This window comes from Pseudophryne corroboree, chromosome 6, assembly GCF_028390025.1.
Source record: "Pseudophryne corroboree isolate aPseCor3 chromosome 6, aPseCor3.hap2, whole genome shotgun sequence".
Lineage (NCBI taxonomy): Eukaryota > Metazoa > Chordata > Amphibia > Anura > Myobatrachidae > Pseudophryne > Pseudophryne corroboree.
In genome coordinates, this window is record NC_086449.1 from 341,485,837 (window position 1) to 341,557,925 (window position 72,089).

The 72,089-nt window shown below is 46.9% G+C and overlaps 1 protein-coding gene across 2 annotated transcripts; it reads left to right on the forward strand.

Moving 5' to 3' along the window:
- The first annotated feature begins 10,646 nt into the window (after positions 1 to 10,646).
- On the forward strand, positions 10,647 to 38,052 carry ADPGK (ADP dependent glucokinase). 2 transcript variants are annotated; one of them, XM_063926483.1, is made up of 7 exons: positions 10,647 to 11,743; positions 13,612 to 13,837; positions 27,110 to 27,172; positions 32,730 to 32,850; positions 32,944 to 33,140; positions 33,725 to 33,823; positions 35,576 to 38,052. In XM_063926483.1, the coding sequence occupies exons 1-7, from the start codon at positions 11,517 to 11,519 to the stop codon at positions 36,116 to 36,118; spliced, it is 1,476 nt and encodes a 491-aa protein (XP_063782553.1). In that variant the 5' UTR covers positions 10,647 to 11,516; the 3' UTR covers positions 36,119 to 38,052. The 2 variants fall into 2 exon arrangements, with proteins under 2 accessions (XP_063782553.1, XP_063782554.1); XM_063926484.1 differs by having other exon boundaries at positions 10,648 to 11,743; positions 35,579 to 38,052.
- The last annotated feature ends 34,037 nt before the right edge of the window (positions 38,053 to 72,089 follow it).

Consider the following 72,089-nt stretch of genomic DNA (forward strand, 5'->3'; position numbering starts at 1 on the left):
TAGTGTCAAAAAAAAATGCTATCCCTATCCAGGGTATCCATTTCAGATGACAAGTTATCTGCCCATTTTTCCATAGCACTACTCACCCACGCAGATGCAATGGCTGGTCTGAGTAGCGTGGTGACAGAAATGGATTTCAAAGTATCTTCCTGTCTACGATCCGCAAGATCCTTTAGGGCTGCTGTGTCAGGGGACAGAAGAGCCACCGTTTTGGACAGCCGTGACAGAGCTTTGTCCACAATGGGGGGTGTCTCCCATTTTTCCCTATCCCCAGAGGGAAACGGATATGCCACTACAATCCTTTTGGGAATCTGAAACTTCTTGTCAGGATTTTCCCAAACCTTTTCACAAAGCGTGTTCAGTTCATGAGAGGGAGGAAATGTTACCTCAGGTTTCTTCCCTTTATACATACAGACCCTAGTATCAGGAACAATAGGGTCCTCAGTGATATGTAATACATCTTTTATAGCCACAATCATGTACTGAATGCTCTTTGCCAGTTTTGGATCTAATCTGGCATCACTATAGTCGACACTTGAGTCAGTGTCCGTGTCGGTATCCGTGTCTGCCAGCTGGGCAAATGAACATTTTTGTGACCCTGAGGGGGTCTGGATTTGAAACAATACATCCTCTACGGATTTCTTCCAAGCCTGGTTCTGAGACTCAGATTTATCCAATCTTTTATTTATCAGAGCCACATTAGCATTCAAGGCACTCAAAACATTCACCCAATCCGGTGTCGGCGGTGCTGACAGGGTCACTCCCACAGCCGTTTGTGTCCCTAAAATAGTCTCCTCCTGGGAAGAGTACTCCGCCTCAGACATGCCGACACACGTGCACCCACCACACGCAGACATACTGGGCCAATAGGGGACAGACCCACAGTAAAGCCTGTCAGAGAGACACAGAGGGAGTATTGCCAGCTCACACCCCAGCGCCTAATCCCGGACTGAAAACACCACAGAAGATGTCCCAGACCTGCAGCGCTTTTATAAGTTACATATAATGCACCAAAACCACTGTGCCCCCCCACCGTTTTGCACCCTGTTACTTGTACAGCAGTGTGAGGAGGACCAGCGTCTCTGCAGCCTTGTGTAGAGAAAATGGCGCCGGGCTGTGTGCTGTGAGGACTAAGCCCCGCCCCCGTAATGGCGTGCTTCAGACCCGCTCTTTAAAAAAAAAAAAAAATTATACTGGCGGGGGTTCGGTTATTGAGGCTCAAATGCTGCCCAGGGCGCCCCCCCGCACCCTGCACCCTGTAGTGCCGCTGTGTGTGGGAGCATGGCACGCAGCGTGCGATCGCTGTGCGGTACCTCAAAGCCGTCACTGAAGTCTTCTGATCTTCTTCTACTCAACTGTCTTCTGACTTCTGGCTCTGCAAGGGGGGTGACAGCGGGCTCTGGGAACGAGCATCTAGGCGTACCTAGCGATCAGACCATCAGGAGCTAATGGTGTCCTGTAGCCAAAGAAGCAGAGCCTTTAAACTCACAGAAGTAGGTCTGACTTCTCTCCCCTAAGTCCCACGAAGCAGGGAGACTGTTGCCAGCAGTTCTCCCTGAACATAAAAAAACTAACATAAAGTATTTTCAGAGAAACTCAGTAGAGCTCCTCAGAGTGCACCCAGTCTGCCTGGGCACAGATTCTAAACTGGAGTCTGGAGGAGGGGCATAGAGGGAGGAGCCAGTTCACACCCATTTGAAAGTCTTAAAGTGCCCATGTCTCCTGCGGATCCCGTCTATACCCCATGGTTCTTGAAGTATCCCCAGCATCCTCTAGGATGTATGAGAAATATATATATATATATATATATATATATATATATATACATATACACACACACACACAGTGGGGCAAAAAAGTATTTGGACAGCCACCGATTATGCAAGTTGACCCACTTAAAAAGATGAGAGAGGTCTGTAATTTCCATCATAGGTACACTTCCACTGTGAGAGACAGAATCAGAAAAAAAACCCCAGAAAATCACATTGTATGATTTTTAAACAATTTACTTGTATATTCTTGTGGAAAATAAATATTTGGACACCTACCAAGCAGCAAGATTTCTGGCTCTCACAGACCTGTTACTTCTTCATTAAGAAGCTCTTCTATCCTCCACTCGTTACCTGTATTAATGGCACCTGTTTGATCTGGTTATCTGTATAAAAGACACCTGTCCACACCCTCAGTCAGACTGCTACCTCTCTACCATGGCCAAGACCAGAGAGCTGTCTAAGGACACCAGGGACAAAATTGTAGAGCTGCACAAGGCTGGGATGAGCTACTCGACAATAGGCAAGCAGCTTGGTGAGAAGAGATTGTTAGGTTCCTGGTGCTCAGAACAAGGGAGATGTTGCGTAGTGAGTCCTGACCCTCAGAACGTGACGCTGAAACGAGGTGTGGTGTGGAAATAGCCCCTAGCACCCTACCTCCGTTGTTTTACCCGTGTGGTCAGTTCACGCCTGAGTGACTATGGTTTCTTGGGCCCACGGCAGCCGCGTTTGAAGGGCGGATTATGTCTGCCCAACTCCGATGCCCCCAGGTCTTAGCGTGAGACAAGGCGTGAACCGAGACAGGATAATAACAAGGGGACCTCTGACTAAAACAACAGAAAGCTAGGGGCTACTAACTACCCTAAAACTAAATATATGTGCGGCACGCCGCCAAAGGAAAAGAACAACCAAGGAAATGCTATCCACTCGCCGACACAATACTGTTGTGTACCGGCGGTGACAGCATAAGCAGAACCCTCTGCAAAACACCAGTAACAAAATATAACCAAAGAATACTGCGGCCTAGGCTGACGGACGCGGCAAAGCAGCTACTCACGGAACCGGTACAAACACTGGCAAACGGACAGGAACCCCCAATGTAGCCGACACAGACTCTCAGAACCGGAGGACAGGCAGAATCCCAAACGACAGACCGGTGGACACCAAGAAGCCAGAAACTCGACTAGGCACAGACAAAGCCACAGGACTTCTGGACAGGAACACTTCACGGCAGGACACAGGAACCGACACAGGAATCGACACAGGAACCAACACTGGAAGCAGCTAGACAGACACTGCTAGACAGGAGCTCAGGAACTGGCAGGGACTAGCTCAGAACGCAAGAACTCTGGAAGTCTAGAAACCTGGAAATATCACCAGCGTCTGTGAATTGCACTGAGCCAGCATATAACAGAGAGTATTAATTAATTATGTCGTGCAGCTGCCCTGCTGCACAACTGAGAGGTGCAATCAACAGACAGGTGAGGCTGAACACATGGGAACAAGCTGCAATTACACAGACTCACCACTGGCAGCAAACAAGAATATTCTTAAACCAGAGCAACGGGAAAACCTGGCCTGCAAGACAACTATAAACATAAAATAGGAATGAACCACTACCTGTGGTTCATAACAGTACCCTTTCCTTAAGGGTGAACTCCGAACACCCCATGACACCCACGGGGAACATGAACAGAAGTATAACATAAAATACATAACCAAAAATGCAAAACAGGAATGAGCCACAGCCGTGGCTCATAACAGAGATCAACTGTTGGCGCAATTATTAAAAAATGGAAGAAATACCATATCACTGACAATCTCCCTCGACCTGGGGCTCCATGCAAGATCTCACCTCGTGGGGTATCAATGATCTTGAGAACGGTGAGGAATCAGCCCAGAACTACATGGGGGGACCTGGTCAATGACCTCAAGAGAGCTGGGACCACATTCACAAAGGTTACCATTAGTAACACTATGTCGTCATGGATTGAAATCCTGCAGCGCCCGAAAGGTCCCCTTGCTTAAGCCAACACATGTCCAGGCCCGTCTAAAGTTTGCCAGTGACTATATGGATGATCCAGAGGAGGATTGGGAGAATGTAATGTGGTCAGATGAGAGCAAAATTGAACTTTTTGGTATAAACTCCACTCGCCATGTTTGGAGGGAGAAGAATGATGAATGGCATCCCAAGAACACCATACTCACTGTGAAGTATGGGGGTGGAAACATCATGCTTTGGGCTGCTTTTCTGCAAAGGGGACAGGACGACTGATCCGTATTAAGGAGAGGATGAATGGGGCCATATATCGTGAGATTTTGGGCAAAAACCTCCTTCCCTCAGTAAGAGCATTGAAGATGGAACGTGGCTGGGTTTTCCAGCATGACAATGACCCCAAACATACCGCCCAGGCAACTAAGGAGTGGCTCCGTAAGAAGCATATCAATGTCCTGGAGTTGCCTAGCCAGTCTCCAGACCTCAACCCAATAGAAAATCTGTGGAGGGAGTTGAAAATCCATGTTGCCCGGCGACAGCCCAAAAACATGACAGATCTAGAGAAGATCTGCATAGAAGAGTGAGCCAAAATACCTGCTACAGTGTGTGCAAACCTAGGCAAGAACTACAGGAAACGTTTGCCCTCTGTAATTGCCAACCGAGGTTATATTACAAAGTATTGAGTTAAACTTTTTGATTGTCCAAATATTTATTTTCCGCAAGAATATACAAATAAATTGTTTAAAAATCATACAACGTGATTTCCTAGTTTTTTTTTTAGATTCTGTCTCTAACAGTTGAAGTGTACCTATGATGGAAATTACAGACCTCTCTCATCTTTTTAAATGGGTCGACTTACACAATTGGTGGCTGTCCAAATACTTTACCCCACTGTGTATATATATATATATATATATATATATATAGACACTCCCTTTTTCCAACACACTGAGAAAGGAAAAAAAAACAGCACTCGCGTTTTTAAGAAAAGAAGAGGATCTTTTTATTCTTACAGATCCATAGAAGTCTGAATGTTAGCTGTAGGCCGACAGCTGTTTCAACCAAAACACATTGGTTTTATTCAGGGGCTAACTGCACAGTGTCAGGAACCACAGGGCCAGAGCTGTATATACTGTATATAATAGCATTTTAATTACCTACCGGTAAATCCTTTTCTCGTAGTCCGTAGAGGATACTGGGGTTCCATTTAGTACCATGGGTATAGACGGGTCCACTATGAGCCATAGGCACTTTAAGAATTTGATAGTGTGGGCTGGCTCCTCCCTCTATGCCCCTCCTACCAGACTCAGTCTAGGAAACTGTGCCCGAGGAGACGGACATACTTTGAGAGAAGGATATAAAAGGATAGTGGTGAGATTCCAAACACACAAACAAGAGGAAAGCTACGCTAATCAAACTGGAAAGAGGAACAGCAACAGCTGAACCAACAATACTTAACCAAGTAACAGTGCAGGAAGAACGAAGCACCGGGCGGGCACCCAGTATCCTCTACGGACTACGAGAAAAGGATTTACCGGTAGGTAATTAAAATCCTATTTTCTCTTACGTTCTAGAGGATACTGGGGTTCCATTTAGTACCATGGGGAAGAACCAAAGCTCCCAAACCGGGTGGGAAAGTGCTGAGGTTCCTGCAGAACTGACTGACCAAACTGAAGGTCCTCAGAGGCCAAAGTATTGAACATGTAGAACTTGGCAAATGTGTTTGAACCCGACCAAGTAGCTGCTCAGCAGAGCTGTAAAGCCGAGACACTGCGGGCAGCCGCCCAAGAAGAACCCACCGACCTAGTAGAGTGGGCCTGTATAGAATTTGGTACCGGCAAGCCTGCTGTGGAATAAGCATGCTGACTAGTGAGCCTGCTCCAGCGTGCAATTGACTGCTTAGAAGCAGGACACCCAATCTTATTGGGATCATAAAGAACAGTGTGTCTGATTTTCTGTGACGAGCTGTTCTCTTTACATACACCTTAAAAGCCCTCACCACATCCAAAGACTTTGAAGTAACAGAGGTGTCGGTAACCACCGGAACCACAATAGGTTGGTTGATGTGAAACGCTGACACCACTTTAGGAAGAAATTGCTGACGAGTTCTGAGTTCAGCTCTATCCTCATGGAAAATTAAATAGGGACTCTTGTGAGACAACGCCCCCAGCTCCGACACATGTCTCGCCGAAGCCAAGGCCAACAGTGTGATGGTGTTCCATGTAAGATATTCTATGTCTACCTCCGGTAATGGTTCAAACCAGTCCGATTGAAGGAACTGTAGCACCAAATTGAGATCCCATGGTGCCGTGGGAGGCACAAAGGGAGGTTGGATGTGCAAAACACCTTTCAAGAACGTCTCAACCTCAGGGAGAGAAGCCAATTGTTTCTGAAAGAAAATGGATAAGGCTGAAATCTGGACTTTTATGGAGCCTAGCCGGAGGCCCACATCCACACCTGCCTGCAGAAAAAGCAGGAAACGTTCCAGATGAAATCCCATCACAGAATAATTTCTGCTCTCACACCAAGAGACGCATTTCTTCCAAATATGGTGCTAATGTTTAGACGTTACCCATTCCTGGCTTGGATCATAGTCGGAATAACCTTGTCAGGAATCTTGTCAGGAAGGTTTCCCCTTGAGTGACTGTGCCCCAGCCCCGGAGACTTGCATCCGTGGTTAGAAGGATCCAGTCCTGAATCCCGAACCTGCGGCCCTCCAGATGGTGAGGTAATTGCAGCCACCAGAGGAGAGAGATCCTGGCCTTTGGCGACAGACGTATTCTCTGGTGCATATGTAGATGAGATCCCGACCATTTGTCCAGGAGATCCAGTTGGAAGGACAGAGCATGAAATCTCCCGTACTGCAGAGCCTCCATCTTCCCCAGAAGGCGAATGCACTGATGAACCGACACCCGGGCTGGCTTCAGGACATCCCGGACCATTGTTTGTATCACCAACGCTTTTTCCTCTGGAAGAAACACCCTCTGCACTTCCATGTCGAGGATCATTCCCAGAAATGACAACCTCCTGGTTGGTTCCAAATGTGATTTTTGAAGATTCAGGATCCAACCATGTTCCCTGAGAAGCTGGGTCGTGAGAGCTGTGGACTGTAACAGCTTCTCCTTGGACGATGCCTTTATCAGCAGATCGTCCAGATATGGAATTATGTTCACCCCCTGTATGCTGAGGAGAACAATCATTTCCGCCATCACCTTGGTGAATACCCTCGGTGCTGTGGAGAGGCCGAATGGCAGGGGTTGGAATTGAAAATGACAGTCCAACAGTGCGAATCGGAGAAAAGCTTGATGCGGCGGCCATATCGGAATGCGGAGGTAGGCATCTTTGATATCCAGGGATACCAGGAATTCCCCATCCTCCAGACCTGATATCACCGCCCTTAGAGACTCCATTTTGAACTTGAACTCCCTCAGAAAGGGGTTTAGTGATTTTAAGTTCAGAATGGGTCTGACCGAACCATCCGGTTTCGGTACCACGAATAGGTTTGAATAGTAACCCTTGTTTTGCATCTGGGGAGGAACTGGTACAATAACCTGTGCCTCCACCAACTTCTGGATGGCTCCCTGTAGGATACCCCTGTCTGCCAGCAAAGCTGGCAAGCCTGATTTGAAGAACTGGTGAGGAGGGAGATCTTGAAACTCCAGCCGGTATTCCTGGGACACAATATCTTGTACCCAGGGATCCAAGCCGGACAACACCCAGACGTGACTGAAATGTCTGAGTCTCGCCCCCACCGGCCCTACCTCCAGGCCGCGCGGTCCACCATCATGCTGAGGACTTTGGCGTACCTGAAGCAGGCTTCTCTTGTTGGGAACCCACAGCAGCAGGTTTCTTGGATTTTGGTCAACCTCCTCTAAAGAAGGTGTTGGATTGTTTAGCCCAGGCATGTCCAAACTGCGGCCCTCCAGCTGTTGAGAAACTACACATCCCAGCATGCCCTGACACAGCTTTAGCATTCTCTGACAGCAAAACTGTGTCAGGGAATGCTGGGATATGTAGTTTCACAACAGCTGGAGGGCCGCAGTTTGGACATGCCTGGTTTAGCCTTTCTTGTTTTAGCAACCCAAAATGACTGTGATGCAGCTGAAGAAAAAGGTTTCTTCGTAGAAGGTGCAGCTGAGGGAAGAAAAGGTGACTTACCCGCTGTAGCCGTGGAGATCCACGCATCTAACGCTTCCCCAAAGAGAGCCTGACCTGTATAGGGTAGGGTCTCCACACCTCTCCTGGATTACGCGTCGGCAGACCACTGGCGCAGCCAAAGTCCCCAACGAGCTGAGACAGACATGGAAGATATCCCTGCAGCGATGGAACCCAGTTCTTTCATGGATTCCACTATAAATCCTTCTGAATCCTGAATGTTACATAAAAACAATTCAACATCACTTTTATCCATAGTATCCAAATCCTCAAGTAACGTGCCTGACCACTTACTATAGCTTTGGAAATCCATGCACAGGCAATAGTGGGACGCAGAACTGCCCCTGAAGCTGTGTATATGGATTTGAGCATAGTATCAATCTTGTGATCAGCCGGCTCCTTTAAGGCGGTAGATCCTGGAACAGGTAAAACCACCTTTTTCGAGAGTCTGGATACAGACGCGTCCACTATGGGTGGGTTTTCCCATTTTTTCCTATCCTCCTCAGGGAAGGGGAAAGCAACCAAAACCCTTTAAGGGATCTGGAATTTTTTCTCCATGCTTTCACAAAATTAGCATTTAATTCTTTGGACGCAGGGAAAGTTAGCGAGGCTTTTTTATTGTCAGTGAAGTAAGCCTCCTCAACACATCCCTAATAGCCTCTATCATCAACTGCACCCCTTTAGCAAGAGATGCGGCTCCCCTGAGCACATCCCCATCACCGTCTGCCATGTCAGAATCGGTATCCGTGTCATCTTGCATAATTTGGCCAAGAGCACGTTTGAGGTAACAGAACCGGACCAAACTGCTATAGAGTTCTGTAAAACCTTAGTTGCAGATTCTTTTATTTGCAACCCTAGTAGAAATCTGAGAAATCAGAGATTTGATAGAGGATAACCATTCAGGCTCCCTTGCTGGTATCTGCGCTAAAACAGTGCAATCCTGATTACATGGAATGAGATCATCCTGAGAGGACATATCTTCTGCAGCATATGACACAGAGTCCCTGGACATAGCTAATGCGCACACACACACACACACAAACAAACAAACAAACAAACAAACGGATAGACAGAGTTTCCCCCCCAAGATGGCAAGAGAGACACAGAGATTGGAGCCAACCCGCACATAGCGCTTTCAAGGTATAGGGAGACCCCAACCAGCACTGACTGTGCACCTTAATAGGTTACACAGTCTGTACACAGCCTCCCCCAGCTTCTACAACCGCCTGGCACCGTAAGAGATAGCTGGAGTTAATATGGAGGGACTGCTCTTCACTGACAGCGTCTCTGCAGGCAGGAAAATGGCGCTGAACGCTGCTGGGTCTGCTCTGAGGAGAAGCTCTGCCCCCTTAATGGCGCTGTCTTCCCGCTCTTCTGGAGATTATACTGGCCTGAGGAAATGTGCTGGCAGCGATCCTGGGACCCTGATAGGCTGAGAGGTCAGTGTAGGGTGTAGGCGCTGGCTCAGGGCGCCCCTCACAGCACCGCACTATGTACTGCTGAGCCCCGGAGCGCAGTTAGTACTGCGCTCTATACCCTGTTGCCGCCATCTTCACACCGGCTCCCCTAGCTGTGACCGGCTCCTCCGGGCACATTTTCTAAACTGAGTCTGGTAGGAGGGGCATAGAGGGAGGAGCCAGCCCACACTGTCAAACTCTTAAAGTGCCAATGGCTCCTAGTGGACCCGTCTATACCCCATGGTACTAATGTGGACCCCAGCATCCTCTAGGACGTAAGAGAAAGGAGCGTTGTCAATTGAATTCTCAGAAAAAGGTTCTGAAATCCTCTTTTCTTTTTAAGGATTCATACACTACAGATCGGTATACCTGGTATCCGGTCTCTAGGTTGGCAGTGTCTAGGTCGACAGTAACAAGGTCAACAGGGTTTCTAGGTCGACATGTCAAAAGGTCGACATGAGTTTTTCACTTTTTTTTTTCTTTTTTGAACCTTTTCATACATAACAATCCACGCAGACTAGATTGGGAATAGTAACCTGTGCAGAGCGCAGCGGCAGCAGAGTGAGGCACCTTGCCCGAAGCATGGCGAGCAAAGGGCGCACTAATTGGGGTTTCCAGACACTGTACGGAAAAAACGACACAAAAAAAATTACAATTAAAAACTCATGTCGACCTTCTGACCTGTCGACCTAGACACTGTCGACCCTCCATACCACACCCGTAGCGCATACTTGCCTACCTGACCCTCTCCATGAGGGAGAAAATGCTCTGTTCCTGGACTTTCCTGGTAATGTATGATTGCCATCACATGTGGTGAGCTAGGTAATTGATAAGAAAGGTGTTTCACCACAGGTGATGGCAATCATACATTACCAGGAAATTCCAGGAACAGAGAATTTTCTCCCTCATGGAGAGGGTCAGGTAGGCAAGTATGCCGTAGCGTACTGTACACGACGGGGACAGCGTATGAAATCGGTTGGTTCTAAATCGGAGTAGGAGAAGGGACCTTCTGACGTCACTAGGGGAGGATACACGTCACCAGGGGGAGAAGCTACGGCCAAACGGTACCCGAAAAGTACGCTCGCCACGCTGAAGGTAATAGTTGGTGGCGTGGATAGTAGAGGCCCTATCCCGCTGGCCTAGCTCCTCCCCCTTGTGTCGTGCCTCCTCCCCCTGACGTAAAAGGTCCCTTAGGCCACTTGAATCTAGCATCAAGGTAGATGCTAGCATCAACCGTCTAAAACCTGAATTACGTAACCATTTTGCGAGTTAAAAAAAATCTTCCTACAAGAGGTCGAACTGTTCAGCAAGCTACGATATCAACTATAGGAACCATTTTATCGAAGGCTTTCAATATGTTGTGTGGGGTTTTGTATCCAGAAAAATGGCCGCCAACACTAGCTTTTCTGTTTGCATTACCATACGCGCTGCCAGTCGGTTCAGCAGGAGAGAGTGTTGCTGGTGACGTGGCCGATAGCAGCGTGTCACGCCTCGCTTTCAGTGTGCAATGGAAGTCAGCCCCACAGGTGACCTTTTGCAGCAATTGATTGGAAGATACTCGCAACCTCTTCCTTTCTGTGAGACTACGCTCTCACCTATTCACAGACCACACTTACGCTGCAGCTGATTTTAGAAGAAGCTCTAGCCAGCGCTGTTAGGGCTATTTCACACATGCCGGTTTAAGGGGGAGCTGCCAACCGGGAAGTCAGAGCCGGCGCCTGGTCATTCACACACCGCCTCCATTCATTCATCTGTCATTGTGTGCAGCACCTGGACTGTGTGTGGTGCTGGATTTTCTTCAGTAGCTTTAATTGGTCCGAGGCACTCGCTGGTGATTGGGTAGATGTAGGATTTATAGATGTCTTCCTTGTGCTAGAACAAGTCTATGAATAGTCTGTACAGTAATAAGTAGTAGGCGTGTGATTGCCTGGCGGCTTGTCTGATTCTCCAATAGGTCTCATTAAGATGCTGCTTTGGCTGAAGGATTTCTATACAGAGGATTATTAGTCAGCTCTTCTGCATACAGTTACTAGTCTATTGCTAGCAATGTTCTATTGACTGTTAAATTTGCAGTAAAATAAACTTTAGTACATTAGAGTATAAACTTATTGACCTAATTTACTTTTACACTTGCGCATAATGTGGGCCAAAACCGTATGTGTGGGCCTGCTGGCCTTTGCAGTGGGTGTTTTGCATCATCTGCAGCCTGGAATCCCAGAGGCTGCCATGGGCTACCTCTCCTCATCCCTGCAAAGTCTCTCCTTCAGAGAGACTTCCAGCACTCCATCTATTGAAGAAACCCTATCTGCTGCCTGGGACCAGCTCATTGTAGCACCTTCCAAACATTGGGGAAAAGTAGCAGTGGGGTGAGTATAAACACCGCCAAACATGGGTCACAGTAATTCTGTAACCAATCGTTTATAATACAGTTTGTTAATGCTGAAGATTTTTCTTCTTGACACTTCTGAATTAAAGACCCTTAGAATTACTTGCCTATATTCAAGTTATTTACAACGATATATATGATGACTACCAAATCTAATGTTCACTAGCCAACAATTGTGTGATAAGTATCTGGTGACTGTTAGATATGCTTAGTAGGCATCACCAGACTAACCAAGGAACTATTCTGTTCTTCCTCTGTTTAAGATAAGAGGAACTTTGAAAGAGATAATGAAGGTACAGGAAGTGATATTAGGAAACAAAGGGGGACAGGTTTAGTATCAAGCCTCCTCAAGAGTGGAGAAGTTGCCCATAGAAAGTAGTCTGCTTTTGGCTAGCATGCATCAAGTACATTCTATAAAATGATAGGTTGCTATGGGCAACTTCTCCACTTGTCCACCTCTCCGCTCTTCATTGGGCTTCATACATCTCCCAAAATGTACTCGGCTCTCAAAGACAAAAAACACAGACAAAACACACTGATGTTAAAGGTGCACATAGAAAGCTGTGTGTTGTACCAATGAATGAATATACACAACTGTTACATTTTACCTTTTTGATTTTGCAAAAATAACATACTTGAACCTAGCAATGTATTGCATTAAGATTATTCGTTATTTCTAACCTTTTCATGTATTTAACAGTTATAGGTTGAAACTGCCGTCTTGTCATAAAGACGGCAGTTTTCGACTTTTTCAGGTCGGAAGGGGTTCTGACCTATTTAGTCCCCAGCTTTTTTATTCGACAAGTCGGGGAATTCGATTTGTCGAATAGTACGTGAATCGGCGGTATAGCTGTCGATTCACGTGCTTCTGAGGGAAATGGGGCCAAATTCGACAGGTTTTGGCCCCGTTTCCGACCATTTCAGGCCGACTTAAAAAAAGTTGAACTGAGATGAGGGACCTGAGAGAGGGGAGAACCGCGGGCAGACGGGGGCAGCAGCGCTACAGCACAGTGCTGGAGGAGGATGTGGCACAGCCGCCGCTCACGGCAGTGTCCACCCGGCTCCAGCAAGTGAGGTCGCGCTTGCTGGAGTCGGGTGGACGCTGCCGTGAGGCTTGGCGGCTGTGCCACATCCTCCTGCAGCGCTGCTGTCCCCCGTCTGCCTGCGGCTGTCCCGTCTCCCCGCTGGTCCCTCATCTCAATTCGACTTTAAAAAAGTCGAATTGAGATGGGCATTGAATAGCCCTTGTCGGAACTGACCTCAACTGAATATACCCCATAGTTTATTATATAGACCAGTGGTTCCCAAACTTTATTGAATCACGGCGCCCTAGAGTATCAGAATTTTTTTCATGGCACCCATAGGCCAAAAATGTCTTATTGATCCTTAGGCAGGGGTGTAACTTTGTATTTGTAGGCCCCAAAGCAAAAGTTTGTAATACTAACCAATGGTGATAAATGTATATGACACATGTAATTTACACAGAGGTGATGGGCCCCACTCAGCTCTGGGTTACAAAGCAGCTGCACCCCCTACACCTATAGTAGTTACGCCCTTGTCCTTAGGGTCAGTTATGCGGTGGGGGACAGGATTCGCTTCTGTCTGTACACATTTTATGATTGCAAGCCCCAAGCACTGGCTTTATCTATTACATTGACTGTTAATAATTTGAATTGTTCCTGGACCACCAGCCCAGGGTACTCCTGCAAGTACCCTGAGGCACCCCAGGGTGACACAGCACATAGTTTGAGAACCACAGATATAGAGTAACTTGAAGAGGACATTAACCTTTTTTCTTTACAGTTAAAGGGAAAAGCTCACACTTGTACCATTTTCCTATCTTTGCAGGGTGAATGCATGTGTTGACGTGGTAGTCTCAGGGGTGAGTGTGTTGCAAGCTTTGGGTTTGCACCCCCAGCCGAGTGGAGATCACCTAGTCCTCGACACACAGGAGGAGCTGGCTGCTACGTTTCTGCACTACATGCAGCGTGGTGCAGCTGCTGAGCGTTTCTATAGTGATGCCAACAGCTTTCAGCATATCTCCCGTACTGCCTCACAGGACCCAGGAGCCAAGGTAACATAATACATCAGCAGATCACATCTGTGTGCTTCATGCAGTGTCAGTCTGCATTATCTTGATGGGAATGTGGTAATGTGTAAGCAATCACATTATTGTAATACTACAATGGTGACATTTAGAAAATGTCTAGTTTAAAAAGGATAAGTTTTTTTTATTTTGTGGAATTGCACTCACAAAAATGCAAATATTATAAGTAAACTATTTTCTCTGACGTCCTAGTGGATGCTGGGAACTCCGTAAGGACCATGGGGAATAGCGGGCTCCGAAGGAGACTGGGCACTCTAAGAAAGAATTAGGACTACCTGGTGTGCACTGGCTCCTCCCTCTATGCCCCTCCTCCAGACCTCAGTTAGAATCTGTGCCCGGCTCGAGCTGGATGCACACTAGGGGCTCTCCTGAGCTTCTAGAAAAGAAAGTATATTTAGGTTTTTTATTTTCAGTGAGATCTGCTGGCAACAGACTCACTGCTACGAGGGACTTAGGGGAGAGAAGCGAACCTACCTGCTTGCAGCTAGCTTGGGCTTCTAGGCTACTGGACACCATTAGCTCCAGAGGGATCGAACACAGGCCCAGCCTCGGTCGTCCGGTCCCGGAGCCGCGCCGCCGTCCCCCTTGCAGAGCCAGAAGCAAGAAGAACGTCCAGGAAATCGGCGGCTGAAGACTCCGGTCTTCATTAAGGTAGCGCACAGCACTGCAGCTGTGCGCCATTGCTCCCCATGCACACCTCACACTCCGGTCACTGATGGGCACAGGGCGCTGGGGGGGGGGGCGCCCTGGGCTGCAATAATATTACCTTATATTGGCAAAAATACACATAATATAGTCATTAAGACTATATATGTGTAAAATCCCCTGCCATATATCCATAAAAAAAAGCGGGAGAAGCCCGCCGTGAAGGGGGCGGGGCTATCTCCCTCAGCACACTGGCGCCATTTCCTCTCACAGCTCCGCTGGAAGGACGCTCCCCAGGCTCTCCCCTGCAGTTTCCAGGCTCAATAGGGTAAAAAAGAGAGGGGGGGCACTAAATTTAGGCGCAAATAATATATATATATATATATATATATATATATAGCTGCTATAGGGTAAAATCACTCATTATAGTGTACATCCCTGTGATTTATAGCGCTGTGGTGTGTGCTGGCATACTCTCTCTCTGTCTCCCCAAAGGACTTTGTGGGGTCCTGTCCTCAGTCAGAGCATTCCCTGTGTGTGCGCGGTGTGTCGGTACGGCTGTGTCGACATGTTTGATGAGGAGACTTATGTGGAGGCGGAGCAGGTGCCGATAAATGTGATGTCACCCCCTGCGGGGTCGACACCTGAGTGGATGGATATGTGGAAGGAATTACGTGACAGTGTCAACTCCTTACATAAGAGGTTTGATGACATAGCAGATGTGGGACAGCCGGCTTCTCAGTCCGTGCCTGCCCAGGCGTCTCAAAAGCCATCAGGGGCTCAAAAACGCCCGCTACCTCAGATGGCAGACACAGATGTCGACACGGATATTGACTCCAGAGTCGACGACGATGAGACTAGTGTACATTCCAATAGGGCCATCCGTTACATGATTACGGCAATGAAAAATGTGTTGCACATTTCTGACATTAACCCTGGTACCACAAAAAAGGGTATTATGTTTGGGGAGAAAAAGCAACCTGTGGTTTTTCCCCCTTCTGAAGAATTAAATGAAGTGTGTGATGAAGCGTGGGTTTCCCCTGATAAGAAACTGGTAATTTCCAAAAAGTTACTAAGGGCGTACCCTTTCCCGCCAGAGGATAGGATACGTTGGGAGACATCCCCTAGGGTGGATAAAGCGCTCACACGCTTGTCAAAGAAGGTGGCACTACCGTCTCCGGATACGGCCGCCCTAAAGGAGCCTGCGGATAGAAAGCAGGAGGCTATCCTGAAGTCTGTATATACACACTCAGGTATTATACTGAGACCGGCTATTGCTTCAGCATGGATGTGCAGTGCTGCAGCTGCGTGGTCAGATTCCCTGTCTGATAACATTGATACCCTTGACAGGGACACTATATTGCTAACTGTAGAGCATATTAAAGACGTAGTCTTATACATGAGAGATGCACAGAGGGATATTTGCCAACTGGCATCTAGAATAAATGCAATGTCCATTCTGCCAGGAGAGTATTATGGACTCGGCAGTGGACAGGTGATGCGGATTCTAAAAGGCACATGGAGGTTTTGCCTTACAAGGGTGAGGAATTGTTTGGGGATGGTCTCTCGGGCCTCGTTTCCACAGCGACGGCTGGGAAGTCGACATTTTTACCCCATGTTCCCTCACAGCCAAAGAAAGCACCGTATTATCAGGTACAGTCCTTTCGACCCCAGAAAGGCAAGCGGGTTAAAGGCGCGTCCTTTCTGCCCAGAGGTAGGGGGAAAAAGCTGCTTCAAACAGCAAGTTCCCAGGAACAAAAGTCCTCTCCCGCTTCCTCTAAGTCTACCGCATGACGCTGGGGCTCCACAGGTGGAGCCAGGTGCGGTGGGGGCCCGTCTCCGGAACTTCAGCGACCAGTGGGTTCGCTCACGGGTGGATCCCTGGATTCTACAAGTGGTATCTCAGGGGTACCAGCTGGAATTCGAGACGTCTCCCCCTCGCCGTTTCCTCAAATCAGCCTTGCCAACTACTCCCCCAGACAGGGAGGCGGTGCTGGAGGCGATTCACAAGCTGTACTCCTAGCAGGTGATAACCAAAGTACCCCTCCTTTAACAGGGACGGGGTTACTATTCCACAATGTTTGTGGTACCGAAACCGGACGGTTCGGTGAGACCCATTTTAAATTTGAAATCCTTGAACACTTATATAAGAAGGTTCAAGTTCAGAATGGAATCGCTCAGGGCGGTTATTGCAAGCCTGGACGAAGGGGATTACATGGTATCACTGGACATCAAGGATGCTTACCTGCATGTCCCCATTTACCCTCCTCACCAGGTGTACCTCAGATTTGTGGTACAGGACTGTCATTACCAATTCCAGACGTTGCCGTTTGGTCTGTCCACGGCACCGAGGGTATTTACCAAGGTAATGGCTGAAATGATGATACTCCTTCGAAAAAAGGGAGTTATAATTATCCCGTACTTGGACGATCTCCTTATAAAGGCGAGGTCCAGGGAACAGTTGTTGATCGGAGTAGCACTAGCTCGGGAAGTGCTACAACAGCACGGCTGGATCCTGAATATTCCAAAGTCGCAGCTGGTTCCTACAACGCGTCTACTGTTCCTGGGGATGGTTCTGGACACAGAACAGAAAAAGGTGTTTCTCCCGGAAGAGAAGGCCAAGGAATTGTCATCTCTAGTCAGAGACCTCCTAAAACCAAAACAGGTGTTGGTGCACCACTGCATGCGAGTCCTGGGAAAGATGGTAGCTTCTTACGAAGCAATTCCATTCGGAAGGTTCCATGCAAGGATCTTTCAGTGGGATCTGTTGGACAAGTGGTCCGGATCGCATCTCCAGATGCATCGGCTGATAATCCTGTCTCCAAGGACCAGGGTGTCGCTGTTGTGGTGGCTGCAGAGTGCTCATCTTCTAGAGGGCCGCAGATTCGGCATACAGGACTGGGTCCTGGTGACCACGGATGCCAGCCTTCGAGGTTGGGGGGCAGTCACACAGGGAAGAAACTTCCAAGGACTATGGTCGAGTCAGGAGACTTCCCTACACATAAATATTCTGGAACTAAGGGCCATTTACAATGCCCTAAGTCAGGCAAGACCCCTGCTTCAACACCAGCCGGTGCTGATCCAGTCAGACAACATCACGGCGGTCGCCCATGTAAACCGTCAGGGCGGCACAAGAAGCAGGATGGCGATGGCAGAAGCCACAAGGATTCTCCGATGGGCGGAAAATCATGTGTTAGCACTGTCAGCAGTGTTCATTCCCGGAGTGGACAACTGGGAAGCAGACTTCCTCAGCAGGCACGACCTCCACCCGGGAGAGTGGGGACTTCATCCAGAAGTCTTCCAAATGATTGTACACCGTTGGGAAAGGCCACAGGTGGACATGATGGCGTCCCGCCTCAACAAAAAGCTAAAAAGATATTGCGCCAGGTCAAGGGACCCTCAGGCGATAGATGTGGATGCTCTAATGACACCGTGGGTGTACCGGTCGGTTTATGTGTTCCCTCCTCTGCCTCTCATACCCAAGGTACTGAGAATAATAAGGAGGAGAGGAGTAAGAACTATACTTGTGGTTCCGGATTGGCCAAGAAGAGCTTGGTACCCAGAACTTCAAGAAATGATCTCAGAGGACCCATGGCCTCTGCCGCTCAGACAGGACCTGCTGCAGCAGGGGCCCTGTCTGTTCCAAGACTTACCGCGGCTGCGTTTGACGGCATGGCGGTTGAACACCGGATCCTAAAAGAAAAGGGCATTCCGGAGGAAGTCATTCCTACGCTGATTAAAGCTAGGAAAGATGTGACCGTAAGACATTATCACCGCATATGGCGAAAATATGTTGCTTGGTGTGAGGCCAGGAAGGCCCCAATGGAGGAATTTCATCTCGGTCGATTTCTGCACTTCCTACAGTCAGGAGTGACTATGGGCCTAACATTGGGTTCCATTAAGGTCCAGATCTCGGCTCTGTCGATTTTCTTCCAAAAAGAACTAGCTTCACTGCCTGAAGTTCAGTCTTTTGTTAAAGGAGTGCTGCATATTCAGCCCCCTTTTGTGCCTCCAGTGGCACCGTGGGATCTCAACGTGGTGTTGGATTTCCTAAAGTCGCATTGGTTTGAGCCACTTAAAACCGTGGAGCTAAAATACCTCACGTGGAAAGTGGTCATGCTGTTGGCCTTGGCCAGGCGTGTATCAGAATTGGCGGCTTTGTCTTGTAAAAGCCCTTATCTGATTTTTCATATGGATAGGGCGGAATTGAGGACTCGTTCCCAATTCCTTCCTAAGGTGGTTTCAGCTTTTCATGTGAACCAACCTATTGTGGTGCCTGCGGCTACTCGGGACTTGGAGGATTCCAAGTTACTGGACGTAGTCAGGGCCCTGAAAATATATGTTTCCAGGACGGCTGGAGTCAGGAAAACTGACTCGCTATTTATCCTGTATGCACCCAACAAGCTGGGTGCTCCTGCTTCTAAGCAGACTATTGCTCGCTGGATCTGTAGCACGATTCAACTTGCATATTCTGCGGCTGGACTGCCGCATCCTAAATCTGTAAAGGCCCATTCCACGAGGAAAGTGGGCTCTTCTTGGGCGGCTGCCCGAGGGGTCTCGGCTTTACAACTTTGCCGAGCTGCTACTTGGTCGGGTTCAAACACATTTGCAAAATTCTACAAGTTTGATACCCTGGCTGAGGAGGACCTTGAGTTTGCTCATTCGGTGCTGCAGAGTCATCCGCACTCTCCCGCCCGTTTGGGAACTTTGGTATAATCCCCATGGTCCTTACGGAGTTCCCAGCATCCACTAGGACGTCAGAGAAAATAAGAATTTACTCACCGGTAATTCTATTTCTCGTAGTCCGTAGTGGATGCTGGGCACCCATCCCAAGTGCGGATTGTCTGCAATACTTGTATATAGTTATTGCCTAACTAAAGGGTTATTGTTATGAGCCATCTGTTCGTGAGGCTCAGTTGTTGTTCATACTGTTAACTGGATATAGTATCACGAGTTGTACGTTGTGATTGGTGTGGCTGGTATGAGTCTTACCCGGGATTCCAAATCCCTTCCTTATTGTTTCAGCTCTTCCGGGCACAGTTTCCCTAACTGAGGTCTGGAGGAGGGGCATAGAGGGAGGAGCCAGTGCACACCAGGTAGTCCTAATTCTTTCTTAGAGTGCCCAGTCTCCTTCGGAGCCCGCTATTCCCCATGGTCCTTACGGAGTTCCCAGCATCCACTACGGACTACGAGAAATAGAATTACCGGTGAGTAAATTCTTATTATTTCTCTGACGTCCTAAGTGGATGCTGGGGACTCCGTCAGGACCTTGGGGAATAGCGGCTCCGCAGGAGACAGGGCACAAAACTAAAGCTTTAGGATCAGGTGGTGTGTACTGGCTCCTCCCCCTATGACCCTCCTCCAAGCCTCAGTTAGGTTTTTGTGCCCGTCCGAGCAGGGTGCAATCTAGGTGGCTCTCTTAAGGAGCTGCTTAGAAAAAGTTTTTAGGTTTTTTATTTTCAGTGAGTCCTGCTGGCAACAGGCTCACTGCATCGAGGGACTTAGGGGAGAGAAGTTCAACTCACCTGCGTGCAGGATGGATTGGCTTCTTAGGCTACTGGACACCATTAGCTCCAGAGGGAGTCGGAACACAGGTCTCACCCTGGGGTTCGTCCCGGAGCCGCGCCGCCGACCCCCCTTGCAGATGCTGAAGATTGAAGGTCCAGAAACCGGCGGCAGAAGGCTCTTCAGTCTTCTTGAAGGTAGCGCACAGCACTGCAGCTGTGCGCCATTGTTTGTCACACACTTCTCACCAACGGTCACGGAGGGTGCAGGGCGCTGCTGGGGGCGCCCTGGGCAGCAATGTAAATACCTTTTATGGCTAAAAAATACATCACATATAGCCCTTGAGGCTATATGGATGTATTTAACCCCTGCCAGATATTACAAACTACGGGAGAAAAGCCCGCCGGAATAGGGGGCGGGGCTTATTCTCCTCAGCACACAGCGCCATTTTCCTGCTCAGCTCCGCTGTGAGGAAGGCTCCCAGGACTCTCCCCTGCACTGCACTACTGAAACAGGGTAAAACAGAGAGGGGGGGCACTTTTTTTGGCGATATTTTATATATTTAAGCTGCTATAAGGATACAACACTTATATAAGGTTGTTCCCATATATATTATAGCGCTTGGGTGTGTGCTGGCAAACTCTCCCTCTGTCTCCCCAAAGGGCTAGTGGGGTCCTGTCTTCGATAAGAGCATTCCCTGTGTGTCTGCTGTGTGTCGGTACGTGTGTGTCGACATGTATGAGGACGATGTTGGTGTGGAGGCAGAGCAATTGCCGGTAATGGTGATGTCACCCCCCAGGGAGTCGACACCGGAATGGATGGCTTTGTTTATGGAATTACGTGATAATGTCAGCACATTACAAAAAATCAGTTGACGACATGAGACGGCCGGAAAACCAGTTGGTACCTGCCCAGGCGTCTCAGACACCGTCAGGGGCTGTAAAACGCCCTTTACCTCAGTCGGTCGACAACGGACACTGAATCTAGTGTCGACGGTGAAGAAACAAACGTATTTTCAAGTAGAGCCACACGTTATATGATCACGGCAATGAAGGAGGCTTTGCATATCTCTGATACTGCAAGTACCACAAAAAGGGGTATTATGTGGGGGGTGAAAAAACTACCTGTAGTTTTTCCTGAATCAGAGGAATTGAATGATGTATGTGATGAAGCGTGGGTTAACCCAGATAGAAAAGTGCTAATTTCAAAAAAGTTATTGGCATTATACCCTTTCCCGCCAGAGGTTAGGGCGCGCTGGGAAACACCCCCTAGGGTGGATAAGGCGCTCACACGCTTATCAAAACAAGTGGCGTTACCGTCTCCTGATACGGCCGCCCTCAAGGATCCAGCTGATAGGAGGCTGGAAACTACCCTAAAGAGTATATACACACATACTGGTGTTATACTGCGACCAGCCATCGCCTCAGCCTGGATGTGCAGTGCTGGGGTGGTCTGGTCGGATTCCCTGACTGAAAATATTGATACCCTGGATAGGGACAGTATTTTATGGACTATAGAGCAATTAAAGGATGCTTTTCTTTATATGCGAGATGCTCAGAGGGATATTTGCACTCTGGCATCGAGAGTAAGTGCGATGTCCATATCTGCCAGAAGAAGTTTATGGACGCGACAGTGGTCAGGTGATGCGGATTCCAAACGACATATGGAAGTATTGCCGTATAAAGGGGAGGAATTATTTGGCGTAGGTCTATCGGATCTGGTGGCCACGGCAACTGCCGGAAAATCCACCTTTTTACCTCAGACCCCCTCCCAACAGAAATAGACACCGTCTTTTCAGCCGCAGTCCTTTCGGTCCTATAAGAACAAGAGGGCAAAAGGACAGTCATATCTGCCCCGGGGCAGAGGAAGGGGTAAGAGAGGGCAGCAAGCAGCCCCTGCCCAGGAACAGAAGCCCTCCCAGGGTTCTGCAAAGCCCTCAGCATGACGCTGGGGCTGTACAAGCGGACTCAGGAGCGGTGGGGGGTCGACTCAGGAATTTCAGCGCACAGTGGGCTTGCTCACAGGTGGACCCTTGGATCCTGCAGGTAGTATCTCAGGGTTACAGGTTGGAATTCGAGAAGTCTCCCCCTCGCCGGTTCCTAAAGTCTGCTTTGCCAACGTCTCCCTCAGACAGGGCGACGGTATTGGAAGCCATTCACAAGCTGTTTTCTCAGCAGGTGATAGTCAAGGTACCCCTCCTACAACAGGGAAAGGGGTATTACTCCACGCTATTTGTGGTACCGAAGCCGGACGGCTCGGTAAGACCTATTCTAAATCTGAAATCTTTGAACCTGTACATACAAAAGTTCAAGATGGAATCACTCAGAGCAGTGATAGCGAATCTGGAAGAAGGGGACTTTATGGTGTCCCTGGACATAAAGGATGCTTACCTGCATGTCCCAATTTGCCCTTCACATCAAGGGTACCTCAGGTTCGTGGTGCAAAACTGTCATTATCAGTTTCAGACGCTGCCGTTTGGATTGTCCACGGCACCTCGGGTCTTTACCAAGGTAATGGCCGAAATGATGATTCTTCTGCGAAGAAGAGGCGTATTAATTATCCCTTACTTGGACGATCTCCTGATAAGGGCAAGGTCCAGAGAACAGCTGGAGGACGGAGTAGCACTAACCCAAGTAGTGCTGCAACAACACGGGTGGATTCTGAATTTTACAAAATCTCAGTTGACCCCGACAACACGTCTGCTGTTCCTGGGAATGATTCTGGACACGGTTCAGAAAAAGGTGTTTCTTCCGGAGGAGAAAGCCAAGGAGTTATCCGAACTTGTCAGGAACCTCCTAAAACCAGGAAAAGTGTCTGTGCATCAATGCACAAGAGTCCTGGGAAAGATGGTGGCTTCTTACGAAGCAATTCCATTCGGCAGATTCCACGCACGAACTTTTCAGTGGGATCTGCTGGACAAATGGTCCGGATCGCAGCTGCAGATGCATCAGCGGATAACCTTATCGCCACGGACAAGGGTGTCTCTTCTGTGGTGGTTGCAGAGTGCTCATCTGTTAGAGGGCCGCAGATTCGGCATACAGGACTGGGTCCTGGTGACCACGGATGCCAGTCTGAGAGGCTGGGGAGCGGTCACACAGGGAAGAAACTTCCAGGGAGTATGGTCAAGCCTGGAGATGTCTCTTCATATAAATATACTGGAGCTAAGAGAAATTTACAATGCTCTAAGCCTGGCAAAACCCCTGCTTCAGGGTCAGCCGGTGTTGATCCAGTCGGACAACATCACGGCAGTCGCCCACGTAAACAGACAGGGCGGCACAAGAAGCAGGAGAGCAATGGCAGAAGCTGCAAGGATTCTTCGCTGGGCGGAAGATCATGTGATAGCACTGTCAGCAGTGTTCATTCCGGGAGTAGACAACTGGGAAGCAGACTTCCTCAGCAGACACGATCTACACCCGGGAGAGTGGGGACTTCATCCAGAAGTCTTCCACATGATTGTGAACCGTTGGGAAAAACCAAAGGTGGATATGATGGCGTCTCGCCTCAACAAAAAACTGGACAGGTATTGCGCCAGGTCAAGAGACCCTCAGGCAATAGCTGTGGACGCTCTGGTAACACCGTGGGTGTACCAGTCAGTGTATGTATTTCCTCCTCTGCCTCTCATACCCAAAGTACTGAGAATTATACGGCAAAGGGGAGTAAGAACGATACTCGTGGCTCCGGATTGGCCAAGAAGAACTTGGTACCCGGAACTTCAGGAGATGCTCACGGAAAATCCGTGGCCTCTACCTCTAAGACGGGACCTGATTCAGCAGGGACCGTGTCTATTCCAAGACTTACCGCGGCTGCGTTTGACGGCATGGCGGTTGAACGCCGAATTCTAAAGGAAAAAGGCATTCCGGAAGAGGTCATTCCTACACTGGTTAAAGCCAGGAAGGAGGTGACTGCACAACATTATCACCGCATTTGGAGAAAATATGTTGCGTGGTGTGAGGCCAGGAAGGCCCCCACGGAGGAATTTCAACTGGGTCGATTCCTACATTTCCTGCAAACAGGATTGTCTATGGGCCTCAAATTGGGGTCCATTAAGGTTCAAATTTCGGCCCTGTCGATTTTCTTCCAGAAAGAATTGGCTTCAGTTCCTGAAGTCCAGACTTTTGTAAAAGGAGTACTACATATACAGCCCCCGGTTGTGCCCCCAGTGGCTCCGTGGGACCTGAATGTAGTTTTTGGATTTTCTCAAATCCCATTGGTTTGAGCCACTCAAATCGGTGGATTTGAAATATCTTACATGGAAAGTAACCATGCTACTGGCCCTGGCTTCAGCCAGGAGAGTATCAGAATTGGCGGCTTTATCGTATAAGAGCCCATATCTGATTTTCCATTCGGACAGGGCAGAACTGCGGACGCGTCCTCATTTTCTGCCTAAGGTGGTGTCAGCGTTTCACCTGAACCAGCCTATTGTGGTGCCTGCGGCTACTAGCGATTTGGAAGATTCCAAGTTGCTGGACGTTGTCAGGGCATTGAAAATATACATTTCAAGGACGGCTGGAGTCAGAAAATCTGACTCGCTGTTTATACTGTATGCACCCAACAAGCTGGGTGCTCCTGCTTCTAAGCAGACGATTGCTCGTTGGATTTGTAGCACAATTCAACTTGCACATTCTGTGGCAGGCCTGCCACAGCCTAAATCTGTCCAGGCCCATTCCACAAGGAAGGTGGGCTCATCCTGGGCGGCTGCCCGAGGGGTCTCGGCATTACAACTCTGCCGAGCAGCTACGTGGTCGGGGGAGAACACGTTTGTAAAATTCTACAAATTTAATACCCTGGCTAAAGAGGACCTGGAGTTCTCTCATTCGGTGCTGCAGAGTCATCCGCACTCTCCCGCCCGTTTGGGAGCTTTGGTATAATCCCCATGGTCCTGACGGAGTCCCCAGCATCCACTTAGGACGTCAGAGAAAATAAGATTTTACTTACCGATAAATCTATTTCTCGTAGTCCGTAGTGGATGCTGGGCGCCCATCCCAAGTGCGGATTGTCTGCAATACTTGTACATAGTTATTGTTACATAAAAATCGGGTTGTTATTTGTTGTGAGCCGTCTGTTCAGAGGCTCCTACGTTTGTCATACTGTTAACTGGGTTAGATCACAAGTTATACGGTGTGATTGGTGTGGCTGGTATGAGTCTTACCCGGGATTCAATATCCTTCCTTATTGTGTACGCTCGTCCGGGCACAGTATCCTAACTGAGGCTTGGAGGAGGGTCATAGGGGGAGGAGCCAGTACACACCACCTGATCCTAAAGCTTTAGTTTTGTGCCCTGTCTCCTGCGGAGCCGCTATTCCCCATGGTCCTGACGGAGTCCCCAGCATCCACTACGGACTACGAGAAATAGATTTATCGGTAAGTAAAATCTTATTTTCTATATTACTAGGACATGCCCAAGTACATACATTTTCTCTATGGTCTTATGAAATAAATCTCAATACTACATTTGTATTAACATTTTTCACAAATGTGCCTACATATCCACTGTTATAGGGGGGGAATACCTAATAAACTTAATGGGGGATATTCAATTGTTTAAAAAGTCAGTTGCGTGACTGTATTTTCCTATCTAATAGACAGGTAAAAACAGACACCCAACTGACTTTTTTCAAATATTTGAATTCCACCCAATGTGTTTTTTATTTTTAATTTGGTCTTTCTTCGTAACCAAGTTAATTTCATTTAAGTTTGGGATGTGTCTGCTTTAATTGGGAATACGTTTTATTTAAGTTTATTAAAGTGTATTTAATTTTTTTTTATCTGAAGGGATGAGTCTTTCTTCTTGTGGCATATTGGAATAATCTTTTATTCTTAAAGCGCCACAAATTCTTTAGCACTGGACTGTCAATAGTCTGTTAGTACAGTGAACCCATTTGCTACTAAGGCTGAGTGGGACTTCCTAAGCACTGCAGGGGTATAAATAGGGGGAACTTGTCTAAAAGTCCCACTCTAAGGGGGGTACACATGGGAGATTTCTCCCGGAGATGTGTGCTGAGTGTTAGTTGTATATCAATCCTGGGAGGGGTAGGACTTTTTAACAACATCACATCATGCCCACAATTACACTCTTAAGCCATACCAGGATAAACAGTGCAGAAAACTTTCAAAGAAAGAAAATAGGGTATCACCATCTCCCACATCCTGGCACCCATTTAATCAGGGGTACCATCATTTGAAAGTAGAAGTTCCATCTTTCAGTTAGTCTGACTCTTGAGAAGTTAATTCTCTTGTGATCATGTGTGAGACATGGGGCAAAGAGGATCCTGCTTGTAAGCATTTACATTTCTGAGGGAGGGGATGTGAGAGACCGTAGAAGCAGATGGCACAACAATGAGCATGGAGGGTGAAGGAAGTAAAGAGTGTGTGTGGTTATGAGGGTCTGGAAACGATAAATATAGGTAAGAAGTAGACTTTGAGGGGGTGTTTGGGTGAGGATCTGGTTGGACAAGATAGAGTTCTGTAGTTGGGAACAATGCCTGAGCAGTATCAGAAATAGTAATGAGAGGAAGTGAAAACGGGCAGGAGAGGCAAAGGTCTGAGGCAGAGCGAAGTGGGCAAGCTGGTGTTGATCCTGTGATCAGGTCAGAGATTTGTGGTGGGAAAGTATTGAGGGTTTTGTAAATGAGGGTGGGCAGCTTGAAGATTCTGCTTCAGCTATTTACATACTATACAATTATTGGGACGATTTGCCAATAATCTCAAGATCGGCCAAATTCACTATATAGTGTGGATGAAGGATCGTTTTGGCGTTTCACTGATAAATCGGGAAAATCTTGTCCATAAACTTGGTCGAACGATTTTCCAATATGTCTTTCCAAATCAAAACTCCTGGCCACAGTCTCCACACATCAACCAGTATTTTCATAATCATTTATTTTCATAAGCATTTTCAATAGTCTGACCATATGTCCAGGTGGGTAAATCGGGTAGACCACCCACTACTCTAGCCAAATAATCAGCCTAATATCTGCCAGTGTATAGGCGACAGTTAATGCATGCGAAGCTGGGAATGATTTTTTGCTATACAACTTTCCTACAATGATAAATTTGCCACTGTAAAATTTTCATTGGCCTGTTTTTCAGCACTTTGTTGGAGGAAACGCTGCTCTTATTGCCCAGAGATTGGCAGCTCACCCTGATATGGAGGTAAAAATTCCCCAGCCATGTCCTTTGATACCCAGATCTACTCTACATGGTCTGTTCTGGAACTAACATTGTTCACTGATGTATCAGTAGTATGTTTTACTAGGAATAAGCTTACAAGTTGTAATCGTGTACTGTAAATTATCAACAGCTCACACCAATTTACTTATATGAATGTTTTTTATCATTGAACATGGGTGAAGAGATTTAAGATAACCTGATAACTATTTGGTAAGTATTGTATCCAGTAGGGGGCACCTAGATGGGGATAGCTTCTCTGCATCCACAGTGTGCACATTATTCTGGGTTTGCTGTGAGAGCAGTGCTGAATACTGTACTTGTAATACAGCATTAGTCCCCAGATTAAGTGACTGTTCCAATGATTTTTAGGTATACAGTATTTGCTTTTTAGTTTGGCTGCTTGAGGCATGAGACGTCTGTACTTTGACCTCTGTGCTACTGACAACAGAGCATGTTTTATTGTGAAGTCATTAGCTCACATTTTGAGAGAGATCAATGTTATTTGATCCCCACATAGGAAGTATTTCTCTTACGTCCTAGAGGATGCTGGGGACTCCAAAAGGACCATGGGGTATAGACGGGATCCGCAGGAGCTTGGGCACACTGAAAAGACTTTGACTGGGTGTGAACTGGCTCCTCCCTCTATGCCCCTCCTCCAGACCTCAGTTAGACTTTGTGCCCAGGAGTGACTGGACACACACTAGGGGAGCTCTACTGAGGTAGAGAAGTCAGACCTACTTCTACTTAGTTAAGAAGCAGAGCCCTTAGGCTACTGGACACCATTAGCTCCAGAGGGTTCGATCACTTGGTTCGCCTAGCTGCTTGTTCCCGGAGCCGCGCCATCACCCCCCTCACAGAAGCCAGAAGAAAGAAGCCGAGTGAGTATGTGAAGATCCGAAGACTTCAGTAACGAGGTAGCAGCGCAGCGGTAGCTCTGCGCTCCATGCTCCCACACACTTCACCAACGGCACTTGCGGGTGCAGGGCGCTGGGTGGGGAGCGCCCTGGGCAGCATGTTACTGGGGTCTTAAAGGGGCTGGCAGACAGGCATTTTCGGTGCCCGGGCACTGGTTTCCATACCCCCGCCAGCATACAAGTTTGAATTTTTGCGGGACTGAAGCGCGACGGGAAGGGGCGGGGCTTAGCCGCACAGCTCACCAGCGCCATTTCTCTCATCCACAGCTATGAAGGATGTTTTGCGTATCTCTGACGTACCTGCGGTGCAGGAAACAAGAATTTGTTTATTTAAGGGGAAAAGGCCTGAGGTGAAATTTCCCCCCCCTCATGAAATGAATGCTCTTTGTGAAAAGGCTTGGGAGTCGCCGGACAAGAGGTGGCAGATTCCCAAGAGAATTTTCATGGCGTATCCTTTCCCCTCTGATGACAGGGAGAAATGGGAGTCGTCTCCGAATGTCGACAAGGCTCTATCCCATTTGTCTAAGAAGGTGGCACTTCCGTCCCCTGACACTGCAGATCTCAAGGAGTCGGCGGATCGCAAGCTGGAGACGTCTTTGAAAGCCATTTTCGTTAATACGGGTGCATTACTCGGACCTGCTGTGGCGTAGGTATGGGTGAGTAGTGCTATTGCTAAATGGGCTGATAATTTAGCTTCTGATATGGATACCCTTGATAAAGATAATATTCTTTTGACTCTTTGTTATATCAAGGACGCTGCAGATTACCTGAAGGATGCGGTGAGGGATGTTGGTCTCTTGGGATCAAGAGCCAATGCCATGGCGATCTCGGCCAGGAGGACGCTGTGGATCCATCAATGGAATGCTGATGCCGACTCCAAAGGTAGTGTCTTGTTTGGTGATGGCCTAGCGGACCTGGTGTCTACCGCGACTGCGGGTAAGTCATCTTTTCTTCCTTATGTTCCCACACAACAGAAAAAGGCACCCCATCAGCAGATGCAGTCCTTTCGACCCAATAAATACAAGCGAGGAAAAGGCTCGTTCTTCCTCTCTTCAAAGGGTAGAGGAAGGGGAAGAAAGTCGCCTGCAGTATCAGGCGCCCAGGACCAAAAGTCCTCCCCCGCCTCTACCAAGTCCACCGCATGACGCTGGGGCTCCCCTGGGGGAGTCCGGACCGGTGGGGGGCCGTCTCCGGATCTTCAGTCACGTCTGGGTTCAATCAGGCCTGTATCCTTGGGTCCTAGACATAGTGTCTCAGGGATACAGGCTGGAGTTTCAGGAGATGCCCCCTCACCGCTTTTTCATTTCGGCCTTGCCAGTGTCTCTTCCGGACAGGGAGGTGGTGAATACAGCAATACGAAAGTTGTGTCAACAGAGGGTCATTGTTCCCGTTCCCCCGTCCCGAGGGGTTCTACTCGAGCCTCTTTGTTGTACCGAAGCCGGACGGTTCGGTCAGACCGATTCTGAACCTAAAATCCCTCAACCCATACTTGAAGGTGTTCAAGATGGAATCTCTTCGAGCTGTGATCTCCAGCCTAGAAGGGGGGGATTTTATGGCGTCAGTCGACATAAAAGATGCCTACTTACACGTCCCGATATATCCTCCGCATCAGGCCTTCCTGAGATTTGCGGTGCAGGATTGTCATTACCAATCTCAAACGTTGCCGTTTGGGCTTTCCACAGCCCGAGGATTTTCACCAAAGTCATGGCGGAAATGATGGTTCTCCTTCGCAAACAAGGGGTTACAATTATCCCGTACTTGGACGATCTCCTGATAAAGGCGAGGTCCAAGGAACAATTGTTAAGAAGGGTGGATTTGTCTCTGTCGGTTCTGCGACAACACGGTTGGGTTCTAAATTTGCCAAAGTCTCAGTTGATTCCGGCCACTCGGCTGCCCTTTCTGGGCATGATTCTAGACACGGAGTTACAGAGAGTGTTTCTTCCGGAAGAAAAAGCTCTGGAACTACAGACAACAGTCAGGGAGCTTCTGAGGCCGACAAGTGTGTCGATTCATCAATGTACTCGGGTTCTGGGGAAAATGGTTGCGGCGTACGAAGCCATTCCGTTTGGCAGGTTTCATGCCCGGGTGTTTCAGTGGGATCTGCTGAGCAAATGGTCCGGGTCTCACCTGCACATGCACCGGAAAATAAGTCTATCTTCCAGGGCCAGGATTTCTCTCCTGTGGTGGCTACAAAGCTCTCACCTTCTAGAAGGGCGCCGATTCGGAATCCAGGACTGGGTCCTGCTGACAACAGATGCAAGTCTCCGAGGCTGGGGCGCAGTCACCCAAGGAAGAAATTTCCAGGGGAAATGGTCAGACCAGGAATCTTGTCTCCACATAAATGTTCTCGAGTTAAGAGCCATTTACAACGGCCTGCTACAAGCAAAGAACCTTCTTCAGGGTGGCGCATGTAAACCGTCAAGGCGGAACAAGGAGCAGGGCGGCTATGGTGGAGGCCACAAGAATCCTTCGCTGGGCGGAACAACACGTGAGCGCTCTGTCAGCAGTCTTCCTCCCGGGCGTGGACAGCTGTGAAGCAGACTTCCTCAGCAGACACTATCTCCATCCGGGAGAGTGGGCTCTTCACCAAGAGGTATTTGCAGAGGTGACGAAGCGTTGGGGAATTCCTCTGATAGACATGATGGTGTCGCACCTCACCAAGAAGCTTCCGAGGTATTGTTCCAGGTCAAGGGACCCCCAAGCCAGTGCAGTGGACGCCCTGGTAACGCCGTGGGTGTTTCAGTCGGTGTATGTGTTCCCTCCACTTCCTCTCATCCCAAAGGTCTTGGGAATCATAAGACGAGCAAAGGTTCAGGCGATTCTCGTCGTTCCAGACTGGCTACGCAGGACCTGGTATCCGGATCTTCAGGAATTACTAGTGGAAGATCCTTGGCCACTTCCTCTAAGAGAGGACCTGTTACTGCAGGGACCATGTGTGTTTCCGGACTTACCGCGGCTGCATTTGACGGTGTGAAAGTTGAGTGCCAAATCTTAGCTCGAAAAGGTATTCCTGGGGAGGTCATTCCCACTCTCCTTATGGCTAGTAAGGAGGTTACGGCAAAACATTATCACCGTATTTGGAGGAGGTATGTTTCGTGGTGTGAGACCAAAACTGCTCCTGCGGAGGAATTTCACTTGGGTCGGTTTCTCCATTTTTTGCAGGCAGGCGTAGATGCAGGCCTGAAATTGGGTTCCATCAAAGTGCAGATTTCGGCTTTATCTATTTTCTTTCAAAAGGAATTGCCCATCCTTCTAGAGGTTCAGACTTTTGTGAAGAGAGTGCTGCATATCCATCCTCCATTTGTGCCGCCTGTGGCGCCGTGGGATCTTGAAGTGGTCTTACAGTTTCTTATGTCTCCCTGGTTTGAACCTTTGCGTAAGGAAAATTTCTCACTTGGAAGGTAGTCATGCTTTTGGCTCTGGCGTCTGCCAGGCGAGTGTCAGAGTTGGCGGCCTTATCTCACAAGAGTCCATATTTGATCTTCCATTCGGATAGAGCAGAATTGAGGACTCGTCAACAATTTCTGCCGAAGGTGGTTTCTTCGTTTCACATTAACCAGCCTATTGTGGTACCTGTGGCTACAGATGCTGTGGGAGTTCCAAAGTCTCTTGATGTTGTAAGAGCTTTGAAAATTTACGTTGCCAGAACGGCTCTTACCAGGAAAACAGAGGCTCTGTTTGTCCTGTATGCTTCCAACAAGATTGGAAATCCTGCTTCTAAGCAGACTATTGCACGCTGGATTTGTAGTACGATTCAGCAAGCTCATTCTTCAGCTGGGCTACCGTTGCCGAAGTCAATGAAGGTCCATTCTACCAGAAAAGTGGGCTCGTCTTGGGCGGCTGCCTGAGGGGTCTTGGCACTTCAGCTTAGCCGAGCAGCTACATGGTCTGGTTCAAACACCTTTGCTAAGTTTTACAAGTTTGATACCCTGGCTGATGAGGACCTCATGTTTGCTCAATCGGTGCTGCAGAGTCGTCCGCACTCTCCCGCCCTTTCTAGAGCTTTGGTATAGACCCCATGGTCCTTTTGGAGTCCCCAGCATCCTCTAGGACATAAGAGAAAATAGGATTTTAGTACCTACCGGTAAATCCTTTTCTCCTAGTCCGTAGGGGATGCTGGGCGCCCATCCCAGTGCGGACTGGTCCTTGCAGTTAGGTTAATACTGGTTATTTTCGGTTACACGTGCATTGTGTATCAGTTATGTTCAGCTTCTTGCTGTTGCTAGTTCATGCTGTTATCTGGTTTCTTGCTACCCCAGTTGTACGGTGTGTTTGTGGTGTGGGCTGGTATGTTTCTTGCCTTAGTTTAACAAAAATCCTTTCCTCGAAATGTCCGTTTCTCCTGGGCACAGTTCCTATAACTGAGGTCTGGAGGAGGGGCATAGAGGGAGGAGCCAGTTCACACCCAGTCAAAGTCTTTTCAGTGTGCCCAAGCTCCTGCGGATCCCGTCTATACCCCATGGTCCTTTTGGAGTCCCCAGCATCCTCTACGGACTACGAGAAAAGGATTTACCGGTAGGTACTAAAATCCTATTTTTGGTCACAGCCTCAGAATAGTTAGGTCATGGCTTCTTAACCTACAGTAGGGTGTTTGTCTAAATTATGCTTTGTCTTCTTCACCTCAGGTTCTCCTTTGTGGACCAATAGGACCTAAGCTTCATGAACTGCTAGATGAGCGGATCTTGGTGCCACCATCATCTCTGCAGGAGCAGGATGAATATCATTTGATCTTGGAATACAAAGCTGGTAAAGAAAATGCTTAGGTGTAGTTGTTTGTGGTATTTAGGGTATGTTAGATAAGGGCATTATATTCATTCAGTATTGTGTCCTACCTTCTAGGGGATCAGTGGGGCTCAGGTCATGCTTCAGCTGCCAGCAGGTTTATTTTTTCTCATGACTTGTCGAATGGGGCCATGACATTGCTGGAGGTTCTGCTTTCTAGTCTGGAGGAATTTCAGCCAAATTTAATGGTTCTGTCTGGACTGCACATGATGGAAGGATTAAGTCATGAAAACAGGGTCAGCCGCTTACACGAGGTAAGACAATAGAAGGGCACATCATGCATTACATATTTCACTCTGTTTTGGTTAATTTTTCAAGAGTGTAACCTTTCCTTACTGAATGTAAGGTTGTTTATAGGCTGTATGGTAGGTGCTAAGGATAACTTAGAATTTAATTTTAGCTCTTGCCCTCCAAAAAGATATCACCCAAAAAGATACAGCTCATCCATTAAGTCAATGTCCCACATACTTTTGTTTACCGTACCAGAGCTAATTGCATTTCAGTGACTGACAAGTATCAGTTATGTAGACCTGAGGGATAGACTGTTCAGACAAATTTTTATGATTGCAATTATATAATTAGATCCAAGTACTACATTAACAAGAAAACCTCTGACTGTCAGCAGAGCGCACTGTGACGTGTATTTATCAACTTGACTACAGTACTGTCCAAAGGTACTTTCACCATTCTTATGATGAACATTGGTGATCATAAATATATTTGTGTCTCTTAATTATATCAATAAGACTCTCCTAAATATTTTCCTGCATTTGTATTAAGCAACTCGTTCCTCTTCTGATAAACTGCCAAACTGAATTGTTTGCATGTGTACCACCAGGCTGCCATTGCTTTATCCGATGTCCCTTCAGATGTCGTCATTCATTTGGAGCTGGCAAGTATGACGGATGGGGACTTGATGAGAGGAATCATCCACCAGGTAACCACTGAGCTGGGGACAGCTAATGGATGTCTGAGTGTGAAAGAAGCAGGCGGTTAGGTTTATGGTTTGTCAGCAAGCACCACAAAATTAGATACCTCTCCTCTAGACTCCTTATCTAGCCAAGACTCACAAGAACATGACAGAGACTGGACAGAACACCCTTGATTATTATATAGATGCTTTATTGCAAAACTGGCATGTAGATGCATTGCAGTGTCCAGGTATTGGTACTACTAGAAATTGAAACCGCTACATTTCTTTGCATTGATACCTTAACACTACAATGCTTAGATGGACAACTGAAGTATTCAAAACTAAAACATGAATTCTTGCTAGCTCAGTCTTCCACTTTTCTTTAGCCCAAGCAGCAAATGAGCTAAGATAATGGTCTCAATATATTTTAGGGTAACGCCATGGATAATGCATACAACACATTAGTCTTTCTTTTGATACAGCACTATTGCCTTTCCTGAGGTGGCCACTCTCACTAGCCGATTCAGTTTTTTCTACTACTTTGTTTCTTTCACAGCCCCCGGTTGAAAACTTGTAGTGTGTGAGCGAGGGAACTAATAAAAAAAATCTGCATCAAGAGACAATGGCTTAATACTGGCCCTCTAGCTAAAACATATTCTTTATTCTCTATAAGTGAGGAATAGTTAAAGAAACATGTGGCCAACTGTAAAAGGTCATGCTAATCGTACTGATGGGCGAGTGATGATGCAAATACACAAATAGCCATTTAAGAACTAGTATAACTAACATCATTATTTAACCACTTAGAGCATGTTCAACCTGTAAGAAAAATGCAAATGCACCTATCAAATGAACGGCAGCCACTTCTGATTGGTTGCGTACTGTACACCTTGTCCCCTGCCGCTGGCACTGTTAGTGACGTCTTGTTCCATGCCGCTGGTACTATTAGTTTGGCTGCTGCAGTGTGTTTGCATCACTCATTTGCTATTTGTTCACAGCAAGAAAGGATTAAAAATGTTTTAAGGGTTAAGGGCCCTACACACTGGCCTCCGAGGTGCCGACGGCCGATACGGCGGCGGTGGGGAGGAAGGAGGGTGTTGACAGGGGGAGTGTATGCACCAACGATGAACGGACGCAGGGCCGCTAATTTTTGGTGCATACCCACTGAAAGATATGAACGAGATAGTTCATATCTTTCAGTGTAATCGGCCAGTGTGTAGGGCCCATGAATACAACAGATGTTTATATTTATTTAAATGAATTAGTACTTTATTTTGTATTTGTATAAATATTTTAATGTATTTTATTTGGTAAATGTGACTTCAGTATGTACTAGCACTAGCCAGACACAGAAGGACTGTGTTTACTACAGCTTCCGTGTCATCATACAGAATTCTGTATACTCGCCCAAATCTAACTCTCTCTGCACATGTTACATCTGCCCCCCCTGCAGTGCACATGGTTTTGCCCATTAGAGAACAAATTTGCTGCTGCTATCAGGTCTGAATTAGGCCCTGTATCTGCTCCTGTTTTTTATGTGTGTTTGCAGGTAGAGGCAGTATTTGCTACCTATGCAGGTTGGTTGCACCTCTCATTTGCAGCTAACTGCCTAGGCAGAAAAAAATACATTGTTCTATTTCTTTTCCTGGTCACATTTTACGTTTGCGCTTAGACACACATTATGTCCAACTCTGAATGAGGTCTTCATAGAGTAAGTTTATTGTTGGTGAAAAGAGGTGTCATCCTTTTATAATATATTTGTGTTCTTTTGGCCAGCAGGTCTTCCCTCTGATTAGCTCTCTGGGACTCAATGAACAGGAGCTGCTGTTCCTCAGCCAATCGGCATCTGGTCCTCACTCCACCCTGTCCACGTGGTCGGGAGTTCCCGATGTCGGAATAGTGAGTGACATCTTGTTATGGATCCTTCAGGATTCTGCCCGTGGAGACTCCACTCTTACCAGAGTTCATTTTCACACTTTGGCCTATCATATTATTGCCACCATTGATGGCTTCTGGGGAAACCAGGTAGCTGCGGTAGCTGCAGGCGCCCGGGTTGCTGGAGCTCAGGCTTGTGCCAGCGAAATAATTGAACCATCACGAGTAATACTGAAGAGTCCATTGGAGTTTTCTACATCACAAACAGACAAGGGCCCAGTTGCCAGAATAAGTGCAAAGGAACCAGTGGCAGTGTGGCGTAAAGGAGGCGTTACCTTCCATTTCACACCAGTGCTGGTCTGCAAGGACCCAACTAGGACAGTGGGATTGGGCGATGCTATATCTGCAGAGGGCTTGTTGTTCTCTGAGGCCAAGACTCGGTGAAGTCACAGTGCTTCCCTTCAGTATCAGGTTTGCTGACATCGATAAGAAGCTGCTCAGAGCCATCTTACGCATTTATAACCCTCTCCTATTCAGATGGTCAGCGGAGCGAACACCCTGGATATTTTATACGATAGTGGATGCTATAAGACGTTACAGGAAATGAGCAAAGGAAATGAATGGATACTAGGTAGTTAAAATAATTATATATAAAATTTGCAACAGGTCAGGGTGCTAGCAACCCCAACATGTGCTCACTATGACCATGGATTGATATACATGAGAGAAAATCACTTGTATAAGTCCTGTTTTAAAGTTCTCTCTGCACAGTATTGCTGTATTGTCCAGCTGCACTGCTGACTTCTCCAGTCTTGTGCTACGTACCCACTGTAATTATATTTATGCATTTTACATTTGTTTTCAATGCAAGTTACTCATGTAAACGGACGTGACTAAACTCACTGTTCTGACTTGGCCCATTCACATCTGCTATATATCTTTTTTTTATATTTTTACATGTGTTAAACTTGCTTTCATTTTGGTGCTTTAGTTGAAAATTATACAATTGTCTCTTAAAATACATGTAAAAAGCATTTCAAACATATTACCATGTGTGACTTTCATATACGGTTTTATTGCATCTTAAATGCCAGTGAGTATGTACCCTTATGCTGCACCTGGTCATTTGTGCAACATTATCTTATTTAACAAGGGCCTTACTTCCCAGGATACTGGAATAAATGGGTTTCATGACATTGGTATTTTCCTCAGGCAGGTGTTTTATGCTTTCATCCGCAGTAATGTGTGAGAAAGCCAAATACAAATAACTTTTTCTTTTCAAGTCTGCAGTAAAAATGAGATTCTACTTCTTTTTCTATTAAACTCCTTATTGGGAGCAACTGTTGGACATTGGCATTGAATTAAACATGTTTTTAATATTTTAAAAGTTAATATGTTATGTGAATGTAATAAGGCAGCAGTTGTTAATTTCTACCATGCCCTGCCCTCACAGGCTGTCTGGGCATGATGGGCCCCTACTTCCACAACTCTACAGTTCACATTTGCCTGTAATACTGTTACAGCCTCTCAGACACTGATTCGTCTTAAAGATTAACCCTTTATCTCTGGCATATGAAAGATATAAAAATATCAGTTTGTTTTCATTATTGGTAGGGTCTAGCATTGTACACTCTTTTCAGCTATTTCCCTTCCCTTTCTGGTTTTATATGCATCCATCTCTGGACCCCTGGCTATGATGGAGTTTTGGACCAAAAATATTTATACAATTTTTTTTTTTACTGTTACTTTGTGCAACTTCTATATTTGAATATTTTTTAAAATGTGTTAATTTCCCAAGCTTAATTTATTTACTCAACAGTCCTACTTTTTTTTTTTTTTCTTTTGCATTTATGGCTGGGACAACTGCTGTTTCAAACTGATGTTACTGTTCCAGTTCTATACTAGAACACTTTGATCAGTTATTTATGTACTTCTTGTTATAGCAGGTCATTAATAATGGTAATGTGTGATTTAAGAAGATGACTTTACACTCGGGGTCTACTCTACTGTTACCAGTGAAAGAATACAAAGCTAGTCCAATTGTCTGATTAGAATAGATTGTATGATTAGGCATGAGGGCAAATACAGTAAGAGGACAGCAGTCTATCTTGTATGTGTGTGTACGTACCTGTGTCTTACTCCGTGAAGAGATAACGTTGCATAACATTGTGCACTAAACAGCTGGGCCTTGTCTAAGCTACTGGTTTGTAGGTGCACGGGTTACTTTTTGTCATTGCATCATTGTCATTTTCCCCCATTCAGCTTTGGTGTAAATTCTTCATATTTTGGATCACTGGAAAATTCTACTTTTGTAACTATGTGAGAAGTACTGTGTATCCTTTTTTTTTTTTAAATAAAGGTGTTTTCTTATCCAATAATCTCGGCCTTGTTTGTGGTACAGACAATACTTAGTGCTTTTAATTAATAAAAAAGTTACTGATATTTTTTTTTTTAACTGATAGTAAAGATCTGGCTCATGATTTGTTAGAAACTGCCTAATGGCTGGAATCCATTCAGCTTCTCCCCTGTCGTAGACAACCATTTGAAATGTTGGAAAAACAAGGTTAATGGACCACACCTAGAGCATCGTAATGTACCCAACAACACTTGTAGCAATAACTAGCCATGTAGAACGATATATCTGCCATGTCACTCAGTGTGCACGCTCAGTCGCACATGCATCACCAGCGAAGTCATCCCATCTGATGTGCTACACGTCAGATGGGACGATGCCATGAAGGTGAATGCGGAACGTAGACACTATATCGCAATATATTGGTACATCGGTGCTCTTGTCGGGCGGAATACACATTTCGTCCTTCATTAATACGCACAGCGCCACTTGAGATATTGTCTGGTTGGCCGTGCAGCACAATCTCACACCCTTGGTTGGCCATACATTATGTATAAAATTTCAGAGGGAAAGTGACCTCTGTCCATCATACACTCAAATTCTCTATGATGACATAACAGATGTTGTATGAAAATACCAATAAAATATTCTAAATTAAATATGGGACTACATTATTTAATCAGCAAAATCAATTAAAAGGCAATGGTTAAGTAATTACTGTTTTTCGCCGGAGGGGGGAATAGTTCCCGTTAGAGTGGTTGTTCACCAGTCAAGTAGTGTGACAGACTCAACGAGCCCTGGCTTGGTCCATATTAATCCTAAATCAAAGCTCTAAAGTATGTCCTCTTTATTTGCAATAATGAGTTGTGGTAAAACTTACCTTTTGTTAACTCTTTCGTTGAGGTCCACAGGGATACCATGGTTGGAGAGGGCCGGGCACCAACCACTTAAGCTTTCAGCTTCCCAAGATTCACTGGTCCTCCTCCCCTGCACCCCACCCCCATGCTCAGGCAGTCCAGTTTTGTCAGCAAGCCCAAGGCAGGAGCAGGACAGGAGAGAAGCAAGATGTGGCATACACAATAACACACACACACACACACACACACACACACACACACACACACACACACTCACACACTCTATTAGGAGCAGGGAACGGTGACCACAAAAGGTAGCCCACAGAAGCCAGGTGCATCAGGGTAGGCGAAAGAGAGTTAATCAAAGTTTTACCATAACTCATTTTCTTTTTGGCATTCCATCTTGGGAAGCGAATGTATCGGGCATAGAACCTAAGAAAGGTGTGGACAGAAGACCATGTAGCTGCCTTGCATAACTGTTCTGCAGATGCTCTACGTCGTGCTGCCCACAAAGGATCCACAGAGCGAGCCGAGACTGTAGCTGGCACAGGGAGACCAGCAAGAGTGTACACTTGTGATATGGTCAAACAAATCCATCTGGCCAGCGTCTGTTTGTCAGCTTGCCAACCTCTCTTGTGGAGACCATAGAGGACGAGGGAATCTGACTTCCGAAAGGAACTGGTGTGATCCACATAGATTTGGAGATCCCGGACCACATCCAGGGAGGTCTCTCCAGTAGTAAGGTTCGGAGATGTAAAGGCCGGTACCGCAATTTCCTCATGAATATGGAATCGGGACACTACCTTTTGGAAGGTAATTGGGCCTAGTCCCTATGGAAAATAAGAATGGGAAAGTGCTCACAAATCAGATACCTTACAAGCTGATGCAACAGCTAGTAAGAATTAATTTTTTGCCATTACCCCCTTTAGATCCACTGATTCTAAAGGCTCAAACGGAGGCTTGTGAAGAGTTTTGAGAACCACTGATAAACTCTATGAAGCTACCGGAGGTACATATGGAGGTTGAACTCTGAGTACCCCATGAAGTAAGGTACGAACGACCGGTAAAGGAGCAATTTTTCGTTGGGACCATATGGACAGTGCTGAGATATGCACTTCCAGTGTTGCCAGGCGGAGTCCTAAAGTCAAACCAGCTTGCAGAACAGCAATAACTCTGGACACTCAAGAAAACCTATGGGTGACAGCGTTTCTTCGTGCACCTATGTATGTACGTATGTATGCCTGCCATGCCATTTAATGTAATAGAGCAAAGAAGACGGCCTCTGCCCATATCTAAGCATGGTCTGTTTAATTGCCTGGGAGAATCCGCCTTTAGGATGGATGACTCGTGCCACGCTGTCAAAAACAGACTAGCTAGGTCCGGATGTGGACAGGGACCCTGAGATAGCAAGTCTAGTCGCTAAGGAAGAAGAAATGAAGCCTCTACGGAGAGTCTCTGAAGGTCTGAGAACCAGCGACGCCTGGGCCAATTCAGGATTATCATTATGATAGTGCCTCCTCCTTGTTTGAACTTCCAAAGAACCCATGGAAAAAGAGACACCGGAGGAGAGACCCATATTGACTGACTGAAGTTTTGCCAGGGCCACGAAGGCTGTTTCGGGATTTCTTGTCCTTGACCCGCATAATGGAATGTTGTGATAGTGGAGGCCATGAGGTCCACATCCAGCTGGCCCCACTTTTGCACCAGAAGCTCAAACACCTCCGAGTGTAGCGACCATTCCCCGATCTGCACATTGTGACTGCTGAGGAAGTCTGCTTCCCAGCTCAGTACTCCAGGGATAGAGATCACTGAGATGGCGTTAGGAACACCGAAGAACGCGAGTCACTTCCTTAATTGCAAATTGACCGAGTGTCTCCCTGATGATTTAGGTAGGCTACCGCTGTGACATTGTTGGACTGGATTTGTACAAGTTTACGCTGAAGGACTTCCTGTGCTAGAAGTAGACAGCTCATAACTCCAGAACATTTATTGGTACGCTGGCTTCTGCCGGAGCCCAGCGTCCCTGAAAGGGGAATTGTCCGGTTAATGCTCTCCATGCGCGGAGACTTGCATCTGTGGTCAACAGTGTCCAATCTGGAATCCAGAAGGGTTGACCCTTGTCCAGGTGTGTTGCAGCCGTCTGGAGTAGAAATTTGTGTACTCCACCACGTCAAAGGTGGAGACCCCAGGACCTACATAACCGAGTGTATGAACACACGGCGACTGCAGATTAAGTGACGTATCCATTACTGTAATGTCAATATTTTGTCTGGTATCAGAAAGAACCTCTGAACTCGAGATTCCAGGAGGGCTCCCAGATGTATCATGCTTTGGAAGACTTCTTTCAGTTGATGAGTCAACTGTGTTGTTGTTGTTGTTGTTGTTTTAGGAAGGTAATAGTCAGCTGTAGATGGCGTTGTAGGACCTCTGGGGAGTGCGCTAGGAGGATCAGGCCATACAGATAAGGAAGTATTCGGACTCCCTGATGACGTATATGTGCCACCATGACTGACAGAAATTTGGTAAAGACGCTGGCCGCTATGGAAAGTCCAAACTACAATGCCCGAAACTGGAAATGTTGATGAATAGCAAATCGTAGAAACTGTTGGTGAAAAGGTGCTATAGGGACATGCAGGTATGCATCATGGATGTCCAGCATCACCATGAAGTCCCCCAGTTCCATTGCTAGAACATTTGAATGCAAGGTTTCCATACGAGACTTGGGTACTCTGACAAACTCGTTGAGAGATTTGAGCTTTAGGATAGGTCGATGAGACCCGTTGGGATTCTGTACCAGAAATAGAGTTTAATAGAACCCTGTTCTGCATTGCGAGCCTGAGACTAGTACTATCACTTCTGATTGCAGGAGGGATTGAATAACCTCTTGTAGAGCCACAGCCTTGCTGACGTAAGAAGGGGGGGCCTGTGCAGAAGAACTGTTGAAGGGATGGTCTCTTGAAAGAGAAGGCATACCTGTGAGACCGTTTCTTGCAAACAGGTGTCTTTTGTATGGGGTATTGTGTGTAGAAATTTGAGGGAAAAAATTATTTGCAGTTTGGAATGTCTGTAACATAAACTGGAAAAAGTGAAGTGCCAGTATTAAATAGATTCATGCAGCAGTGCAGTGTGTTACACTGAAGTTCTCAAACTTAGTCCTCAAGGCTCCCCAACTGTTGAGGTTTTAAGTATATCCATGCTTGGCCACAGGTGACTTAATTAGCACATCAGTCCATTTGATTTAACCATCTGTGCTGAGCGATGGGGTGCTTTGAGGACCACGTTTGAGAACCTCTAGACTGTAACCAGTTATCATAATATTTAGCCGAATTCATTGTATGCAAATGCACACGCAGCTACACTTTCCTAGGTTATGGAATTGCTGATCTTTGCAAGTGAAGCTGACGTCCAGGAAAGAAGATAGACACCCACCAGAGCCACTGCAAAGTCCTTCACAATTGCGTACTCCTACACAGCACTAACGCAATAACAAGGAACATCGAGTCCTAGGGTTGATGCTGGCGCCATGTTTCTCTGTGTACACGATTACAGCCTGAGTGGGGTAGTCAACTATCCGCAAATTCGCGGCAATTTTTCGCCCTAAAAAATGGCTTTTCGTGGGTATGTGCACTCCTGTTTTTCGACCTATTCAATTCCAAACGGGTTTCACGTGAAAATTGTTGCAGTGAAAAGTGTAGGTGAAAATGGGGAAATCAGCCTGTACCCAAAAAGATGCTAAACTGCCATAGGAAAACAGAAGAGAAGTGTATTAGAGATCACATTAGAGAGTTTTTGGGGACTTAAATTGTGTGAAATGGTTGTTATATGCATTTTTTTTAAAATGCAAAAAAATGATAGAAAACAGGATTTTAATACCTACCGGTAAATCCTTTTCTCCTAGTCCGTAGAGGATGCTGGGGTCCACTTCAGTACCATGGGATATAGACGGTTCCGCAGGAGCCATGGGCCACTAAGACTTTTTCAGAGTGTGAACTGGCTCCTCCCTCTATGCCCCTTCTCCAGACCTCAGTATAGGAACTGTGCCCAGGGAGACGGACATTTCGAGGAAAGGATTTACTTTTAATTTAACGGTGAGATTCATACCAGCTCACACATCGGGTGTGGTATTGAAAGTCGACAGTAACTAGGTCGACAATGTCTAGGTCGACCACTATTGGTCGACAGGGTGTCTAGGTCGACAGGGTCTTTAGGTCGACATGTTCTAGGTAGACAGGTCAAAAGGTCGACATGAGTTTTTAATGTTATTTTGGTGTCGTTTTCTTCGTAGAGTGACCGGGAACCCCAATTAGTGCACCGCTTCGCTCGCCATGCTTCGGGCATGGTGCCTTCGCTCCGCTACCGCTTCGCTCGGCACAGATTACCGTTCCAATCGTAGTCCACGTGAATCGTTAAGTATGAAAAGGTTCAAAAAAAGAAAAAAAATGGTGAAAAACTCATGTCGACCTTTTGACCTGTCGACCTAGACACCCTCTCGACCTAGTTACTGTCGACCAATAGTGGTCGACCTAGACATTGTCGACCTAGTTACTGTCGACTTTCAGTCCGGATCCCCACACATCAACTATGCCGCACAACATGGCATTCAACATAACACATGCCAACGGGCATGAACAATTGAAGCAAAATGCTTAAAATAATTGTAACACAACACTTGTGTAACTACAAAACTAACCACTGCAGGTAAAGTACGCACTGGGTCGGGTACCCAGCATCCTCTACGGACTAGGAGAAAAGGATTTACCGGTAGGTATTAAAATCCTGTTTTCTCATACGTCCTAGAGGATGCTGGGGTTCACTTCAGTACCATGGGGTTATACCAAAGCTCCAGTACGGGTGGGAGAGTGCGGATGACCCTGCAGCACCGACTGACCAAACAAGGTCCTCATCGGCCAAGGTGTCAAACTTGTAAAACTTTGCAAACGTGTTTGCCCCTGACCAAGTAGCTGCTCGGCAAAGTTGTAATGCTGAAACCCCCCGGGCAGCCACCCAGGATGAGCCCACCTTTCTAGTGGAATGAGCATTTACCGAATTCGTTAATCGGCAATCCTGCCGTGGAATGAGCGTGCTGTATCATCCCTCTGATCCAATGCACAATAGTCTGCTTAGAAGCAGGACACCCAATCTTGTTAGGAGCATACAGGACAAACCGTTTTCCGTATCCTAGCTGTTCTTGCGACATATATTTTCAAAGCTCTAACCACATCAAGAGACTTTGACGCAGTGAAGGTGTCAATAGCCACTGGCACCAAAATAGGTTGGTTTATATGGAAAGACGAAACCACCTTTGGAAGAAAGGGCAGAGTTGAGAACTCACCAACAATATCTTCATGGAAGATCAGGTAAGGGCTCTTGTGAGACAAGGCCCCCAACTCAGACACCCGTCTTGCAGATGCCAAGGCCAATACCATGACCACTTTCCAAGTGAGAGACTTCAATTCTATCTCCTGTAGAGGTTCAAACCAATCCGATTAAAGGACTTGCAACACCACATTAAGGTCCCATGGTGCCACCGGAGGCACAAATGGAGGTTGGATGTGCAGCACCCCTTTCACGAACGTCTGAACTTCTGGAAGGGAGGCCATTTGTTTTTGAAAGAAAACCGATAAGGCCGAAATCTGGACCTTGATTGAACCCAATCTTAGGCCCGCGTCCACACCCGCCTGCAGAAAATGGAGAAAACGTCCAAAGTGAAACTCTTCCGTAGGAGCCTTCTTGGATTCACACCAAGACATATTTTCTCCAAAGACGGTGGTAATGTCTAAACGTTACTCCTTTCCTGGCCTGAATAAGAGTGGGGATGACTTCTTTGGGAATACCCTTTCGGGCTAGGATCCGGCGCTCAACAGCCATGCCGTCAAACATAGCCGCGGCAAGTCTTGATACACGCACAGCCCCTGCTGCAGCAGGTCCTCGCGAAGAGGAAGAGGCCGAGGATCTTCTATGAGCAACTCCTGAAGATCTGGATACCAAGCCCTCCTTGGCCAGTCTGGGACAATAAGGATCGCCCGAACCCTTGTTCTTCTTATGAGGTTGAGAACTTTTGGTATCAGTGGAAGTGGAGGGAAGACATACACCGACCGAAACACCCACTGTGACACCAGTGCATCCACTGCTATTGCTTGAGGGTCTCTTGACCTGGAACAATATCTCTGAAGCTTCTTGTTGAGACGAGATGCCATCATGTCTACTTGAGGAACTCCCCAAAGACTTGTCACCTCTGCGAATACTTCTAGGTGGAGGCCCCACTCTCTTGGATGGAGATCGTGTCTGCTGAGGAAGTCTGCTTCCCAGTTGTCCACTCCCGGAATGAAAATTGCCGACAGAGCTTTTGCATGTCTTTCTGCCCAGAGGAGGATCTTTGTCACCTCTGCCATTGCCGCTCTGCTTTTCGTTCCGCCCTGACGGTTTATGTACGCGACTGCTGTTACATTGTCCGACTGGATCTGCACGGGTTGATCTTGAAAAAGATGCACCGCTTGTAGAAGGCCGTTGTAAATGGCTCTCAATTCCAGAACGTTTATGTGAAGACCGGTTTCCTGACCTGACCATTTTCCTTGGAAGCTTTTTCCCTATGTGACTGCTCCCCAGCCTCGGAGACTTGCATCTGTGGTTACTAGGACCCAGTCCTGAATCCCGAACCTTCGTCCCTCTAATAGGTATGAACTGTGTAGCCACCACAGGAGCGAAATCCTAGCTTTGGAGGAACGGATTATCTTCTGGTGTATGTGTAGGTGGGATCCGGACCACTTGTCCAACAGGTCCCACTGGAATACTCTGGCATGGAATCGACCAAACTGTATGGCCTCGTAGGCCGCTACCATCTTTCCCAACAAACGAATGCATTGATGGATCAACACTCTTGTTGGTTTCAAAATTTGTTTGACCATTCTCTGGATTTCCAGAGCCTTTTCTAGTGGAAGAAATACCCTCTGTACTTCTGTGTCCAGTATCATCCCCAGAAAGGACAATCTTGTCGTCGGTTCCAACTGCGACTTTGGAAAATGCATGATCCAACTGTGTTGTTGGAGTACTGAAAGGGAGAGTACAATGTTCTGCACCAACCGTTCCCTGGATCTCGCTTTTATCAGGAGATCGTCCAGGTAAGGAATTATATTGACTCCTTGTTGTCGAAGGAGGACCATCATCTCAGCCATCACCTTGGTGAATACCCTCGGTGCCATGGAGAGTCCGAACGGCAACGTCTGGAACTGGTAATCCTGTACTGCGAATCTCAGATAAGCTTGATGAGGAGGATAAATGGGAACATGTAAGTAAGCATCCTTTATGTCTACTGACACCATGAAGTCCCCTTCCTCCAGACTGGAAATCACTGCCCTCAGAGATTCCATCTTGAATCTTTTCAGGTAGAGATTCAGAGATTTCAGGTTTAAGATTGGTCTGACCAAGCCGTCCGGCTTCGGAACTACGAAGAGGCTTGAATAAAAACCTTCTCCCTGTTGTGACAAGGGTACCAGGACAATGACTTGATCCTGACATAATTTTTGAATTGCAGCTGTTACTACTTCTCTGTCCGGAAGAGAAGCTGGCAAGGTCGATTTGAAAAATTGGCATGGGGGGACGTCTTGAAACTCCAGTTTGTATCCATGGGACACTATTTGCAAGACTCATGGATCCAGGCCAGATTGAACCCAGAGCTGACTGAAAAGTTTCAGACGTGCGGCCACCCGAGCGGACTCCCGCAAGGAAGCCCCAGCGTCATGCTGCAGATTTGGCAGAAACAGGGATTGATTTCTGCTCATGCGATCCTGGAGACGCTGTGGACTTTTTTCCTCTTCCCCTCCCTCTACCTGCAAAGAAAGGGGAACCTTTACCCTTTTTGTATTTGATGGGCCAAAAGGACTGCATCTGAGAGTGATGTGTCTTTTTCGCCGGCGCAGGAGCATAAGGCAAGAATGTCGACTTACCTGCGGTAGCCGCAGAGACTAAAGCATCCAGCCCATCTCCAAACAAGGCCTCACCTTTGTATGGGAGAGCCTCCATATTTCTTTTGGAATCTGCGTCAGCATTCCATTGGCGAATCCACAATGCCCTCCGAGCTGAGACTGCCATGGTAGCGGCTTTTGAACCCAAGAGCCCAATATATTTCATGGCTTCTAGCATGTATGCAGCAGCATCTTTGATATGACCTAACGTTAGGAGTATCTCGTCTCTATCGTGTCAATTTCAGATGACAAGTTGTCTGACCATTTTTCGATAGCACTACTCACCTACACACAAGCAATGGTGGGCCTGAGTAGCGTACCATTGGCCACATAAATAGATTTTAACGTAGTCTCCAACTTGCGGTCTACCGGCTCCTTTAGCGGAGCCATCCCAGGCGCAGGGAGAATCACCTTTTTAGTTAATCGTGACAGGGCACTGTCTAAAACGGGGGTTACTCCCACCTTTTCCTGTCCTCTGCCGGGAAAGGATAAGCAACCTGAATTCTTTTGGGAATCTGAAATTTCTTTTCAGGGTTTACCCAAACTCCCTCAAAGAGAGTATTCAGCTCGTGAGAAGGAGGGAAAGTTAATTTTCTGTTCCTTATAAAAATAAGCATTTTCCTGAGGTAAAAGAGGGGCTTCCTTAGCTTCTAAGACCTCCTTTATAGCCACAATCATGTACTGAATGTTTTTTGCTAATTTTGGATCTATTCCCCTGGAATCACTAGTGTCGACACAGGAATCAGAGTCTGTGTCGGTATCAGTTTGTACTACTTGTGCAAATGATTTTTTATGTGATCCAGAGGGGTCCCCTGTGGATGAAAAAGCAGAACTATTAAAAATCACATCTTCCATGGATTTTCCCCAGGTTTCTGCATGAGACTCAGACTTATCCACTCTCTTACTGATATGATTCACACTATCACGTAATTCTTTCACCCATTCAGGCTCATGGTGTGTCGGCAGTGCCACCACATTACAGCTTTGTGTCCCTAAAATGGCTCCCTCAGGGGAAGAGCTCCCTGCATCAGACATATCACACACGTGCACAAACACACCACAGACACTCCGGCGCGTATAGGGGACAGACCCACAGTAAAATCTGTCAAAGGGACACAGAAGGAATCACCAGTCCACAACTCGGCGCCTAAAGAAAAAATCCCTGTGTCGTGTACTTTGTACACAGAGACAAAAGTCCCTGTGTCGCGTACTTTGTACACAGAGACTTTCCGCGCTATAAATATTGTCAATAATAGGATATAGTACCACAATATACACTCCCCCCCCCCCCTTTTTTGCACCCTGATACTTGATTCAAAGTGGAGAGGAGGATCAGCGCTTCTTCCCCTGCTTTCTGCTAGAAGAAAATGGCGCTGAGCAGTGTGCTGGCTGCCTGAGGAAGAAGCCCCGCCCCCTGCAATGGCGCATTTTTCCTCAGCTATCTGACTAGATATTTATATTGGGGGTGTGGGACTGTGCCACAGCATCATATGCCACCTTTTGCCAGTGAGAGGTTTCATGCTGCCCAGGGCGCCCCCCCGCGTCCTGCACCCTGATGTGCACTGTTATGGATAGCATGCTCGCGCAGCGTTTCCGCCCGCTGCGCGGTACCTTGAGCCTTCACGTTGACCGGAGATCCCTCTCTGCAGACCTCCGGTAATAATACTCACGCGTCTTCTGACTTCTGGCTCTGTTAGGGGGGTGACGGCGTGGTGTGGGAGTGAGCGCATAGTCGCAGCTAGTGTTCAGCACCCTTCAGGAGCTAATGGTGTCCTGTCAGCCAGAAGCAGAGCCATGAAACTATTCAGGAAGTTGGCTCCTACTTCTGCCCCCTAAGTCCCACGAAGCAGGGAGACTGTTGCCAGCAGTCCTCCCTGAAAATAAAAAACCTAACATAAAGTCTTTCAGAGAAACTCAGTAGAGCTCCCCTGGAGTGCATCCAGTCTGCCTGGGCACATTTTCTAAACTGAGGTCTGGAGGAGGGGCATAGAGGGAGGAGCCAGTTCACACTATGAAAAAGTCTTAAAGTGCCCATGGCTCCTGCAGAACAGTCTATACCCCATGGTACTGAAGTGGACCCCAGCATCCTCTAGGATGTATGAGAAAGCAAGTTTATTTGTGCAAAATAAATGCTCTCATTAAATTTGGGGTACATGAAAATGGGTATAAGTATATATTTGGGTCATTTTAGGGTACTTTTAAAAAAAAAAAGTGGAAACAGACCGATTACTCCCACCTGCAAGCCTAAAAACACCTGTCCCACTCATAAAGCACCCCAATATACCTGTCCCATACCGTGAACCCCAATTTCCATCACTTTGTACTTTTTCACCCCAAAAATTACATGTCATTATTGGCCAATTAAAAATAATTAAAAACTTCTACGTGCCTAATTAGTCATTAAGGGGGGTGTCCCAGGAGTTCTGTACCATGGCCCTCATTCCGAGTCGTTCGCTCGGTAATTTTCTTGGCATCGCAGTGAAATTCCGCTTAGTACGCATGCGCAATATTCGCACTGCGACTGCGCCAAGTAATTTTACAATGAAGATAGTATTTTTACTCACGGCTTTTTCTTCGCTCTGGCGAACGTAGTGTGATTGACAGGAAATGGGTGTTACTGGGCGGAAACACGGCGTTTTCGGGGCGTGTGGATAAAAACGCTACCGTTTCCGGAAAAAACGCAGGAGTGGCCGGAGAAACGGGGGAGTGTCTGGGCGAACGCTGGGTGTGTTTATGACGTCAAACCAGGAACGACAAGCACTGAACTGAACGCAGATGCCGAGTAAGTCTGAAGCTACTCTGAAACTGCTAAGTAGTTTGCAATCGCAATATTGCGAATACATCGGTCGCAATTTTAAGAAGCTAAGATACACTCCCAGTAGGCGTAGGCTTAGCGTGAGCAACTCTGCTAAATTCGCCTTGCGAGCGATCAACTCGGAATGAGGGCCTATATCCAAACATTTTTACCTTAAAATAGTGACTTTTCCCAACTTTTCACCTGCTCGGAGTAGGTGAAGTGAAATTTGTGAAAAAATTATCACCGATAAATTTTCCCAGAAAATTGAATAGGCATAGGCGTGCGCACGGGTGGTGCCTGGTGCGCACAGGCACCCCCTAATGTACGGCACCCCCGCCGCCTTTTGCTGCTGCTGCCGCCGGCAATTCCCGTTTCTGACGCTGAAGGGAGGAGAGCGCAGCGCGCGTCTCTCCTGCCCCTCACTGAGTCCCCGTCTCGGCTGACATTTAAAATGTCTCTCTGCTGTCAGCCAATCAGAGCTCGCGGACCGGCTCTTGATTGGCTGCCGGCCCGTGAGCTTTGATTGGCTGACAGCCAGGGACACAGTGAGTGAGGTGAGGCACAGGAGAGATGCATGGTGCGTTCTCCCCTCAGCATCAGAGACGGGAACTGGCTTCAGCAGAGGAGGGTGAGCACCGCAGGGGGCACTTATGTATCTGGCAGCTTGGGGGCATTTATGTATCTGGCAGCACTGGGGGCATATTATTTGGTCCCCGCTGGGGGCATTTATGTATCTAGCAGCTTGGGGACATTTATGTAACTGGCAGCTTGGGGACATTTATGTATCTGTCAACATGGGGGCATATATGTATCTGGCAGCACTGGGGGCATATTATCTGGCACCACTGGGGGCATTTATGTATCTGGCAGCTTGGGGGCATATATGTATTTTGCAGCACTGGGGCAAATGTATCTGGCAGCATGGGGGCATATATGTATCTGGCAGCACTGGGGGCATATTATCTGGCACCACTGGGGGCATTTATGTATCTGGCAGCTTGGGGGCATATATGTATTTTGCAGCACTGGGGGCATATGTATCTGGCACCGCTGGGGGCATTTATGTATCTGGCACCGCTGGGGGCATATATGTATCTGGCACCACTGGGGCATATGTGTATCTGGCACGATGAGGTCATATGTTTATCTGGCACCACTGGGGGCATATGTGTATCTGGCTCCGCTGGGGGCATTTATGTATCAGGCATATTTGTATCTGGCACCACTGGGGGCATATGTGTATCTGGCACTATGAGGGCATACGTTTTTTGTTTTTTTTTAATGTTTTTATTGCAAGTCGTACAAGTAAAAGGACAATAATAAAGAATACCATTATCCAGTGTACACATTTTCTCAACATTTTCTGCCTCTTGATATAACAACACGGATATACATAGCGATTTTGTTTTCTTTTTTTTTCTGCTGTAAAAGTATATCATTAACATCAGAGATCATCAAAAAGAACAAAAAGAATAAAATAAATCATGTTGAACTAGTACAGTCTCTCGTTGATTTTTGTTATGAGTCAACGGTATACAGTAGATGGTTGCAATTTAAAATCCAGTTAAATGGAAATTAGAAAAAGCAAAGAAAGAGGGAAAGGGGGTAAAGAAGAAAAAATAAAAAGGGAAAGAGGGGGGGGGGGGGGGTAAAGCCATGCGCGTCCGAGCCACCCGCCATCTCCTAACTCAAAGTGACTGGCGGATCCTGCACGAACAGTCTAGTCTCATACCAGACGGTCATGCGAAAACATTTATGTATTTGCTGTCTAGTCTCAAGTGTCTATGTAACTCTCCCACACTGAAAAGAAGTTCTCAATTTGGGAATCTTTATGAAGTGTGGTTTCAGTCCATTCAAGTTTAAACATGTGAAATAATTTTTCTTTAAACATGGTGAGGGATGGGGGTGTGGGAGAGATCCATTGCTGTAATATGCATTTCCTGGCTACCGAAGAGACAAACAACAATAATTTCTTGCAACCAATCGAGATTTTTGGAGTGTTTGGCAAAAATCCGAGGATTGCCCATTCTGGGGTCAACAATAGAAAGTTTACTAGGTGATCAATTGCAAATTGTCTTATCGACAACCAGAAACGCTGAATCATGGGACATTCCGACAAACAGTGATATAAGGTTGCATCAGGGCCAGCACATTTATGGCAAATGGATGCATTACTTATACCAATTAAATTACAACGGTGAGGAGATAAATATCCTCTGTAGAATATTTTAAAAAACATGTCTTTGTAGGATGTAGCTGAAATAGTTTTGATAGAATATAATAGACTTTTCAAAATATCCTCTTCCTTTAGATTGGGAAAGTGTGCTAGCCATTTTGCGATACCCGTTTGGAATCGACCAGTATGATAAGGCAACCTTAGAATTTTATAAAAGTAAATTATGGCTTTCGTGGAATAGTTCACATTTAGAAAGGCGTCATCAAGCGGATTACCCCAGTCCTCCTCGTTCAAAAAAGTAATTACTTTATTAGTGTAATGTTGTGCCTGGAGAAAGGCCAAATTGCACACTGGCAAAAAATCATAACGAGATTTTGCTTGTACATGAGTAAGAGGTTTTTGTGTTTCCAAATTTGCGAGGTGTCTGACTGAACGTATTCCCCGCTCGTGCCACGATCTAAATGGTTGTGTTGCCAAACCATGTTGGAAGCTGGTGTTGCCTAAGAAGGGAAGATGTAAAGAGTATAGAGTGTTAAGTTTAGCTTTATTACGTATTGTGTGCCATGTTGACCATGTTGACATGAGCAAGGGGTTTTCCAGTATATGTATAGGAATCTCATGTTTGGGTAAGCGTAGAAAGCAAGTCAAGTCTAGATTGGAAAAAAATTGCTTTTCAAGTGTGTGATTTGCATATTGATCTCTCCCATGAATCCAGTCCTTGATATATCTACAGGTGGCTGCTTGATTATACAATTTAATATTAGGGAAGTTTATTCCACCCTCCTCTCTAGTCTTTTGTAGTATTTTTAGGCTAATTCTTAGCTTCTTCTTGGACCAGATAAAGTTTCTGAATAGTTCCACAATCTTTTTCTCATCAGATAAAGTGAGTATGAGTGGGAGGACTTGTAACGGGTATAACTACTTTGGGAAAGTGATGAGTTTGATTAAATTGGCTCTTCCCAGATACGACAGGTGTAGGTGCTGCCATCCCTCTAACTCTGCTTCAATTTTTGCAATAAGTGGGGTTATATTTGCATAGTACAGGTTATGGATATTTTTGGGTAGGTATATCCCCAAGTATTGTATCTGTGAAGAGGTCCACTTCAATCCTCCAAAGGGGTTAGATGTTTTATAAGGACGATTGCCTAAGGCCATCGCCGTCGACTTAGATAAGTTGATTCGAAATCCCGATAGTGAGCCAAAATAATTGAGTTTATTGAACAAAGGGTCCAAGCTCACTTCAGGGTTGGAGATAAAAAGTATCAAGTTGCCGGCAAAAGCCTGCAACTTTAATTCCTGATCTCCAATTTTTGCCCCCTGAAAGGTCGGCCAATGTTGTAAATGACGCAATAGAGGATCCAGTGCCAGGTTGAACAGTAAAGGTGAAAGTGGGCAACCCTGGCGTGTTCCTAGCTGCATCTGAAATGGTTTACCGAGAAGGCCATTAATCAACAATCTAGTACTGGGCTTTAAGTAAAAATATTTTATCATTTCCACAAATAGAGATCCAAAGCCTCTGTAATCCAGCACCTTGAATAGGTATTCCCATAAGACTTTGTCAAAGGCCTTCTCAGTATCCAAACCTAGTATTATAGTCGAAGAGGCTTGGTTTGCTGGTGAGGAAGCCAATACCGCTATAGCCGAGCGAATTCCCAGTACCGAGTGACGCCCCGATGTGAAGCCTAATTGGTGTGGGGTTAGGAGGGATGGCATTAGATTCTGTAGTCTGGTGGACAATATTCTAGCCAGAATCTTGTAGTCCTGGTTTAACAATGCGATAGGTCTATACGATTCCATGAGAGAGGCGTCTTTTCCTGGTTTAGGCAATAATATTGTTATGGCTTCGTTGAATGATGGGTAAGAAACCTTGTCATTAAAAATCTGTTGGAACAGAGCAGAAAGTGTGGGGACTATATCTGATTTCAACAGTTTGTAATAATTTGCATTTAAACCGTCTGGGCCTGGTGCTTTGTTTAATTTAAGAGAATCAATAGCTGTAAGAATTTCCTGCTCCGTAATTGGATCATTAAGGCCTTCCCTCTGTTCTGCCGTTAGCTTAGGTAACCCAACGGTCTCCAGAAAATCATCTACGTTTTTTTGATTGGGTTCGCTAGATGTATATAGGTCAGTATAATATGATTCTAGTAAGTTTAGTATGTCTGGGTGGGAAGTAACATTCATTCCGGAACCCCGGTCTAGTAGTTTAGTTATATAACATTTTTTCTTTTGTTGTTTTGCCATGAAGGCCAGAAGTCTACCAGACTTGCCGCCCCAGCGATGATAGTGATTTTTCATGTATTCAGTTTTAAGTTTTGCTTCTTGTAAGAGAAAGGCTTCCAGTAAGCCCTTTTCTTGTAGATATATGGATTTGTTTTCCTCCGTAGTAGTGAGTAGGTATTGTTGATGTGAGTGACGTAATCTTTCAGTTAAAGAGTGTAATTGTTCTTTTTTATCTTTGTTACGCTTAGCTACATATGATATGATATGCCCCCGCATTACCGCTTTCGAAGTTTCCCAAAATAAGACTATTTTCCCAATGTTGTATATTGTCATCCACATAGGCCTGCCAATTATTTTTGAGATATTTTTGGAAATCTTAATTTTGTGACAGGTAAATTGGGAAGCGCCATAGTTTAGATGTATGCAGAGGATTCCTCCTCTCTATATCACATAGTATCGGGGCATGATCTGAGATTATGATGTTATCTATAAAAGTGCGGGTAACCCGTGTAAATAAGGATTCTTCTAGTAGAATATAGTCCAGCCTCGTAAAGGTGTCATGCACTCGTGAGTGGTATGTATACTCTCTACTAAAGCCATTTTGGAGTCTCCAGACATCTAACAAAGAATGTTGAGAGCATAAAAGGGAGATGCCCTCTCTGTTATGAGCAGACATATGTATTGAAGATTTAGAATGGTCTAGGGCAGCATCATGAAGCGAGTTCATGTCGCCTCCAATAATTAAGTTAGGTGTGGCGTGTTGCATTAACAAATTAGATATCGTTTGAAAGAATGTGAAGTTAGGTGAATTTGGTGCATAGATGTTAAGTAATGTAAATTGCTCGCCATGTAATAGTACATTTAGCATGAGGTATCTGCCTTCTGAGTCAGCAATAGTTTTGGTTATTTAAAAATTGAGGTTCCTGGCGAATAAAATTGCAACTCCTCTTTTTTTCTTACAATAAGAAGCCGAAATACACTCTCCCAACCAGGGGCTCTTTAAAGTGGGGTTTGAGCTTTTCAGCCAATGGGTTTCCTGCAGAAATATTATATCTAGATGGGCGCGCTTTAAGTGTGTCAATACTCTACGTCTTTTGATAGCCAAATTCAGGCCTGCCACATTCCATGATAAAAGTCTAAATGAATTTGAGGTGACTTGCGGAATCTGCATATTAATTGTTTGCGTTTGTGTCATCCTATGCCAGTTCTAATGGTACTTGCGCGTAATTTGACTTGAAAGTACAGCACATCTGCTCCGTCCCAGCTAGCAGAGCACATGCGAGGTCTCCCACCAGGTCGAGACCAAGACTCGGACACGCATGGCCTAGGAAGGGGGGGTAAGACAAGGGAGAAAGTAAAAAGTAAAAAGAAGAGCAACCAAATTAACATCAACAGTAACAATATTATATTTGGATCAGGTGTAACACCCATTAGTGCTGGGTGAGACATACAGAACTACACCAAAACTAACAATAGCACGGCATCACCAACTCTAGTAACTTATAACAATCTGGGTTATCACCCATTTGGGGGCTGGTCGCTCGCAGGAGCGAGTGCGGCAAGTTTAAGGCAACTTCTGGCCTGAGTAGGGTCATCAAACATCTGTGTTTTGCCATCAGTTGTAACTCTGAGCTTGGCAGGATACAAAAGTGCGAATTTGATGTTGTTTTCAAAAAGGTGTTTACAGATAGGTGTAAATTCTCTGCGCTTCTGGGTAACCGCATTAGAAAAATCTTGAAAGATCAAGATTTGAGCACCACGCACTAGGAGAGTGCGTCGTTTGCGGTAGGCCATTAGAACATTCTCTTTATCCCTATAGTTTAAAAATTTTGCTATGACCGGCCTTGGCCTTACATCTCGGTTCTCTCTCTCAGGTCCTATACGATGTGCTCTTTCAATCATAACTGTGCCTGATGAAGTGGGGACATTCAGTATGGATATGATGTCAGTGCTAAGGAGATCCATTAGGTCCGTCCCCTTTACGGATTCGGGGATGCCTAAGAATCGTAGATTACTCCGTTGGGTTCTATTCTCTAAATCTTCTAGTTTGGATTCTAGTTTGATGTTAAGTTGGGCCTGTGCCTCAGCAAATTGTTTGAGTTCAAAAATGGCATCCTCATTGGTACTGGTGCGTTGTTCCACCTCGACCAGGCGCTTAGTGTTTGTTTCTAGATGTGTTAGGATGGTGTTAATAGAGGCCTGAATGGCGTCTAATTTTTGTTCAATTTGTGATGTTTGTGCTGGATTCAGCAGACTAGGGGCACCACTTGTGCCTCCCAATGGGGGGCTTTCTGGAGGTGTGATGGATGGGGAAGAGCTAACCGAGCCACGTGTAGTGGAGCTCAAGGGTTGAGTGTTCTTGCCCTTATTCTTGTTTTTTACCATGGTTGACATTTGAGACCTATCTAGATATTTGTCCATACTATGGACGGGTGTCTTAGGCCAAAAATTGAATGTGCCCCCGAAATAGGCAGAAAAAAATAAGATTTTACTCACCGGTAAATCTATTTCTCGTAGTCCGTAGTGGATGCTGGGACTCCGTAAGGACCATGGGGATTAGCGGCTCCGCAGGAGACTGGGCACAACTAAAGAAAGCTTTAGGACTACCTGGTGTGCACTGGCTCCTCCCACTAAGACCCTCCTCCAGACCTCAGTTAGGATACTGTGCCCGGAAGAGCTGACACAATAAGGAAGGATTTTGAATCCCGGGTAAGACTCATACCAGCCACACCAATCACACCGTATAACTCGTGATACTATACCCAGTTAACAGTATGAAATATAACTGAGCCTCTCAACAGATGGCTCAACAATAACCCTTTAGTTAGGCAATAACTATAAACAAGTATTGCAGACAATCCGCACTTGGGATGGGCGCCCAGCATCCACTACGGACTACGAGAAATAGATTTACCGGTGAGTAAAATCTTATTTTCTCTGACGTCCTAAGTGGATGCTGGGACTCCGTAAGGACCATGGGGATTATACCAAAGCTCCCAAACGGGCGGGAGAGTGCGGATGACTCTGCAGCACCGAATGAGCAAACTCTAGGTCCTCCTCAGCCAGGGTATCAAACTTGTAGACTCTTACAAAAATGTTTTAACCCGACCAAGTAACAGCTCGGCAAAGTTGTAAAGCCGAGACCCCTCGGGCAGCCGCCCAAGAAGAGCCCACTTTTCTCGTGGAATGGGCTTTTACAGAATTAGGGTGCGGCAGTCCAGCCGCAGAATGTGCAAGTTGAATCGTGCTACAGATCCAGCGAGCAATCGTCTGCTTAGAAGCAGGAGCACCCAGCTTGTTGGGTGCATACAGGAGAAATAGCGAGTCAGTTTTCCTGACTCCAGCTGTCCTGGAAACATATACTTTTCAGGGCCCTGACTACATCCAGTAACTTGGAATCCTCCAAGTCCCAAGTAGCCGCAGGCACCACAATAGGTTGGTTCACATTAAAAAATTATACCACCTTAGGAAGGAATTGGGAACGAGTCCTCAATTCCACCTTATCCATATAAAATACAGATAAGGGCTTTTGTATGACAAAGCCGCCAATTCTGATACACGCCTGGCCGACGCCAAGGCCCACAGAATGACCACTTTCCACGTGAGGTATTACAGCTCCACGGATTTAAGTGGCTCAACCCAATGCGACTTCAGGAAATCCAACACCACGTTGAGATCCCACGGTGCCACTGGAGGCACAAACGGGGGCTGACTATGCAGCACTCCCTTAACAAAAGTCTGAACTTCAGGCAGTGAAGCCAGTTCAATTTTGGAAGAAAATCGATAGAGCCGAAATCTGGACCTTAATGGAACCCAATTTTAGGCCCATAGTCACCTCTGACTGTAGGAAGTGCAGAAATCGACCTAGCTGAAATTTCTCCTTTGGGGCCTTCCTGGCCTCACAGTACGCAACATATTTCCGCCATATGCGGTGATAATGGTTTGTGTTCACTTCTTTCCTAGCTTCAAATAGCGTAGGGATAACTTCCTCCGGAATTCCCTTTTCCTTCAGGATCCGGCGTTCAACCGCCATGCCGTCAACGCAGCCGCGGTACGTCTTGGAACAGACAGGCCCCTTGCTGCAGCAGGTCCTGCCTGAGCGGCAGAGGCCATGGTTCCTCTGAGATCATTTCTTGGAGTTCTGGTTACCAAGCTCTTCTTGGCCAACCCGGAACAATGAGTATAGTTCTTACTCCTCTCCTTCTTATTATTCTCATTACCCTATGTAAGAGAGGCAGAGAAGGAAACACATACACCGACTGGTACACCCACGGTGTTACCAGAGCGTCCACAGCTATCGCCTGAGGGTCCTTCACCTGGCGCAATATCTTTGTAACTTTTAGTTGAGGCGGGACGCCATCATGTCCACCTGTGGCCTTTCCCAACGGTGTACAATCATTTGGAAGACTTCTGTATGAAGTCCCCACTCTCCCGGGTGGAGGTTTCTTAGTTGTCCACTCCGGGAATGAACACTGCTGCCAGTGCTAACACATGATTTTCCGCCCATCGGAGAATCCTTGTGGCTTCTGCCATCGCCATCCTGCTTCTTGTGCCGCCCTGTCGGTTTACATGAGCGACCGCCGTGATGTTGTCTGACTGGATCAGCACCGGCCGGTGTTGAAGCAGGGGTCTAGCCTGACTTAGGGCATTGTAAATGGCCCTCAGTTCCAGAATATTTATGTGTAGGGAAGTCTCCTGACTTTTCCATAGCCTTGGAAGTTCCTTCCCTGTGTGACTGCCCCCCAGCCTCGAAGGCTGGCATCCGTGGTCACCAGGACCCAGTCCTGTATGCCGAATCTGCGGCCCCCTAGAAGATGAGCACTCTGCAGCCACCACAACAGCGACACCCTGACCCTTGGAGACAGGGTTATCCGCCGATGCATCTGAAGATGCGACCCGGACCACTTGTCTAACAGATCCCACTGGAAAATCCTTGCATGGGACCTGGCGAATGGAATTTCTTCGTAAGAAGCTACCATCTTTCCCAGGGCTCGCGTGCATTGATGCACCGACACCTGTATACGTATTAGGAGGTCTCTGTCTAGAGACAACAACTCCTTGGACTTCTCCTCCGGGAGAAACTCTTTTTATCCTGTTCTGTGTCCAGAACCATACCCAGGAACAGTAGACGCGTCGTAGGAACCAGCTGCGACTTTGGAATATTCAGAATCCAGCCGTGCTGTTGTAGCACTTCCCGAGATAGTGCTACTCCGACGAACAACTGCTCCCTGGACCTCGCCTTTATAAGGAGATCGTCCAAGTACGGGACAATTATTTCGGCCATTACCTTGGTAAATACCTCGGTGCCAACGACCAACGGCAACGTCTGGAATTGGTAATGACAATCCTGTACCACAATATTGAGGTACTCCTGGTGAAGAGGGTAAATAGGGACATGCAGGTAATCATCCTTGATGTCCAGTGATACCATGAAATTCTCCAGGCTTGCAATAATCGCCCTGAGCGATTCCATTTTGAACTTGAACCTTCGTATATAAGTGTTCAAGGCTTTCAATTTTAGAATGGGTCTCACCGAACCGTCTGGTTTCGGTACCACAACATTTTGGAATAGTAACCCCGGCCTTGTTGAAGGAGGGGTACCTTGCTTTCACCTGCTGGAAGTACAGCTTGTGAATTGCCGCCAGTACTACCTTTCTCCGAGGGCAGCCGGCAAGGCTGATGTGAGGTAACGGCGAGGGGGAGTCGCCTCGAACTCCAGCCTGTATCCCTGTGATACTATTTGCAGAACCTAGAGATCCACCTGTGGGCAAGCCCACTGGTCCCTGAAGTTCCCGAGACGCGCCCCTACCGCACCTGTCTCCACCTGTGGAGCCCCAGCGTCATGCGGTGGACTCAGAGGAAGCGGGGGAAGATTTTTTTGATCCTGGGAACTGGCTGCTGGTGCAGCTTTTTTCCTTCTTCCCTTGTCTCTGTGCAGAAAGGAAGCGCCTTTGACCCGCTTGCTTTTCTGAAGCCGAAAGGACTGTACCTGAAAATACGGTGCTTTCTTAGGCTGTGAGGAAACCTGAGGTAAAAAAAATTCTTCCCAGCTGTTGCTGTGGATACGAGGTCCCAGAGACCATCCCCAAACAATTCCTCACCCTTATAAGGCAGAATCTCCATGTGCCTTTTACAGGCAGCATCACCTGTCCACTGCCGGGTTTCTAATACCCTCCTGGCAGAATGGACATTGCATTAATTCTGGATGCCAGCCAGCAAATATCCCTCTGTGCATCCTTATATATAAGACGTCTTAAATATGCTCAATGTTAGCAAAATATTATCCCTGTCTTAGCGTATTAATATTATCTGACAGGGTATCAGACCACGCTGCAGCAGCCCTATTTATGCTGAGGCAATTGCAGGTCTCAGTATATAACCTGAGTGTGTAAATACAGACTTCAGGATCGCCTCCTGCTTTTTATCAGCAGGTTCCTTCAAGGTGGCCGTATCCTAAGACGGCAGTGCCACCTTTTGACAAACGTGTGAGCGCCTTATCCACCCTAAGGGATATCTCCCAACGTGACCTATCCTCTGGCGGGAAAGGGTACGCCATCAGTAACTTTTTAGAAATTACCAGTTTCTTATCGGGGGAAACCACGCTTCTTTACACACTTCATTCATTCATCTGATGGGGGAACAAAACACTGGCTGCTTTTCTCCCCAAAAATAAAACCCCTTTTATGTGGTACTTGGGTTCATGTCAGAAAATGCGTAACACATTTTTCATTGCCGAGATCATGTAATGGATGTTCCTAGTGGATTGTGTATATGTCTCAACCTCGTCGCCACTGGAGTCAGACTCCGTGTCGACATCTGTGTCTGCCATCTGAGGTAACGGGCGTTTTTTGAGCCCCTGATGGCCTTTGAGACGCCTGGGCAGGCGCGGGCTGAGAAGTCGGCTGTCCCACAGCTGTTACGTCATCCAGCCTTTTATGTAAGGAGTTGACACTGTCGGTTAATACCTTCCACCTATCCATCCACTCTGGTGTCGGCCCCACAGGGGGCGACATCCCATTTATCGGCCTCTGCTCCGCCTCCACGTAACCTTCCTCATCCAACATGTCGACACAGCCGTACCGACACACCGCACACACACAGGGAATGCTCTGACTGAGGACAGGACCCCACAAAGTCCTTTGGGGAGACAGAGAGAGAGTATGCCAGCACACACCAGAGCGCTATATAATGCAGGGATTAACACTATAACTGAGTGATTTTTCCCCAAATAGCTGCTTGTATACATATATTGCGCCTAAATTTAGTGCCCCCCCTCTCTTTTTAACCCTTTGAGCCTGAAAACTACAGGGGAGAGCCTGGGGAGCTGTCTTCCAGCTGCACTGTGAAGAGAAAATGGCGCCAGTGTGCTGAGGGAGAAGCCCCGCCCCTTTTTCAACTGACTTTCTCCCGCTTTTTCTGGAATACTGGCAGGGGTAATTTTACATCTATATAGCCTCTAGGACTATATATGATGTAGATTTGCTAGCCAAGGTGTCATATATTGACCTCAGGGCGCCCCCCCCAGCGCCCTGCACCCATCAGTGACCGGAGTGTGAGGTGTACATGAGGAGCAATGGCGCACAGCTGCAGTGCTGTGCGCTACCTTGGTGAAGACCGAAGTCTTCTGCCGCCGATTTTCCGGACTCTTCATGCTTCTGGCTCTGTAAGGGGGACGGCGGCGCGGCTCCAGGAACGAACACCAAGGTCGGGTCCTGCGGTCGATCCCTCTGGAGCTAATGGTGTCCAGTAGCCTAAGAAGCCCAAACTACCACCTGTTAGGTAGATTCGCTTCTTCTCCCCTTAGTCCCTCGCTGCAGTGAGTCTGTTGCCAGCAGATCTCACTGTAAAATAAAAAAACTAAATATACTTTCTTTCTAGGAGCTCAGGAGAGCCCCTAGTGTGCATCCAGCTCAGCCGGGCACAAGAATCTAACTGAGGTCTGGAGGAGGGTCTTAGTGGGAGGAGCCAGTGCACACCAGGTAGTCCTAAAGCTTTCTTTAGTTGTGCCCAGTCTCCTGCGGAGCCGCTAATCCCCATGGTCCTTACGGAGTCCCAGCATCCACTTAGGACGTCAGAGAAATAATAAAAATCACATGTTACAATAGTTAGGTCAGCGATCCGTTAAGCCTCTGAATCACATGACTGTGCTCAATTGAGTATCACACACCATACAAATTCTAAGATGCTAGAAGATTTATACAATCCTATAAATTGTAACCAACAGTGCTATTAGCGGCAAGAAATATTATTTACCCAGAGGGTTAATATTTAAGAGAGAAGGAAAAAAAAAAGAAAAAAAAAAGAAAAGAAAAAAAAAGGGGAACCCCCCCCCCCCCCTCCCCCCAGCCCCCCAGCAGTGATGGTACGTGTAAAATTGAGATTAAATGAAAAATGCAGCAGCTGATAAATACCTTCTTGCGGGGATTGGGATGTTACAGTCTTGTAACACCAGATGGCACCGCAGCTTTTCTATAGTAGAATTGACAAGGCTAGGTATCAAACACTTATGACGCAGGGAATTGCAGTGGGGCAATGGAAGAGACACGACAGACCAGGTATCTTACAATATACAATGTATGTAAGTGCATCAGAGTAAATCCCGGTTGTGCTATGGCACTGCTTTTTATAAGTTAAATCTGCCCCGAGTACGTGGGTATACAAGCAGTAATAAAGCTATCTGTGAAGTATCTCAAACGCCACTAGATGGCAGGCATGCACCGTATTACCAAACAGACAGACTGATAAGTACAAAAAAAAAAAAAAAAAAAAAAGAGGATACAAGCACTCTGGTGCTGGATACACAAGGGGATATGGTAGTGTTCAGAAAATGGAAACTAAATTAAAATAAGAATTTACTCACCGGTAATTCTATTTCTCGTAGTCCGTAGTGGATGCTGGGAACTCCGTAAGGACCATGGGGAACAGCGGGCTCCGAAGGAGGCTGGGCACTCTAGAAAGATTTAGGACTACCTGGTGTGCACTGGCTCCTCCCACTATGACCCTCCTCCAAGCCTCAGTTAGGACACCGTGCCCGGACGAGCAGACATAATAAGGAAGGATTTAGAATCCCGGGTAAGACTCTTACCAGCCACACCAATCACACCGTACAACTCGTGATACTATATCCAGTTTGACAGTATGAAAAACAACTGAGCCTCTCAACAGATGGCTCAACAATAACCCTTTAGTTAACAATAACTATTTACAAGTATTGCAGACAATCCGCACTTGGGATGGGCGCCCAGCATCCACTACGGACTACGAGAAATAGAATTACCGGTGAGTAAATTCTTATTTTCTCTAACGTCCTAGTGGATGCTGGGAACTCCGTAAGGACCATGGGGATTATACCAAAGCTCCCAAACGGGCGGGAGAGTGCGGATGACTCTGTAGCACCGAATGAGAGAACTCCAGGTCCTCCTCAGCCAGGGTATCAAATTTGTAGAATTTTGCAAATGTGTTTGCCCCTGACCAAGTAGCTGCTTGGCAAAGTTGTAAAGCCGAGACGCCTCGGGCAGCCGCCCAAGATGAGCCCACCTTCCTTGTGGAATGGGCATTTACAGATTTTGGCTGTGGCATGCCTGCCACAGAATGTGCAAGCTGAATTGTACTACAAATCCAGCGAGCAATAGTCTGCTTAGAAGCAGGAGCACCCAGCTTGTTGGGTGCATACAGGATAAACAGCGAGTCAGATTTTCTGACTCCAGCCGTCCTGGAAACATATATTTTCAGGGTCCTGACAACGTCTAGCAACTTGGAGTCCTCCAAATCCTTAGTAGCCGCAGGCACCACAATAGGCTGGTTCAGGTGAAACGCTGACACCACCTTAGGGAGAAACTGGGGACGAGTCCTCAATTCTGCCCTATCCATATGGAAAATCAGATAAGGGCTTTTACATGATAAAGCCGCCAATTCTGACACTCGCCTGGCTGAAGCCAAGGCCAATAACATGACCACTTTCCACGTGAGATATTTCAGATCCACGGTTTTTAGTGGCTCAAACCAATGTGATTTTAAGAAACTCAACATCACGTTGAGATCCCAAGGTGCCACAGGAGGCACAAATGGGGGCTGAATATGCAGCACTCCTTTCACAAATGTCTGAACTTCAGGTACTGAAGCTAGTTCTTTTTGAAAGAAAATCGACAGAGCCGAGATCTGTACTTTAATGGAGCCTAGTTTTAGGCCCATATTCACTCCTGCTTGCAGGAAATACAGAAATCGACCTAGTTGAAATTCCTCTGTTGGGGCCTTTTTGGCCTCGCACCATGCAACATATTTCCGCCATATGCGGTGATAATGCTTTGCCGTAACATCTTTCCTGGCCTTAATAAGCGTAGGAATGACTTCTTCCGGAATACCCTTTTCCTTTAGGATCCGGTGTTCAACCGCCATGCCGTCAAACGCAGCCGCGGTAAGTCTTGGAACAGACAGGGCCCCTGTTGTAGCAGGTCCTGTCTGAGCGGTAGAGGCCACGGGTCCTCTGAGAGCATCTCTTGAAGTTCCGGGTACCACGCTCGTCTTGGCCAATCCGGAACCACGAGAATGGTGTTTACTCCTCGCTTTCTTATTATTCTCAATACCTTTGGTATGAGAGGCAGAGGAGGGAACACATAAACCGACTGGTACACCCACGGTGTCACTAGAGCGTCCACAGCTATCGCCTGAGGGTCCCTTGACCTGGCGCAATATTTTTTTAACTTTTTGTTCAGGCGGGACGCCATCATGTCCACCTGTGGTTTTTCCCAACGGTTTACCAGCATCTGGAAGACTTCTGGATGAAGTCCCCACTCTCCCGGGTGGAGGTCGTGTCTGCTGAGGAAGTCTGCTTCCCAGTTGTCCACTCCCGGAATGAACACTGCTGACAGTGCTAGTACATGATTCTCCGCCCATTGGAGAATTCTTGTGGCTTCCGCCATCGCCATCCTGCTTCTTGTGCCGCCCTGTCGATTTACATGGGCGACTGCCGTGATGTTGTCTGACTGGATCAGCACCGGCTGGTGTAGGAGCAGGGATTTTGCTTGACTTAGGGCATTGTAGATGGCCCTTAGTTCCAGAATATTTATGTGAAGGGAAGTCTCCTGACTCGACCATAGTCCTTGGAAGTTTCTTCCCTGTGTGACTGCCCCCCAGCCTCGAAGGCTGGCATCCGTGGTCACCAGGACCCAGTCCTGTATGCCGAACCTGCGGCCCTCTAGAAGATGGGCACTCTGCAGCCACCACAGTAGCGACACCCTGGTTCTTGGAGACAGGGTGATCAAGCGATGCATCTGAAGATGCGATCCGGACCACTGGTCCTACAGGTCCCACTGAAAGATTCTGGCATGGAACCTGCCGAAGGGAATTGCTTCGTAAGAAGCCACCATCTTTCCCAGGACCCGCGTGCAGCGATGCACTGATACCTGTTTTGGTTTCAGGAGGTCTCTGACTAGAGATGACAACTCCCTGGCTTTCTCCTCCGGGAGAAACACTTTTTTCTGGACTGTATCCAGAATCATACCCAGGAACAGTAGTCGTGTCGTCGGAACCAGCTGTGACTTTGGGATATTCAGAATCCAGCCGTGCTGGTGCAGCACCTCCTGAGATAGTGCTACTCCCACCAACAACTGTTCCTTGGACCTCGCTTTTATTAGGAGATCGTCCAAGTACGGGATAATTAAAACTCCCTTTTTTCGAAGGAGTATCATCATTTCCGCCATCACCTTGGTAAATACCCTCGGTGCCGTGGACAGTCCAAACGGCAGCGTCTGGAATTGGTAATGGCAATCCTGTACCACAAATCTGAGGTACTCCTGGTGAGGATGGTAAATGGGGACATGCAAGTAAGCATCCTTGATGTCCAGGGATACCATGTAATCCCCCTCGTCCAGGCTCGCAATAACCGCCCTGAGCGATTCCATCTTGAACTTGAATTTTTTTATGTATGTGTTCAAGGATTTCAAATTTAAAATGGGTCTCACCAAACCGTCCGGTTTCGGTACCACAAATAGTGTGGAATAGTAACCCCGGCCTTGTTGAAGTAGGGGTACCTTGATTATCACCTGCTGGGAATACAGCTTGTGAATTGCCGCTAGCACCGCCTCCCTGTCTGAGGGAGCAATCGGCAAGGCAGATTTTAGGAACCGGTGGGGTGGAGACGCCTCGAATTCCAGTTTGTACCCCTGAGATACTATTTGAAGGATCCAGGGATCCACCTGTGAGCGAGCCCACTGATCGCTGAAATTCTTGAGGCGGCCCCCCACCGTACCTGGCTCCGCCTGTGGAGCCCCACCGTCATGCGGCGGACTTGGAAGAAGAAGCGGGGGAGGACTTTTGCTCCTGGGAACCTGCTGTTTGTTGCAGTCTTTTTCCCCTACCTCTGCCTCTGGACAGAAAGGACCCGCCTTTTCCACGCCTGTTTTTCTGGGTCCGAAAGGACTGAACCTGATAAAACGGCGCCTTCTTAGGCTGTGAGGGGACATGGGGTAAAAATGCTGACTTCCCAGACGTTGCTGTGGAAACTAGGTCCGAGAGACCATCCCCAAATAATTCCTCACCCTTATATGGTAACACTTCCATGTGCTTTTTTGAATCTGCATCTCCTGTCCACTGGCGAGTCCATAAGCCTCTCCTAGCAGAAATGGACAATGCACTTACTTTAGATGCCAATCGGCAGATTTCCCTTTGTGCATCTCTCATATATAAGACTGAGTCTTTTATATGGTCTATGGTTAACAGGATCGTGTCTCTGTCTAATGTGTCAATATTTTCTGACAGTTTATCTGACCACGCAGCGGCAGCACTGCACATCCAAGCTGACGCAATAGCTGGCCTAAGTATAATGCCTGTGTGTGTATATACAGACTTCAGGATCGCCTCCTGCTTTCTATCAGCAGGTTCCTTGAGGGCGGCCGTATCCGGAGACGGTAGTGCCACCTTTTTAGACAAACGTGTGAGCGCTTTATCCACTCTAGGGGGTGTTTCCCAACGTGACCTATCCTCTGGCGGGAAAGGGAACGCCATTAGTACCTTCTTAGGAATTACCAATTTTTTATCAGGGAAAGCCCACGCTTCTTCACACACTTCATTTAATTCATCTGATGGGGGAAAAACTACGGGTAGTTTTTTCTCTCCAAACATTGGCCCTCATTCCGAGTCGTTCGCTCGGTAATTTTCATCGCATCGCAGTGAAATTCCGCTTAGTACGCATGCGCAATATTCGCACTGCGACTGCGCCAAGTAATTTTACAATGAAGATAGTATTTTTACTCACGGCTTTTTCTTCGCTCCGGCGAACGTAGTGTGATTGACAGGAAATGGGTGTTACTGGGCGGAAACACGGCGTTTTAGGGGCGTGTGGATAAAAACGCTACAGTTTCCGGAAAAAACGCAGGAGTGGCCGGAGAAACGGGGGAGTGTCTGGGCGAACGCTGGGTGTGTTTATGACGTCAAACCAGGAACGACAAGCACTGAACTGATCGCAGATGCCGAGTAAGTCTGAAGCTACTCTGAAACTGCTAAGTAGTTTGTAATCGCAATATTGCGAATACATCGGTCGCAATTTTAAGAAGCTAAGATACACTCCCAGTAGGCGTAGGCTTAGCGTGAGCAACTCTGCTAAATTCGCCTTGCGAGCGATCAACTCGGAATGAGGGCCATAATACCCTTTTTAGTGGTACCAGTAGTTATATCAGAAATGTTTAACACCTCTTTCATTGCCTCAATCATACAGTGAATGGCCTTAGTGGGCATCAGGTTTGACTCATCGTCGTCGATACTGGTGTCAGTATCCGTGTCGACATCTGGGTCTGCTTGAGGTAGCGGGCGTTTTAGAGCCCCTGACGACCCATGCGACGCCTGGGCAGGCACGAGCTGAGAAGTCGGCTGTCCCACATTTGGCATGTCGTCGATTTTCTTATATAAGGAGTCTATACGTGCACTCATTACTTTCCATAAGCCCATCCACTCAGGTGTCTGCCCCGCAGGGGGTGACATCCCTTCTAAAGGCATCTGCTCCGCCTCCACATCATTATCCTCATCAAACATGTCGACACAGCCGTACCGACACACCGCACACACACAAGGAATGCTTTCGCATTGGGGTGATCTATAGACCACCAGGCCAGGGGCAGGATTTGGACAGGAACCTATTGTTGGACATCTCTAAAATGGCTTTTAAGGGAGAAGTCATAATCATGGGAGACTTTAATTTACCTGATGTAAATTGGGAGGGGTCTTTTGCAAGTTCAGCTACAAGTGGCAAATTTCTACATTCCTTACAGGGAGCATCTCTCAAGCAATTGGTGAGGGAGCCCACTCGCAAAGACTCAATATTAGATCTAATTCTTACAAATGGTGAAAGGATATCTGATATATATGTGGGTGAGCACCTGGGATCCAGTGATCATCAAGCAGTATGGTTTAGTATAAAGACAGGATCCAACTCCTCTCACACAAAAACAAAGGTGTTGGATTTTAGAAATGCAGACTTTGCTAAAATGGGGAGATGTTTAAGTGATTCATTGGCAGACTGGAGAAACTTGGAAGGGGTGCAGGAGAGGTGGAAAAAAATTAAAAGTGCATTACTAAGTGTAACAGACCTTTGTATCAAAATGGTTAGGAAAAGCACCAGGAAAAGGAAGCCAGTGTGGTTCACAAAAGTAGTATCAACTAGTGTGAAAGCAAAAAAGATGGCTTTTAGGAAATACAAACAGACTCAAAATAATAACGACAAAGAGGAGTATCTGGACAGACGGAAGGATGCTAAGAAAGTGATCAGACGTGCAAAGGCAGAAGCTGAGGAGAAAATGGCCCAGTCAGTAGATAAAGGGGGCAAAACTTTTTTTAAGTATATAAGTGAAAGGAGAAAATCAAATGGAGGAATAATAAGACTTAAGACAGAGAGTGGGCATTTGGTGGAGGGAGACAAGGCAATAGCAGATCACCTAAATAATTATTTTTGCTCAGTATTTACTACAGAAGAAGGGATGGGGCCACAGTTAAATTGCAAGGACATTCATAAAAATAAGGTAGATGAAAATACATTTACAGAGGAGAAGGTCCTAACAGAACTTTCAAAACTAAAAGTGGATAAATCAATGGGACCAGATGGGATACACCCAAGGATACTCAAAGAGCTAAAAGATGTCCTGGTTACACCTTTAACAGAATTATTTAACCAGTCACTAAATACAGGTGATATTCCAGAGGACTGGAAAAGAGCAAATGTAGTTCCACTGCACAAAAGTGGAAGCAAGGAAGAAGCAAGTAACTACAGACCAGTAAGCCTTACATCAGTAGTAGGGAAAATAAGAATTTACTTACCGATAATTCTATTTCTCATAGTCCGTAGTGGATGCTGGGACTCCGTCAGGACCATGGGGAATAGCGGGCTCCGCAGGAGACAGGGCACATCTAAATAAAGCTTTTAGGATCACATGGTGCGTACTGGCTCCTCCCCCTATGACCCTCCTCCAAGCCTCAGTTAGGTACTGTGCCCGGACGAGCGTACACAATAAGGAAGGATCTTGAATCCCGGGTAAGACTCATACCAGCCACACCAATCACACCGTACAACTTGTGATCTGAACCCAGTTAACAGTATGATAACAACAAATGAAGTAGCCTCTGAAAAGATGGCTCACAACAATAGTAATAACCCGATTTTTGTAACAATAACTATGTACAAACATTGCAGACAATCCGCACTTGGGATGGGCGCCCAGCATCCACTACGGACTATGAGAAATAGAATTATCGGTAAGTAAATTCTTATTTTCTCTAACGTCCTAGTGGATGCTGGGACTCCGTCAGGACCATGGGGATTATACCAAAGCTCCCAAACGGGCGGGAGAGTGCGGATGACTCTGCAGCACCGAATGAGAGAACTCCAGGTCCTCCTTAGCCAGAGTATCAAATTTGTAAAATTTTACAAACGTGTTCTCCCCTGACCACGTAGCTGCTCGGCAAAGTTGTAATGCCGAGACCCCTCGGGCAGCCGCCCAAGATGAGCCCACTTTCCTTGTGGAGTGGGCCTTTACAGATTTAGGCTGTGGCAGGCCTGCAACAGAATGTGCAAATTGGATTGTGCTACAGATCCAACGTGCAATCGTCTGTTTAGACGCAGGAGCACCCATCTTGTTGGGTGCATACAATATAAACAACGAGTCAGATTTTCTGACTTCAGCTGTCCTTGAAATATATATTTTTAATGCTCTGACAACGTCCAGTAACTTGGAGTCCTCCAAGTCGCTAGTAGCCGCAGGCACCACAATAGGCTGGTTCAAGTGAAAAGCCGAAACCACCTTAGGGAGAAAATGAGGACGTGTCCGCAGTTCTGCCCTGTCCGAATGGAAAATCAGATATGGGCTTTTGTACGATAAAGCCGCCAACTCTGAAACTCTCCTGGCTGAAGCCAGGGCCAATAACATGGTTACCTTCCATGTAAGGTATTTTAAATCTACCGATTTTAGAGGCTCAAACCAATGAGATTTGAGAAAATTCAAAACTACGTTCAAATCCCACGGTGCCACTGGAGGCACCATTGGGGGTTGTATATGTAGTACACCTTTGACAAAAGTTTGTACTTCAGGAACTGACGCCAATTCCTTCTGGAAGAAGATTGATAAGGCCGAAATTTGAACTTTAATGGACCCTAATTTTAGGCCCATAGACAATCCTGCTTGCAGGAAATGTAAGAATCGACCCAATTGAAATTCTTCCGTTGGGGCCTTTTTGGCCTCACACCACGCAACATATTTTCGCCAAATGCGGTGATAATGTTGTACAGTCACTTCCTTCCTAGCCTTCATCAAGGTAGGAATAACTTCCTCTGGAATGCCCTTTTCTTTTAGAATCCGGCGTTCAACCGCCATGCCGTCAAACGCAGACGCGGTAAGTCTTGGAACATACAAGGTCTCTGCTGAAGCAGATCCCTTCTTAGAGGTAGAGGCCACGGATCCTCCGTGAGCATCTCTTGAAGTTCCGGATACCAAGTTCTTCTTGGCCAGTCCGGAGCCACTAGTATTGTTCTTACTCCCCTTTTCCGTATAATTCTCAGTACCTTTGGTATGAGAGGCAGAGGAGGGAACACATACACTGACTGGTACACCCACGGTGTTACCAGAGCGTCCACAGCTATTGCCTGAGGGTCTCTTGACCTGGCGCAATATCGGTCCAATTTTTTGTTGAGGCGAGACGCCATCATGTCCACCTTTGGTTTTTTCCCAACGGTTCACAATCATGTGGAAGACTTCTGGATGGAGTCCCCACTCTCCCGGGTGAAGGTCGTGTCTGCTGAGGAAATCTGCTTCCCAGTTGTCCACTCCCGGGATGAACACTGCTGACAGTGCTATGACATGATTTTCCGCCCAGCGCAGAATCCTTGCCGCTTCTGTCATTGCTCTTCTGCTTCTCGTGCCGCCTTGTCGGTTTACGTGGGCGACTGCCGTGATGTTGTCCGACTGGATCAACACCGGCTGACCCTGAAGCGGCGGTTTTGCCAGGCTTAGAGCATTGTAGATCGCTCTTAGCTCCAGTATATTTATGTGAAGGGACGTCTCCAGGTTTGACCACACGCCCTGGAAGTTCCTTCCCTGTGTGACTGCTCCCCAGCCTCGTAGGCTGGCATCCGTAGTCACCAGGACCCAGTCCTGCATGCCGAATCTGCGGCCCTCTAACAGATGGGCACTCTGCAACCACCACAGGAGAGACAACCTTGTTCTTGGTGACAGTGTTATCCGCTGATGCATGTGCAGATGCGATCCGGACCATTTGTCCAGCAGATCCCACTGAAATGTTCGTGCATGGAATCTGCCAAATGGAATTGCTTCGTAAGAAGCCACCATCTTTCCCAGGACTCTTGTGCATTGATGTACTGACACAGTTCCTGGTTTTAGGAGGTTCCTGACAAGTTCGGATAACTCCCTTGCTTTCTCCTCCGGGAGAAACACCTTTTTCTGAACCGTGTCCAGAATCATTCCCAGGAACAGCAGACGTGTTGTCGGGGTCAATTGAGATTTTGGAAGATTCAGAATCCACCCGTGTTGCTGAAGCACTACCTGGGTTAGTGCT

Excerpts from the sequence above, each read along its gene's own strand:
- ADPGK (XM_063926483.1), top strand. The coding sequence starts at position 11,517 with ATGTGGGCCAAAACCGTATGTGTGGGCCTGCTGGCCTTTGCAGTGGGT. Across the intron at positions 13,838-27,109 it reads CACAGGACCCAGGAGCCAAG|CACTTTGTTGGAGGAAACGC; the intron begins GTAACATAATAC and ends CCTGTTTTTCAG. Across the intron at positions 33,824-35,575 it reads TGAGAGGAATCATCCACCAG|CAGGTCTTCCCTCTGATTAG; the intron begins GTAACCACTGAG and ends TCTTTTGGCCAG.